This window comes from Silene latifolia, chromosome 6 (genome assembly GCF_048544455.1).
Source record: "Silene latifolia isolate original U9 population chromosome 6, ASM4854445v1, whole genome shotgun sequence".
NCBI lineage: Eukaryota > Viridiplantae > Streptophyta > Magnoliopsida > Caryophyllales > Caryophyllaceae > Silene > Silene latifolia.
Genome location: NC_133531.1, coordinates 126,370,430 through 126,442,518, shown reverse-complemented (window position 1 = coordinate 126,442,518; position 72,089 = coordinate 126,370,430). Strand labels below are relative to the sequence as shown.

Sequence of the window (72,089 nt, the reverse complement as noted above, 5' to 3'; positions counted from 1 at the left end):
CAATGTATGTTTTTCAAATTTAAGAAAGATGAGCTGCAACTTTTGGTGAACTAAAAGCTACTCTCTCTCAATTCATTTGGATTCACCACATTTCTTTATCATTCATGTTTTGAGAAAGGAGCAAGTGGGAAGGGTATATATGTCAATTGGATATAAAATTTGAGTAAAAACAAGTGTATGAACAGCATATAACCCACAGTTTTTTTTGAGAGGTCATATTTGTCCTACTGTGAAGAGTAATCCAAAAGTGGTCTTAATGAAATGGTTTAAATGTCCTGGAAAGGAAAATGTAGTAGCTCTGAATGAACTTAGAGTATATGCTTTGCATAATTCACTTATATCTATAGTATGTGCATTGATCATCAAGGAACATTGCTACTTGTGTTACTATCAAAATATTAGAATGAAGATTTTTCTCTGATAACTGGTAGTTGTTGATGGAGGTGGTTGTCTCCATGTCCTTATTTATATATTGGCTCTGACATTCAGACAGATGTGCAGGTGGTCAACTTCATCTTACAAACAATTGATCCAGCTAATTCAGTGATGCGCAGGACCTGCCTTCAGAGTTCAATGGCTACTTTGAGAGAAGTTGTGCGTGTTTATCCAATGATTGCGTTAAATGATACTTCAACACAACTGGCTGTTGGGGATGCAATTTCGGAGGTTAACAGTGCAAGCATCCATGTGTATGATATGCAAAGGTATTCACCACCTTGGTCGTTGTTTTTATGTGGACTTCAGAGATGTTTATCTTCTCATTAATCATGAAATGTCAACATATCTCCCAAAAATTGGCAAATGTTTATGGACTTAAGTGCGAAATTTGTAAAGACAAATTTCTATCGGCAGATGCAATGATTTTTACGTACTGCAGCTTATATCCTTTTAGTTTGACTGTATTTTTTGTATATTTTCAAACTACTGTTTCATGCGAACAATCAACTGTAAATATATCCACCTACTCCATCTTCTTTAGGATTGACTACGTCAATCTAGAAGGGTCAAACTAACATGTTGACTGTAGTTACAACTTATCTCATTGTGTCATAAGTTACTTGGCCAATGCTTTGTCACTCTGGCCAACTAGGATCTTACTTGCTGGTCATAAGTTACCTGACATCAGTGACGTGTGCTTCAAGATGTCGACGTGTGCTTCAAGATGTATGTTAATTTGCAGTGATCTTTCGTTAACTCATGAACTCACTATTCGTTGGTTCTGGTTTATGATGAAATCATGTAAAATGTTGAACTAAACTAGCTTCCTTTCTTTTTAAGACAACTAGTTAAAATTCCAAATGCTCTTAGCCTCTCTTCCAATTGATCCACAGACATTTCTTTGTCACTAAACTAGCAAGTTAAAATTCACGTCTCTTCCTTTCTTTTGGGTCATCCACAGACAACCTCTCTATGTCGCTAACATAGAGGTAAGGTTGAGAATATCCAGCCCCCTACCCCGTCATTTGTGAGAGCCTTCAGACATTGGAATAATGTTGTTGTTGCTGATGCGGTGTTAACTAATTGACTCTCAGGAGTCTCAGCTAGTCAATGTTTAGACTTGAATTGAAAATTGAAATGATGGACTTAGTAGTCAGCTTTATGTCCTTCTCACGTCAACAGCCATCCAGTTAACCATTTTACTTTATCATCATCTTATTACTATGTTTTTCCTTTTCTCATGAACGAGTACATCTGGACTTTAATGAAAGATTGTGCTCATTGATCTATACATTTGATACCTGTAGTGCTCAAAGTAGCTACTGGACATGACCAATATTTTCCATTTGGTTGCGCAGTGTCACAAAAATCAAGGTCCTTGATGCAAGTGGGCCTCCTGGACTGCCAACTTTGCTTTCTGGACCTTCAGAAACAGTCGTTACTGCGATTTCTGCGTTGAGCTTCTCACCAGATGAAGAGGTGTGGTTCCTTTACTCTTCCTAGTATCGCAATTGTTCTTTCTTCCAATTGATCCGTGCTTTCTATGCTCCTAGGCTTGTTTTTTTTTTGAATTTATTAATGTGGGCCGTGGAGGTGAATGAGACGTGAATGCCTGATGATAGTTGGAAAAGTTGAAGCTAACATACAGACAATTTAATCCTTGTCATCCATATTGTCTCATGTGATTGACAGTAAATTCATAGGACTCGGCTTCTTGACTGAATCACTACCTATTTCATTTTTCGCAGCATTAGTTGCCTTGCCTTAATTGCAGGTAGGTTTCATACCATTTGCAACAGTGTACCCGTGCAGATCATATATTAAAACATTTGAAAAATTTAACTTACATTTATCAATCACTTCCACCCTCTCTGTACATATGGCCCTCGTCATAATCACTTAACATGAGCTAGACAAGATTGTAGTGCATGCTTTACCATCATAATGAATGCTGGTTGCTTTACCCGTGCAGATCATATATTAAAACATTTGAAAAATTTAACTTACATTTATCAATCACTTCCAACATGAGTTCTGTTTGTCTGAACTCACAGGGGCTGGTTGCTTTTTCTGAGCATGGTTTAATAATAAGATGGTGGTCTTTGGGAACCGCATGGTGGGAAAAGCTGAGTCGTAATTTAGCTCCTGTCCGATGCACCAAGCTTATTTTTGTTCCCCCGTGGGAAGGCTTCTCACCTAATTCTTCCAGGGCAAGTATAATGGCTAACATTGCTGGAAGTAGTAGACAGGCAACCTCACAGGTATTTGTTTTTAGTATTCTATTCTCAACATGTCTTCATTAAACCTGCCTCGTGACAAATGCCCTCGTAGCTTCATCTAAACTGCCCTTGTAACAAATGCCCTCGTAACTTTACACTAAGATCGCAAGTACTTTGTTCTCCTCATTGGCTTTACAGTTAACACTAGTCTCTGTACGAGTTAGGAGGCTATTATTGGTTCTTTGATATGCCACACTCCTTTTATACCTATGTATGTTAGGTCGTGATTACAAGTAGTCATAGTGTTGGACTTGATTGTTTATAAAACCAATCTGCATGTTTTTGGTTATGCTTCCTTATTTTCTTTGATTTATTACAATTCTAAAGTGGCACATTACTTGAGAAAATTAATAAACAATATAAAAGTAGAGAGGGGATAAAGTAAGGGGACCATTTACATGTGAGGAAAGTATAATTCCAAAAAGAGAGTGTCAAAGAAATTGCCGAAAAAAGAAAATTGGAAGGTGTCATTAAAAAATGAGGGAGTAAATGAATGTCCAAGTCTCATACCTACATCAGGAGACCTTGTGTCGGACACAGTTTTGATGTGCATTTTAATATGATTCGAATTACCATAGCGTAAAACTAGCTCTAGCTTCTAATTCTCAAATTTCATTCCTCTCTTTATTTTCTTCGCAGTGTCACTTACACTCCAGCAACTTGGACAGCTTGAATCTTTTGTTGTATAGTCTCGACCTCTCCTACCGGTTAGACTGGGTTGGAAATCGCAAGGTACGACTCCTGAGGCATGGTCACGAGATAGAGACCTTTCTCATGTAACAAGATACGGTGTTATACCAGAATGACTACCTGTCCTCTGTCGCCCATTTTCCCAAGAGTGTGAACACAGGAGATGATTCAACAAACGCTACTTTGTTAGCGGCTTTGCTTAATGTTTGGGTTGGAATCAAGTTGGGTAAAATTTACCTACTTTGAATGTACCCAGTCCGTAATCCGTATCAATCAGACAACCCGAAATTAACTTGAAACCCAAATTGACCTGATGAAACCCAGAATTTGTGGTCTTGAAATAACAATACACCCATTTTCAAAATGGCCCAACCAACCCACCTGCAAATGTAACTGAAGTATTCTTGCCCGGGCTAAATTGGCTCATATCCGACCCAATTGACTTGTTTGTCGGGTTTTGTTGTGATACATCACTGACTCACTGTCCTCTCAAGGTTGCTGACTGTCAGTAGGTTGTAAATTTATATTTTTTTTAATGGAAGGTTGTATATTATAGCGTCTAGGTCAGGAACTTATGCATTCAATTGCCAAGATTGGCCAGTACAGAACAGTGGTGTGGTGGATTGTTCCAGCCAATTTGTATTGTTTAGTATAGCAATCTCAGTTTTGAATTTTGTCATCATTGATTTTTTTTCCAAATGTACTCCTATATGCATTTCAATAAGTCTCTCTTAAGACATATAACGGGTCAATCTTGTGACGTTTTATTAATTGGAATACCTTTTTATATTCATTTATGGAATACCAGTTGGAAAGCCGCATGTTACGAACGCGGGATCCAACTCTTAACAACGATAACAAATGGAGGTGATTTTTGTAGTATTGAAAGAACATATTATTTTTAAGTTATTTGTACAGTATTTAGACGGTATTTGTACAAGCAAACATGTGCATCTATTACAAACGAAACTTATTCGTTGATTTATTGCGGATAGTTCTTTCCCTTATCTACTAAACACAAAGTGGTTGTAGGTAATGTTCGCTTACCATAGACCAAGTACGTTTTTTATACAAGCTAGTAGTCGTATATTTTAAGTTAATCATTTGTCACCACGTGGACACCAAACTCAATGGACGTATCATGAACTTCATTGTTTGGAAGCACATCATGTTCAATCTCAGACCATTGGGAATTATATGTCATTGCTGGGAAAAGGAAGCTCTTCACATATCGATGAGCCAAACAAACACCTTGCATTAAGGTTGTGATATCTCATATCTCGATCGGTTCCGATAAAGCTTGGAGGAACTACGATAGAGCGACGTCCAACATCTGAATTACGTGTTTTGTCCGCCATTGATTTCAATTGCATTATTTCCTACCTGCATATACAACAAGTATATCAACAATGTAAAGATAGAAAAGGTAAAAGACAATATGCAATGACACGAAATAATATTTGAATATAATATTGATAAGAAATAATATGTGAATACAAATAGAATATATGGGTAGAAATGTAGGGAAAGTTGGCGCTTAGTCGAATAATAAAAAAAAAAAAAAGTTATTTCGGATAACTTCATATAGATGCCAACAGAAAAAGGAAATTTGTAACCATGTACTCTCTCCATACCAGACCAATGGTAACATGGTAAAAAATGGGGTTTTTAAGAAAAGAAGGTAAAAGCAAAGTTAAAGAGGAAAAAAAATAGGTGGGGTATGTAATTGTGGGTTTGTTTGTGGGTTGATAGGTGGGGTATGTAATGACATTTTGTGCAAATATCAAAAAGATATAAGGATAACTTGGTAATGTTGTGTGCCAAATAAGGAATGTTACCATTGGTGTGGTACGGCTGTATTAGGTAAGTGTTACCATTGGTCTGGTATGGATGGAGTATCTAATAATCTTAACCAAAAATAAAAATTCCGATAGTTATTAATTTTAACTTAGAATAACTGTTTTCCTCTATTTTGTGTTGCGTAGTTTTCGAAAGTTATCTAATATTAATAGGTAGATTATTTGTCAATTGCTAACTTCGTTAGGTATTCATACTTTATAAGTTGAAAAAAAGGGATACAAGACATCACTAAGGAAAAAAATATTAAATCATTCACTCATGTAAATTGTCTTATTTATATATATGTTTTTTTTCACAAGTACACGTAATTTGGATCTTGTAAACTCATGTAAAAATAATATATATATATATATATATATATATATATATATATATATATATATATATATGATGATGGGCATATATTCTCGTGCCCGGCGACCAAGTCAACATATCAACGAGGTCAAAGATATCCACAAAGAAGTTAATGACTTAGACATCCCAGCCGATGCAGCCTTTCGGCCTTCCGGCTGGGTCTCGGATGGCAACCTACCACCGGGGCACATACCCGCGACTCATATCCAAGAACCCTCGATGGAGTCAACCAGCTCGCCGGCTCGCCATAGGTCCCTCGGCCGAGGGTAGATCGCCTCTTTCCACCTCGCTATGCCACTTGGCCCACTTGGCCACTACGTGACAAAAGGTGAAAGTCTATAAATACTCCTCAATCCTCATTGAGGAAGGGATCCAGAATCTAACCTAAGAACCACTTAAATTGATATTATCTCTCTCATCTCTCTACAATACACGACATCGAGCCTCACCGCTCAATCAACGATCCTGTCTCGCCAAGGCCTTTTCTTGCTCCCTAATACGAGAGCCGGCCAGATCGGACCAAATCCCAATCCTCTTGCTCACCTTGTACCCTCCGTGTGAGCTGGTCGTTGGATATCGACGCGAGTACGAGTCGGCATTTTTCCCCGCCGTGCGCACGGCCTCTTCTCAACTCGCCGCTCGAATTGGATGATCGCGCCGGTTGATCTACAAAAAATTCAACCAAAGAGTCCACGTCAACGTTCATGGACATACCAGGAGAGCCGGCCATCGTGTATATCTAATGAGCCGGCTAAATACGAGCCGCAAGTCGACTGTACTGCAGGGCTTGCTCTTCTTGGCCGTTGGCCCGTTTCCTCGGCCGCGGCATTAACATGAGCGACGGGAGCGAAGCATCGGTGGCATGGGTAGATCTTTTCCTCTTACGCCTAAGCGGAGATCCTCAAAGATCGGAATCCTCTCCATCGACAATGTCAACGACCTCCACCTCTCGGTGGAGGCGGAATCGAGATTGACACCGTCGCCGCCGTAGACTTGGCTTTTCGGACCCGGCGAGGCAAGGCAAAGCCTACCTTGGCCCGGGCCGCCGCCTCGTCCAAGCCCTTCAAGAGGTCGAGGGCGACGGACGGCGGTCATGCACATCGACCTTCGGATTCTTCTCCTTAACGTTTCCGTCTTTGTCCAGCCCCATCTTCTCGAGGAGTTGCTCGGATGAACGGGACCAAAGTGCTCGTAAAAAAGAAACAAAGTAAAACTTAGACAAAGGGACATGTCAAGAAACAAACAACGAAAAACATTAAAGCGAAAATGGGCCTCACACCGACCCCACTCACCCCGTGCTAGGGCCGGTATGAGGCCGACATAGCAAAGCGGCTCGTCCATCAAGATGACTTGCGTCTTGGGCAACCAAACCTTCGGCGCCCCATCATCATCGACCTCGAAAAGCTTCATGCACGCTTCGTCCTCATTAAGATAGACATTCGCGGCGTCCATCTTATTCTTGCCCTTAGGGATCATCTTCTCACGCTCCCCTTTGCTCTCGCACCGCAAGTTAACGTGGTCTTTCAAGAGACCGAGGCAACGGATAATCATCCGGGACCTCGACATACACCCACCGTTCCTTCCAGCCCTTGCAAGAGGTGAGCTTAGGCACGGTGAGATAGCCTGCTCGGTCCGGGCGCTATACCACCCCCCGCCACCTTGAACATTCATTCAAGAAAATGAATTCGGCGGAATAAGTTTACCGTTGGGATCACCCCCCAAGCGACACAACCACACGGGCGACTATAGTCCTAACGGCCAAAGGGTGAAGCTGCGCCGCTGCAACGTTCATTGCCTGAATTATGGTAGAGACGTACATATTGAGAGGAAACCGGAGACCATACTCCAAGTGCCTCATATATACGCCGATGTGACCCGGGGGAGGGCAACAGACGGTCTGACCCTCTCCAGGGATGACAATGTTGTACCCCTTGCCAAAAAAGAAGTGCTCTTCGAAAAATTCGAGCCGGAGCAATGGCGAGCCCATCGGTCCAAGCACGATTGGGGCCGATGGTGCGCAGCATCGTAATGATGCAAGACTGGCGCCCTCTCCGCACCGGAAGGATTCCTTCCCTCATCATCGACATCATCTTCCCACTGCTCCGAACTCGCGGTCAACTTCGGGGAAGGAGACCTAGGGCCCTCGACCTTAATGGAATTGCGCTACCGCCTCCTCCTCATCAAAACGCGACGGGAACCCCGGCGCACGGCATCGGGACCGGATCATCGAAAGACATGGTTCACAACAATTACTTAAGCAAAACAAAAAGTTGAAAAGGCTTTTCGGTTTACCTTGAAGAAAAGTGCTACGCCGACGTAAAAATTCTGAAGATCGGAAGAGAGGGAAAGACTTGGAATTTTGGAAAGAAGAAAATTTTTTTTGAATGAATGAAATTATTAACCAATTTCACTTCGAGATCCGGTATTTATAGGCAAAGGCCCATAAAGGAGGACCAATCAAAACGCAGCCCATGAAGCGTCGGCCAATCAACGAAGAGACACATGTCGTGCATGCGTACACGGAATGTCAATCGACGCAACAAATTTGAATGTCAATCAAAGCAACAAGAACTGCGTCTTCAACACGCCCCTTCATATCCCTTTGCCTATTCATCTTCCTCAAAAAACTCCTAAAGTATCTATTCTCCGCCGAACACGAATAACCAAGCTAGGCAAAGACCGGCCGGGGCAATCAAAAATACACCAAGACTCTCAACCTTGGGTCCGCTCGCCAAGAAGACCTTCTCTTCCACATTTTGATGTCCATTACACATCCATGTGGAGGGGGATACGATGACGGCCCGTACATGAAGTAAGCCGAGGCGTAAAAATTGCACTTGCACGTAATATACACTCAAAGATACATCGGAGCCCATACCACGGCATAGACTACGCTGGGGGCAAATTGATGGGGCATATTCTGTGCCCGCTGACCAAGTCAACATATTGAACGAGGTCAAAGATATCCACAGCAAGCCAATGACTTAGACATCCCAGCCGATGCAGCCTTTCGGCCTGCCAGCCTGGGTCTCGGCATGGCAACCTACCAGCCGGGGCACATACCCGCGTACTCATATCCAAGAACCCTCGGCATGGAGTCAACCAGGCTCGCCGGCCTGCCATAGGTCCCTCGGCCGAGGGTAGATCAGTCTTTCCACCTGCTATGCCACTTGGCCCACTTGGCCACTACGTGACAAAAGGTGAAAGTCTATAAATACTCCTCAATCCTCATTGAGGAAGGGATCCAGAATCTAACCTAAGAACCACTTAAATTGGTATTATCTCTCTCATCTCTCTACAATACACGTCATCAAGCTACATACTACTTAATCACAATAAGTTCACTGACTTGAGCGTCGGAGTGAGTACGCTTGGCACAAAGCCAAGCCCTCAGTTTGCTCATTGTTGCAGGAGAGGCCGAGGAGAGCAGTCAAGGCTAGAAGAGGCATTATTCGACAAAGCTAGCGTGGTAAACAAACCTGCTTCGGAATTCATACCCGGAACAATATATATACATACATATTACAAGAACACGTACTTGCGCATCATCCAGAACCGTTAGGACTTCCGTGGTTCTACTTAACTAAAAGTTCATGAGGTTATCATATTCCTGCTGAAGTAAATTGAACTTATGTTGTAGCTCCTGCAGGGCATAGTAGTTATAATCAAGAACCTCAAATTTATAGATATCACGTGAAAAGTAATTGCTTGACGTGCGCAATTCTGTTGTGATGGGCCAACAAGTCTTGAAGGGATTCCAATAAACATGACTGTATTTGGAGGGTTGCCAACATCTTTAATCTTGACATTTGCTCTGAGTTCATCGTCTGTAACAACGTGGATGCCAAATTCTGCAGGTGGTAGCTTTACTTGTTTAAGCATGTCATTAAGTATAATTTTCAAATTGATCTCCAAAGTTTTGTTAGGTGTTTCCATCGACCCTGATAAGAAAAATATGTTAGCTATTTGATTGTATATGTATTTATGGAAAAATGGACGAAAAATAAACAAACTTATGTACAATGAACACACTCGTACTTATATTAACACAACATAAGCTATAGTACATTCTAGTGTAAGTATCATACAACATATGGTGTTTAAGTTGACAAACACGTGGAAGCACCCCTATGATACATGTACCATTAAAAGTCGATTATCTACATAAACAAACGCCCAACACCTACCTACTTGCACATTTGAAAAATTTACACATGTGCTTTATTACATATTTTACACAGATAGTGTCGATTGGGCGTTTTATGTACATCGCTTTTACACATTTCTATCCTTGTCACATCATTCTCTCGTACAACAACTACTTTCTTTTCTTATTAAGCTTTTGCGTACGCCAACGAATCTGTTTAGTGGCATCACCAAGCATGTATGCTACCATATTGAGAGCAAATACTTCGCCACGTATCATTAACATTAACTCGTCAATAAGGGCTCTCGTTGCTGCAGTCTGCAGTCATGAAAAGAAATATCTATTTTGATATCGATTTCGCGTCTTCGAATTTGAACCAGCAGGTTAATATTCGCAAATGTTAAAAAACAAACCTCTGGAACAACTTTAGTGTGTTTGTCGGTAGTTGTCTGTAGAAGTTCTTCGGCAAGAAGTTCAAATAGAGTAATGTTTGTAGTTCCACATTCATCTTCAAAAATTACATGTAGTATGCATCTGGAAAACAACACGTCGGTTTAGCCTTAAACTGATTAAGATCAACAACCTGAAGCGCATCTGTACACAAAATGTTTGGAGCTCACCTTGGAACCGACGTTGCCATATGTGGTGTTGTTGATGCACTACATGAAAATCGTGTCCCCAATGGAACTGTAGTTTTCTTATTGGAGACATTACATGAGGTGTAAAGCAAACTATCGGGATTAGTGATTTTTTGTACTTTCCCTTCGATCTAGGCAGTACTGCCTTCCTGAGGGAAAAAAATCAAATTTTTACGTAATATTACCAGACAAGCGGAACAGGAGATATCCTATAGTTTTAGTAATATATAAAGGCTTGCTTCCATATCCACAAGGGAACTAATAGCAATACGCACTTCTTGCCCTTTGTCAGACACAATTTTTTTTCCGGAGCTTTTTCCTGTATCTTGTCGTAGACCTGCTCTAACCAACTCGAGCGTAGATATATTTTCATGAACCCTATATGAGAGAGAAATGGAAATTATTCGCTAATAAACGGTTCTCGGAGTATGTTGTTAAGACTGATAATGGAGTATGGTGAGGTATTTCAATTTCCTTCTGCAGGCAAGCACAAGGACAATTTTTTTTTCAGTTTTAGAAATACGTACAGAAAGATATGTGTCCAGAAAAACTTAAAATGCAAAACCTACCACCAAATTTGTCTGCCCTAAACCCTAGTGATATGAACAACTGGCATTGAATTGACAATTGGTGCAAACACCGCAACTTCGTTTAAGAGAGGTTCATGCCAAAGTGTTAACGTGAATGGTTTCATACTGTGTCATGTTAAAAAATTGTGTGAAATTGGATCAATACACAAAGACGTATATTTAGGGATAACAATAGAAGTTCATACTATTGATCAGTAATGATTAGATCACGAACGTCGAATTCTGCCTCTTGTTTAATCGACCTCATTTTTCTTTCTACGTACATTGCTAAGACAACAACAATGATGTTTGCAGGTGCAAATATTAATCAACTATCGCAACTGTAGATACCTCATTTCTGCACTTCCCGCAAGCCCCCCGGTGATGATTGGGTCGCATGTTTGGTACGTGGAACGATTTATGACAGTTCGTAAGTTTATCGTCAAGTGATAGCTCAAATACTTGTGTCTACCCCTTGGTCGTCATCTACGCGCCGATACGGTCGTTTTGACAGTAATTAGAGTTCATTTGGAGTCCGGGTCAAAAACCGCTTCATTTTCAATAAACCGTTTAAAATGCCGAGTCGGAATGTCCTGGAATATTCCGGATATTTTTACTCCATAAATTAATTTTATATCTTTTGGCAAAATATATCCCGAAAATCTTATTTTAAGGAATAAGGAAGTAGAGATCCACCGCAATTCCATAAAGGAAACGCGGAAATCTTTCTTCCGCAGGAGGAAACCACTGGGGAAAGGACGCAGCACCTGTTGCGCCTCTTCGAAGGATCGCAGCAGCAACTGCGCCTCTTCCCCAGCCTTTTTCTGCGTATTTTCAGATTTTTCCGTGATTTCTTTCCAAATTCTACCCTTACCATAATTCCTCCGTGTTGTGTTTAGTATAAATAGGGACCTTCGTTCCACATATTTTTCACGCGAGTGTCCGCCCTTCTCTTCTCCCTTTGCATTCTAAGACCGTGCTCTAAACTTTTGACGTCTACGTGCTTGATCAATCGACCACGTAAGCTCAGATAATTCTGAGTACCAGTCACGTTGCATGACCGACCAATTTGACCACTACACATCAATCAATCTAATCTAAATCCTCTTACAAGGGAACTTTCATCATACATTCGAGTCGAGCAATCACTAAAACGTTAACTTAGTTAATCTCGTTTCGTCAAACATGTAAGTCTGAGAGTGTAAATCCCATCTTTATCATTGTATTTTATTATTGTACTAATTAATGTAAGATTTACGTCGAAAGCATGCTTAAAACCGATTTCTAAAACCCTTTCATTTAATCATTTTACTGGATTAACAGCAGGTGGGGGACGTCGAGAAGAAACGCAAGAATCGCCGCGCCTCTTCCGTAGGGCCGCCGCAGCCTCCTTTTCTTCTTCTTCCTCCGTCCTCTGTTAATTCGTCCCCTTTGTCTTAATTTCTTGTTTTCTTTCTTTCATTCACATATAATACATATTCTTAATAATCATCACGTTTAATCTCGTTTTAAATCCCTTATAATCAATGTTTGTGGGTTTTCGCCATTAAATCAAACCCGGATTTTTTAGAGACTCGATTTGTTCATATCAAGTTTCTGAGATTCGCCTGTGTACATATTTTTTACCGTTTATTTCCCGTTTTTCTAGTTCTTTCAACTCGTTTCCGTCTTCATAAATTTAACCTAGTTTGATATAACTCGTCCTAATTAGTTATAATTCGTTTTAATTAGTTTTAATCCATTTTAATTTGTGTTTATCGCTTTTATGACGGTTTCATACATAATTAATATGCTAAATCACTTTCATCCGAGTTAAATATTAATAATCAACCGTTAAATACACCAACGAACACTAAACAACACGTAGTTCTGACTTCACGGCCAGAACTCACCTCAGGAACAGACGCAGTGACCACTGCGCCTCTTCCAAGGGACGCAGCAATGGTGCGCCTGTTCCGGGGTGACTTATGTCCCTGAATTTCCGTTCTTGCTTTGACCTAATTCTTTAATTACGTAATTAATTGACTGTTAATCGTAATATCACCCCTTAATCTGTCCATATTTTCTAACCCTTATTTTATTTTTCTTTCTTTTCTCAAATTGTCCATCTTAAGTATATTTTTGACGTAAATCAACCTAATTCGTTGTAATTTATTGTAACTTTTAATTATCGCAATTTATTTATTTATCGTATTATTTATTATGGATGATTTATTTACTTGTTTTCACATGTAATCAATTCTAAACCCTAATTCGACATTAATGATTGCTAAATTACATGTTCACCGACATAGTTTAATTCACATACTAGGACTAAAACATTGTTTATTGCATCGCATGCATATAATCGACAACATATCAAATATGAATAATTTCCCTAATCATTAGTAGAGGCTACTATCGAGGCGGGCGGGATTAGGTGTTCAGTAAAAGGACTTCCTAATACGTACCCACAACCCTTACTCCAGATCTCTGTGAACATCCGTGTTTATTGGCATCCACGAGAGTCATTCTAGACATAGAATGCTAAGGGTAACGAATTCTTAGTGTTCATGTCACTACTTTGTCTCTTGACATGACATGAGGTATTCGAATGGTTCCAATTTCCCATAAAAATTGGCGGCGACTCCACAAATGCAAACGCTTGTTCCCAAGCGCCCCCGTGGCCCGTGTCCACATCAACTTTTGTTGAGGGAATTCATAAAACTGCATTTAAATTACCTATTCTTCCCACGTGGCCTATGTAGTCTCTATAGGAGTTAACTTGAACCAAAACGGTATTATGACTTTCATCTGGCGCAGAAGTTTGAACAACATGGGTGCGAGATTTTATGATCATTTGGAAATGTTGACTTCCTCTTCGAAGATTTGCAGGAATAGGATTAATGGTGGCTCGGTATTTCGTAGTCCTTTCCTTCGTGAAATATTCCAGAAAAAAGTTCAATATCTTGGTCAAATAAAGTGGCAGACATTTCAACACCCTGTAAAATTAAAATAACGTCAAAATGGAATCGTTATTGTATAGTATAATTTTTTTTATCACAAAGGGAAAATGTAAAAGTTTCTTCTGTACAACGCTGTCTGTGAAAAGAAGCTTCTGTTACCGAGTTGCTCCTTTGCGTGCAAGTTTAGGGGGCATATGTAATACCCGTCCTTTTAGGGACCCGTTGACCGACGTTGACTGACCTTAGACACCGATCTAGACCTTGGGACACCCCCAAGGGGGTGTCTTGTGACGTGATAAGCTTTGTGCGTGTGGTACTCGATCTAGTCGAGGCTACTCGATCGAGTAGCTTGGGAGCTCGATCGAGTAGGGGTCACTCGATCAAGTAAGTTAGTTACTCGATCGCGTAACGTGTTTACAGCGAGGTTTTATAAGTCGTGTTTTGAGAACCCGCAAATCATTTCCGCCTCTCTTCCCTAAACCTAAATGCCGTCTCTCCTTCTTCCCTTCACCATAGTTCCTCCCATGGGAGCCTTTGAGGATGCTTGTGTCTTGGGGATGGGTTGCTTGAGTCGGGTAGCGGTCTTGACGCCGGATTGCTATGCGTAGGTATGTCATCATATCATCATTGTCGTTGTTGCTTTCAGTTAAGGTTGTAGTAATAGTAATAGAGGATTGTACTGTTTGTATAGGTGCATTGCTTGGTTGATTGGTATCATGTGATCGGATGTGGAATCGCTGCGGTTGGTTAAAGGTAGGTTCGCCTACTCAGTACCGTTGGATGTCTAGTATGTCTGTTGATATGGTTCGGTTGATGTAGTGCCGGTGTGATTGATAGATTGTGGTAATTGGTTGGTGTTGTGTTGTTTCATATAACATGGTTGTGGTGCAGCTGATTGTGATTATCGTATAACTGTCTGTGATCTTCGGGGTGCATCCCTGGCTGAGTGGAGTCACTTACGGGAGTGGCTTCACGCCCTTGATTCGCCTTCTGTGGAACCCTCCACAGAAGGGATGTGCACATTAATGGACATGGGTTTATCGCTCAATATGAGGAGCGGGGCTTAGGTGGGAACGGCTGCGGTCCCCCACTGGCGAGGCTGGTCCAGTGGATAGTCGGTGATGGTGATTGATTGGAAGTGATGTGGCTTGCGTGTCTTTTGTTGTATCTGTATTGTGTCGGCAGTTGTTGGTGTGTTTTTCCTCATTTACTGACCTTGTGTGGTTTTGTCTTCTTGTTTGTTTCTGTTGTGTCTGTCGTGATCCCTTATGGTGAGCAGTCAGTCTTAGTAGGTTGTGATCTGGATGATAGCTGGGTGCTTGGCGGGATGAGTCTTTCACGAGTCATGACAGGAGTGTAGTTCACATAGTTGATAGTGGTTTGAGTTATACCTTTTGTATGCCTTTAGTTTTGGTTAATCACTTGTAATAAACTTTAATTGTTCTTTTATCGACATTTGATAATTACTATCCTCGGGCAACCGAGATGGTAATGCCCTTATATGCTAGGGAAGGACTTGTTAAGGCTCCTTGGTATATGGGGGTGTTACAAAGTGGTATTTGTAAAGTAATGTCGCAAAAGAAAATGATGTAATTATAACAATTTTACAGTATTTTTGGTGGTATTTTAAAGTATGTGTATGTTCGTTTGAATAGTTTTATACGATGGTTTGAATAGTTTCATAGTGGTTATTGTGCAATTGAATAAGAGTTTGTACTTGTTGAATAAAATAACATGTTGTGTACTTTATTTTTGGTAATTATTCGCTATGTTGGCTTGAGAATTAGATGTTATTAGCAAACAGTGGAGTTATCCTTAGTAGAATTGTGTTGTGTGGTTAAAATAATAGAGTGGAATGAAATATGTGTTGTAGGAATCAGTAGCATGTGGTCATGAAACGGTGGTAGGACCGTTGCTTTGTGTGTTTCGTAATTAGTAATCAGTGACAAGTAATGGATGAAAGTATAGTCTGATAGTCGTGTTGACGTATGTTTGAATAATAATATGAAGTAAGTACAAGTGGTAGTCGAGTTAGTCGTTCATGAGATTGGTGTGTGTTCAGTGGTTCAAAGGAAAGTTTGCGATTAACAGAGAGTCGTGTTGTGTATTGTGTGCTAAGGTGGATGATGATGATGTTTGATGGACATACGTAGTGGGATGGTATTTCTAAACAGCTATGTTGACCTGTGTCGGGTAAACGGTGGTGATGACCTTGGTTTCCTTGTTATGTGGTTCGGGAGAGGATGAGTCGAACTTCGGGGACGAAGTTCTTTTTAAGGGGGAAAGATTGTAATACCCGTCCTTTTAGGGACCCATTGACCAACGTTGACTGACCTTAGACACCGATCTAGACCTTGGGACACCCCAAGGGGATGTCTTGTGACGTGATAAGCTTTGTGCGTGTGGTACTCGATCTAGTCGAGACTACTCAATCGAGTAGCTTGGGTGCTCGATCGAGTAGAGGTCACTCGATCGAGTAAGTTAGTTACTCGATCGAGTAACGTGTTTACAACGAGGTTTTATAAGTCGTGTTTTGAGAAACCGCAAATCATTTCCGCCTCTCTTCCCTAAACCTAAATGTCTTCTCTCCTTCTTCCCTTCACCATAGTTCCTCCCATGGGAGCCTTTGAGGATGCTTGTGTCATGGGGATGGGTTGCTTGAGTCGGGTAGCGGTCTTGACGCCGGATTGCTATGCGTAGGTATGTCATCATCATCATCATTGTCGTTGTTGCTTTCAGTTAAGGTTGTAGTAATAGTAATAGAGGATTGTACTGTTTGCATAGGTGCATTGCTTGGTTGATTGGTATCATGTGGTCGGACGTGAAATCGCTGCGGTTGGCTAAAGGTAGGTTCACCTACTCAGTACTGTTGGATGTCTAGTATGTCTGTTGATATGGTTCGGTTGATGTAGTGTCGGTGTGATTGATAAATTATGGTAATTGGTTGGTGTTGTGTTGTTTCGTTTAACATGGTTGTGGTGCAGCTGATTGTGATTATCGTATAACTGTCTGTGATCTTCGGGGTGCGTCCCTGGCTGAGTGGAGTCACTTGCGGGAGTGGCTTCACGCCCTTGATTCGCCTTCTGTGGAACCCGCCACAGAAGGGATGTGCACATTAATGGACATGGGTTTATCGCTCAATATGAGGAGCGGGGCTTAGGTGGGAACGGCTGTGGTCCCTCACTGGCGGGGCTGGTCTAGTGGACAGTCGGTGATAGTGATTGATTGGAAGTGATGTGGCTTGCGTTTGTTTTGTTGTATTTGTATTGTGTCGGCAATTGTTGGTGTGTTTTTCCTCAGTTACTGACCTTGTGTGGTTTTGTCTTCTTGTTTGTTTTTGTTGTGTCTGCCATGATCCCTTATGGTGAGCAGTCAGTCTTAGCAGGTTGTGATATGGATGATAGTTAGGTGCTTGGCGGGATGAGTCTTTCACGAGTCATGACAGGAGTGTAGTTCACATAGTTGATAGTGGTTTGAGTTGTACCTTTTGTATACCTTTAGTTTTGGTTAATCACTTATAATAAACTTTAATTGTTCTTTTATCGACATTTGATAATTACTATCCTCGGGCAACCGAGATGGTAATGCCCTTATATGCTAGAGAAGGCCTTGTTAAGGCTCCTTGGTATATGGAGGTATTACAGCATAATTGAATCTAGCATCGCTGAAAGCCTGAAACGGCAAAGTTGCCGTCTGCGTCAGTGACATCAGCCAGCGGTATCTTTGTTGAAGCCATAACTAACTACAGAAAGGAAGATATAATTTGCAAATGTACATAGTCGAATGCCGTGTGAAGCCTTAAAATCTAAATACAAATAGCGAATGGAAAATGAACTATTTATTTTGCATAAGACTGTCATACTATCAAAATAGTATTTACAATACATAAAACACAAGAAAAAACTTTACATTATATTAGCTTTATGTAAAACTTCATAACAAACCACGTTTTTTGTTGTTCTCCTGCTACTTTCGGAGTTGTCAAGTGGTATTACGTCAGCACTTTTCCTAGCACGTGAAAGCGCTACGTATAGTTGTCCATGTGAAAAGACAGATCTCGGTAAGTAAATGCCGACTTTGTCAAGAGTTTAGCCTTGCGCCTTATTGTCATCGCAAAAGTCAGCCTAATAGGAAACTTTTTCCTTCTAAAGTTAAAAGGAAACTTATCACTGGGTGATGGCTGTAGCGGAATTCTAGGTATAAATACTCGTTCACCTTTATGATGGCCGATAGCTATTTCTCCGTCGATGACATTTCTTGAGAAAGCTTTGCAGATTATTCTTGTACCGTTGCAAAGTCCGGAAGTTTGATCTAGATTTCTAAGAAGAATAATCGGACTATTTTTTTCAATACTAATTGATGTGGTGGAAGACCGCTTATGCAAAGAGTGTTTAAAAATTCTATCGGATATTGTTCATCAGTTATATCAGCAGCTTCATCGAAGCTGTTATACTCAAATGGTCGACCATGTTGCTTCGTTACTAAAATGGAATTAATAATATTGGTGTCTTCATTTTTCGGTGTTAAGATCGCTCGCTTCGTAGTGAGCCTAGATAGATTGAATAAGTGTATCAAGAAGTGAGCAACTCTGAGATTCAGATACGACAATGGCTCGTGGTAAATGTATATCCTTTCCGTTCTCATAAGGTGGTCTACCTTCACCAACTTGCAGAACGAAGTCAATGAAAACAGGGTCATGAATTATAATGCGTGCATTTTATATAGACTTTTTGTATCGTATTTGCACGTATTTCTATGCAATTTGTGTAGTGTTTAGCTACAAATGTCCCCCGAATAGTCTACTTTGGTTTGTCTTGTATTATTTGCAGGCATTAACCGGAGAGGAGCATAATCAATCTTAAAACCTGTCCCTATGCATACATTTTGGAGATGAGTTGAGTCGGAGCTTGGAAACTACTAATTTGTGATGCGCGTAGAAGTAAGGTAGCTAGGCGAGCAAAGGAAGAGCTTCATATAACCAGTACCTACTTTGAAGGGCCATATCTCGAGTTATACAAATGATAATCAGGTGATTCTAATTGGAGATGAAAGCTTATCCTCTTAGATTTCCAACACCATGAAAATCGCTTGATTCGAACAAGTAACGAAGAAATGACGGTCGTGTGAAGTTCAGTGCGTGAAGCAGGAATTACGCACTGAGACCACTCGATCGAGTACTATAGTGATTCGATCGAGTACTTTATATGCCCGATCGAGTAATTCACTTACTCGATCGACTACTTTGATTCTTACTCTATTCGATCGAGTGCTTTAGTGTTCGATCGAGAGCTTTTGGGGAAGATATCTCTCGATCGACTAACTTTATGTTGCTCGATCGAGTAAAACCAAGTCTGACGCAGCGCTTATTTAGTCGAGATCTATTTTATCCTATCTTAGTTTTATCTTATAATAAATATCTCTCATATATAAGAGATTATTAGGTTAGAGGACGGGATACACCATACACCGGACACCATACAATATCACAACATATCAGTAGAATAGTTGAGTTTTTGGTTCGGCGTTGTTTTTGCTCTTATTTTCCGGATCTAAACTCTGTAATTTCTTCTTCTCTTCTCTGTTATTTTAATTATAGTATTAATTCCTTTCCCTTGCATCTCTTAGTTCAATTATTTAATTCATGTTTAATTCCCTCGATCATCACCCTATTATGTTTAATCTAGTTATCGTAATTGTTGTTGTTATTAGTTTTATTCCAATTATGAGTGGTTAATTCCCTTACTAGGATTTAGGGGAACCATGAATGAATGATGGTAGTTAAATAGGTTTGTAGATCTGATGCTTGTTTCATGTCTATGTTGTTATTAGTATCATTTATTGGTAATTAGACGGTTAATACGCATAGCTGTTTTAATTAATTTGGCAAACTCTGACCTAGATCTGAAGATTGGAAGGAGTGAGAGCTGCTACAGTTTTTTAGGATACTCTAATGAGGGCGGAAGCTAAGTTAGTAGTATTTTAGGGTAAATAGCGGACCGGAAGGAACTTTTCATTACCCCTTAGACCGACGCATGTGACTAATCTGCGACCTAGACTACGACCATAGGACATTCATTGGTGACCCGACAATCCTAGTTACCTTTCTCTCTATTGTTAGATTTATTTATGTCTCGTTGTTTAGTTAGATTAGTTAGTTATAAATTGAACTAAAAACCCCCAATTGTGACATCTGACAGACTTAGTTGAGCAAGTAGATAAAATAGCCTCCCTATGGATTCGACCCCGACTTCCCTAGCTGCATTAGTTAGGGACCTTTCGGGTTTATATTTGATAGGGTTGCGACAATCCTCATCAAATTTTGGCGCCGTTGCCGGGGAGGCAACGCTTTTTACTTGTTTCACTTAATTTTGTCTTTAGCCTCAAGGAATTTATTCCTTGAGGCAGTTCTCATCTTTTTTTCTCTAGTTGTGTTTTGATAGGTCTTACAGGTCCTACCTAGACAGGATTCTTGGAGAAAGACCATCAAAGGGAAGGCTTGAGTACCTTTGAATCTTCTACTAAGATCTCTGACATCTCCGAGCAATTGGAAGCTATCAAGGCAAGATTTGACAAGTTGGAGAGTAGACGATCTTTGGGGAGTCCATCTAAGCTCCATACTAGGGCGCAAAGGGTGGTTTACTGCGAAAGGTGTGATGCTGCGGGGCACAATGCTATTGTTTGTATGGCGGAGATAGACCAACTCTATGCTTTTCAGCAACATAGACAAGGTAACTTTTTATATGGCAATCCAAGTGGGGTATACCCAAACTTGACCCTACCTCCGCCGTAGCAAGCCTATGTGCCACCATATCAAGCTCAACAACGAGCTCTTCTCCCGAACAATACTGAACTAGTTGAGATGAAATCTCTGGTACGGTCGCTTGAACTTCATTTCCATGAAAGGGAGCAGGTTTTTGATGCTTTTGTCATGAGACTTGGGAACCAGTTAGCTCAAGTGGCGACCGAGCAAACTTTTAGGCAGTTTGAGGTGGTACATACTGTTCGTACCAGAAGCGGTCCCTCCTATGAAGGACCTGAAATGCCTATTGATATTGCTGACGATTATGATTCGGATGTTGACTTCGCTGTGCAAACTAACGCGTCTTTCGAAGACTTAAGTGCTGCCACACGAGAGAAACTCGATCGAGTACATAAGGATGGTCGATCGAATATTACTGCCGCAGAAACACTCGATCGAGTGGAAATTGGTGCTCGATCGAGCACTTTGCACGAAAAGCAACTCGATCAAGCAGCTATGTTTGATCGATCGACCAGTATTCACAAGGAAAGAATTCGATCGAGTGCCATTTTTGCTCGATCGAATACAATGGCCATAGAGAGCAATGCTACGTTATCTAGGTCCGTTTCAGATGACGATATGAAGGAAGACAATGGTTATGGTGAATCTCCCATTTGGAAAGCCGAGTTGGATGCTTTAGAGGCTGCAATATATACGACAGAACCCATAAAGGAGGGGAACGAGAAGGTAGATGAGTCAGTGAATGCTCCTAGCACGGTAGAGGTAATATACTCTTTTGCCACTGATTCCGACATTAGGAATGGTAGATCTCCTGACCGATCTAAGGTAATTGATGACGATAACTTCATGATTATTGGTATGGCGGATAGTAAACTACCTCATGTGACTTCTACTTTATGTTTTGATGCTCCACCTTCTCCCGGTTGGACGAATAATTTAATAATATTTCACCATACTTGTCATCGGCAATTTGTTAAGTTGAGACGGTATTTCATATTGCTTTTATATGCTCCTTTTGTATTTTGGTGCTACTTATGCTTTTGTGTAGCACATGCGCAGATTTATGATCGATTGCTAAGAGCTTTGAGTTGCTTTGATTATGATGTTGTTATGCGGCTAATTGCGACCTCCCTTGTTGCTGGCTGGTTTGGGGAGGTCCGTCTATATCACGCTATCTTGTGAGTTTTTTTAGCTCCTCCTCTTAATTCATTTCATTTAGTTTGCATTTTCTTTTCCCCTTTATTCTGCTGCTATTAGCTGTTGAGTACAATGCGGGCATTGTACAATTTGGTTTGGGGAGGGTATATGCATCCATATCTGTGTCTGCATATTGTTTTTTATTGCATTTCAGTTTGCACGTTTTATTTTTGCATGCATTGTTTATTTTAATTTCAAAATTCAAAAATCTCATAAAAATTTAAAAAATTGGAAATCTCATAAAACTTCCACGTTTATTTTTGCATATAGGTTGAGTCGGAATGGTATTTTTCAATGATGAATTTGCACTACATTTAGTGTTTATGCTTAAGCCTTTCAAAATTAACATCTTTTAGTAGTCTTATGCATATCTACAAGTTTCTGTTTTAAATTAGCTGGACGAATAGAGTAGACTTAAAATTTCGGCAACCTACTTATAAATTCTAAGGATTAGAGCTTATTAAACTGGTGTCATTTATGACCAGTTTCATGTAGGATTGTGAGTAGTGTACTCCTTGCATAGCATGTAACATCATATTGCATAAGTATGAAATTCAATTTCTTATTTCCTGCATACATTCGGGTTAGTGGTGGTGTCATATATAGGAGAGGTGCTTTCATTTCCCTTTCTTTTATTACTACTCATTAACTTCACATTAGCCAAATTTGCCTTTTGACCCCTTAACTACATCTAAAATTTAGCCTGCCCTATCAAGCTAGTTTACTGGTTTTTGTGGGTATACTATTATTTGTGTCAAATTTGGTCCGCTTTGAAAGATTTGAAGTTGGTAGCATGAAGGAGGAGGAATGAAAAAAACTGAATGGAAAAAAAGAGAGAAAATTGAAAAACTGGACCTAATAAGAAGTTGGAAAAAATAAGTATTTTACTCCTAAGCATTATTTGTATTTTATGAGGAGCTGTTGTTTTTGGCTAAGTGAGTTGTTTGCCAAATGAAGGCAATTGAGTTAATTTAGATGGTTTTGAAGTGGATGTTGTACTATTGGTATTGTTTAGGTTGCTAGCTTGCCTTTTACCTTCACATTCCCAAAATGTTTTGCTCCTACTTACCCATTACTTCACTTCCCATATTTTGTAAGCCCTCAGCATGTGACAAGACCTTGTTTGGTTGGAGTGTATGTGCACGGTAGCTAGAATTGTCTATCATATTAGATTGCATGCATGTCTATGTAGGTCGTAGTTTAGGTGAGCGACTATTTCTCTTTCTCTCTTACATTTATATGCTTACCCTTTGCTTCATTGAGAGAAAGTGACCCGTGAGAGTCCAATTTTGAAGGTCTAGCAAGGTCGACGGTTCAGCTATTTTTATAAACATTATATAACTCGTTTGCATTTGACATTGTCGCTAAAAGTGTTAGTTTATTTGCATTAAATTGGTTTAGGTGGACGATTTGTAGCTAGTTTTGAGCTTAACTCCATTCCATTAGGTCCTTGTTGCATGACAGGCTAATCGTATACCTACCAAAAATAAACCAACTGGCCTAAACTAATGTAGCAAGGAAGTCGGGATCGTATCCACAGGGAGGCTGTATGCAAATCTAAATGTCAATTCAAGTCTGTCTGAGTCACAAAATTTGGGGGTTTGAAATGGGTTTGTCTATTAACTAAGGTAGCAAACAAAAGAAAGTAAATTATAAACGAATTCAAATAAGAGAGAAGTAGCTAGGACGGTCGGTTCACCGCGGTCTACAACGATCTAAGTAAAGTCAACGGTCAGCAATAAACGATCTGAAGGGTACTGAACAGGTCCTCTCGGTCCACTTTTTGCCCTAGAATTCTAATGTAGCTCTCGCCCTAATTAGAGTATCCTATTGTTCATAGCAAGTCTTCGCCTTTTCCAATCTCTCGATCCTGGTCAAGGTTTAACAAGATGGTCAATTAATTATGTGCACTTATTTAATCAACCCCTATCAGATGCCACGATTAACAATTCAGACGGTGTAAACAGCTAGACCTAAAACCCTAACATATTATGTCATAGAACCGCGGATCCCCTAAATCCTAGCATAAGACGTTTAGCTGCGCATAATTAAACTAACTAATTCAACAGTAATAATAATAATCGAATTAAACATGATGACCAAACGTAAATAATAGTTGAACATAAAACTTGCAATTAATAAAGAAGAAGAAACAAACAATAAGAATAAATTAAAGAACGAAGAATAATAGAAATTACCGAAATTGAAAGAGAGGAAATACAAGTTTAGACCAGAAATTGAAAGAACAAAAGTAACGTGTAACTAGTTTTTGCCAAAGTGAAAGATACCCTAATAAAGTTCTCAGCATGTGTTTATATAGAATTAGCTGATAATTATTAATTAAACGACTAATGAGCCGAAATAATAAACTAATCAAACACGGCCTGATACGAAAATAGTCGATCGACCAATATTCTAGTCGATCGACTAATCCTCAAAGTGAAACCAGTCGATCGACTAAAGTAGGCTGTCTATCGACTTTTCTGGGAAAACAACAGCGTCCATCATCACTTTATCATGCTTCCTTTCATCTTCACGCATTCCAAGATGATCATTCCCGAGTTTAACTTCGCTAGTATCCATAATGCAACTCCGGGGATGGGTTTTGGCTTGTTTAATCTTCCTTTCGGGTCCATATCTGCATAAAATACAAAATAACCCAAAGTAGCCGATTCATTGGAGAATAGTAGCTAGTCGCTACTAAATAAGCATAGAAAAGCGTGCAAATGAATAGAATAAAAGTATAAAATGGGCACGTATCAAACCTCTCCAAACCAAACCCTTGCTTGTCCCCAAGCAAGCAAAGACTAAGGATATAAACAACTAATGGAACGGTAGACAAGCTCAGAGCTAACTATACTTCATACGCCCAAATCAATTTAATGCATGTAGCCAAAACCAAAGTATATAATCGATTGCAAACGAGTTATACCTATGAAACAACTCACTGAACCTTCAACCTTGCAAGACTCGTACATATCGGACTCTCACGGGTCGCTCATCATTTGTTAAAGAACATGGTGAGTATATAAAGTAAGATAGAAAGAAATAAAGACACTCACCTAACTGCAACCTATAAGAACATGCATGCAATCTAACATGATAGTTATCTCTACCGACCGTACATATGCATTACAACCAAACAGGACCAAGTCACATGCCGAGAACTTACAAATATGGTAAAGTGAGGTAGTTGGGTAAAAAGGGGCAAAACATTTTTGGAAGTGTGGAGATAAGAGCCAAGCTAATAATATCAAACGGAACCAAATAGTAAACTCATCCGCCTCAATAACTCATCTTAAAAGAATAAAGCAATGCCAATGCGGCATAAACTCACTCATACCAATAAAACACGACTCCCCATAATATATAAAGACAACCATGGGAGTGAAAATCAACACAATTTCTTCTCTTTTTCTCCTTTTTTCAGCCGTTTTTTTTTTCTATTTTCAATTTTGATTTCTTTTTTTTTTCTTTTTTTTTCGGCTTATTTAAACCCTCTTCTCATTAACCAATGCAAGTACCAAGCTGACGGATAACACATACCCATAATTAACAAAATAAAATAGCTTGACTAGGGTAGGCTAATTTAGGATTGTAGTTAACATTTGGGTCAAAACAAGTTAATTTGGCTAACGTGAGGCTCAAGGGTAGAATAAGAAGAAAAGGATGCCTCTCCACATGTGACACTGCCACTAACCCGAATGCATACACGTACTAAGAGACAAAAATCATATTTATGCAAATTAATGTTACATGTCTTATAAGGAGTACTACTCTCATCCTAGAATGAAACTGATCATGAATGTCATCAGTTTATTAAGCTCTATACCTCAAAAATTTTGAGTAGTTTGCCGATATTAAGTCAAGTTTATTCGTTCAGAAAACTTGATCACAAACTCGTAGACTATGCAACGACCATACAAGATTAACAAAGCAAGGCTTGGGCTAAAAATAAAGCACATAAGCAATTTCATCATTGTTATCTAACCGTTCCGACTCGACCTATAATGCAAAATAAAACATGTTTTTGTAATTTTTTCAAATTTTTCAATTTTTTTGAGTTTTTTGAGTTTCTTATAGTGGAAAAAGAAAAACAATACATACGGAAATGCAATAAACATGCAAACAGAAATGCAGTAAAAATGCAGATGGATGTAAACAGACAGATGCGTACCCTCCCCAAACCAAATCACACAATGCCCTCACTGTGTTCAGCAAACAATCAGCAGCAGTGCAAAATATAAAGGGAAGAAAGGGGGTACGCAAAACGAAATGAAAACAAGCAAAGGAAAGTAGGAGCAACGGGAACTTACAATTGAATGACCTCCCCAAATCAGCCAACAACAAGGGAGGTCGTGGCTAGCTGCCACTATTCATCACCCACAACAGAGTCGGGATCATCATCTCCTGAAATAACGCGCTGATCTTCAGGGTTAGTCGATCGACCAACATAACCAGTCGATCGACTAACAGCTCCAGTCGATCGACCAAAAACAACCTGTTGATCGACTTTTTCTGCTCTGTACGCAGCACAAACTCGTCTTTCATGCAAGTTTGCCAAGACGAATCTCCTCTTTGTCGATGCACCTGAAAATAATGCACATATCTCCCAACACAAACCAAAGCACACGTCCCAATTGTCTCAGTAGCAAACGATAATAAATCCTAATTACAACTTAGATAAAGCAAACGATAAACTAAAACAAAATGTACTTTGCTAAATAATAGCATATTCCATCCGGGTTGCCTCCCGATCAGCGTTGGTTTTTGAGGTCCCGCTCGACCTTACTTCATAAGTCATCAAAAATCAGGCGGCGTACAGCTTGGCCGATGACTAAATGAAGTCCCCTCAACATTCTTCGCCTTAGGCCACCACTCAAACTTGGCTTTGAAAATAAAAGATCGTCCCGCAGCATAGGCTTCCTCACAACACTTTGCACGCGGCAAGGGATCTTCTATCTGACCACCATAATCAGCATCGCCGGCCTCAGAAAACGCACCCAACGCACCAAGTCTACCTCCCGAATCATTGTAGCTCAACTTGTCATGTCCTGCAGAAAGAGAGACAAAAGCACAGTCCTCCATCTTGCTCCCAGCATGGGGCGGAGGTGTCACAGTAATAGCAAAACAAGACTCAACTGTAGGACTATCAACTACCACATGGCAAGGTACAACTTGCATAGGTGCTCTACGGACACTAGATTGGGTGTAGGTCAGCTTCTTACCCCCCCACTTTAAATGTCAGAGTCCTTGCTCCTACGTAAATAAGTGCACCAGCAGTGTGCAAGAATGGTCTCCCTAAGATAATAAGGGTATGGGTATCCTCAGGAATGTCCAAAACAACAAAATCGACGGGTATAAAGAACTTCCCTACCCGCACAGGAACATCTTCTAGGATCCCTAAAGGACGTGACAAGGAACGGTCTGCCATTTGGACAGTCATATTTGTGCATCTAAACTCAGTCAAACCTATCTTTTGAGCTAAAGACAAGAGTAAGACACTGATGCTGGCACCCAAATCACATAAAGCATTATCAATAGTATGGGTGCCTATAAAATAGGGGATAGAAAAACTACTTGGGTCGGCCAATTTGGGTGGAGACTTATTTTGTAGGAGTGCACTACACTTCGCAGTAAAAGCAATAGTCTCTACCTCATCAAAATTTCTCTTACGAGACAAAATTTCTTTCATAAACTTAGCATATGAGGGAATTTGAGTAATAAGTTCAGTGAAAGGTACCATTACCTGCAGATCCTTCACAACTTTCAAAAACTTCCCGAATTGCTGCTCAATCTTCGTATTCAGCTGTCGGGCCGGGAATGGAAGCTTAATCGCAATAGGTGGCTCAGCAGCTTTACTCTTCCCTCCATCAATAATGGGCGCCTTATCAGCAATAGAGGACGTTTTAATAGCAATAGACGACGGATCAGCAACTCCGTCTGGCAAATTAGTCGATCTACCAGTTGGATCAGTCAATCGACTAAAAGGACCAGTCGATCGACCACTATGGTCAGTCGATCGACTTGTTTCGATTTGCACATTGCTCATATTAGAAGTTTTAGTCGATCGACCAAAAGTCCATGTCGATCGACTTTTTTCAGCAATCCCAGCAGTTTCGTCAGCACATTCATCTTCTGCATCAATATCCAGATCCTCAATAATAACCTCTTTGTTCACCCGAGGCATTTCTGGTCCATCATATGTAAGACCACTCCGAAGATGTATCACATTAACGGTCTCATAAGGCTTATGAGGCTTATCAGGCTTAGACGGCAACGCACCTGGCTGCCTACTTGTATTTTGGCTCGATAACTGGGCAATTTGATTGTCCAAGACTTTATTGTGAGCTAACAACTGAGCAATTAGAGCCTCCTGCTTTTGTGAAGCAGCCATTTGCTGTTGTAACATAGCTTTAATGTCTGACATATCACTGTTCGAAGCCTGAGGAGGAGGCTGCATCTGTTGAAACTGTTGTTGAGGCGGCCTATTAAAGTTATCTTGTGGTTGATTACCACGATTTTGAGGGATGGTGTAAGGATTGGCTGGCAGAGGAGTAGGTTGGAACACATTCTGATTTCTCTCAGCAAAGAAATTGAAATACGGAGTACCTTGCTTGAATGATTGATAGGCATGAACATGTTCCAAAGTACTCATACATCCAGCTGCAACATGACCATGTGTACCACATCGCTCACAAGGGACCTCTTGTTGAACCAAAGCATTAATTGTCTGCCGATTTCCCAAGGACTGAGTTGTCTTTAGTTCAGCAATCTCGGCAGTTAGAGCCTCTAACTGCATTGCAATTGCACTATCCGAACCACCTCCTCTTTTGCTACCTCTTGGATTACCGTACTCAGCTGTGTGAGTAGCTATATGATCAATTATTTTCCAGGCATTGGCATCATTAGTGTTGTCCTGGAATCTCCCATTGGCAGCTGAATCAAGTAAGGCCCTATGGTCGTCATACAGCCCGTTGTAGAATTGATTGCAAAGGAACCAGATCTGGAAACAATGATATGGAACAGAGCGAACTAGTCGTTCAAAACGAACTCACGCCTCATTAAAGTCCTCATCAGGACCTTGTTTGAAACTTGTAATTTGGCTTCGGAGAGCGTTAGTCTTCTGGGGGTAGGAAGTATCTCTTGTAGAAAGCAAGAGCTAATGAATTCCAGTCCGTAACACCATGAGCTTCCATATCCAAGTCACACAGCCACTCCGCTGCATCATCTCGCAGGGAAAAAGGGAAAAGTGTCTGTTTGACTTGCTCCTGAGTCACCCCCGCAGTCAAAGGAACGGAACAGCAGTAATTAACAAACTTCTCCATGTGTTTAGCTGGGTCCTCACCAGCTCCCCCTCCAAATAAATTCCGCTCCACCAGATTAATGTAAGATGAGCGAATTTCAAAAGTACTCGTATCCGTAGTGGGGAGCTTGAATCCATTGGGAAGAGAAACAAGGGTAGGCTAAGAATGACTTGCTAAAGTCGGCATGATTGTAGTAGGAGCAGAAGTAGATGTGTCTTCCTCTAAAGACTGGTTTTCTGCAACAAATGCGGCGTAAGCTGAATCAAGCGTACTCAAGTCTTCTGCTTGATATATCTCCTTCCAAAAGTTTCGTCTAGAACGGAGAGTCCTTTCTGGTTCTGGATCAAGCGGTATGAGTTCAGACCTGAAAGACCTTGGTATAAACAAAACTAGCACTGAAAGGTAAGAAACGATCTCAAGGAACACAGGTTCCTTGAGACAAGAGACAAACTGAAATAAAACAAATAGAAAAATGCGTCGCCTCTCCGGCAACAGCGCCAAAATTTGACAGGCTAATCGTATACCTACCAAAAATAAACCAACTGGCCTAAACTAATGTAGCAAGGAAGTTGGGATCGTATCCACAGGGAGGCTATATGCAAATCTAAATGTCAATTCAAGTCTGTCTAAGTCACAAAATTTGGGGGTTTGAAATGGGTTTGTCTATTAACTAAGGTAGCAAACAAAAGAAAGCAAATTAAAAACGAATTCAAATGAGAGAGAAGTAGCTAGGACGGTCGGTTCACCGCGGTCTACAACGATCTAAGGTAAAGTCAACGGTCATCAATAAACGGTTTGAAGGATACTGAACAGGTCCTCTCGGTCCACTGTTTGCCCTAGAATTCTAATGTAGCTCTCACCCTAATTAGAGTATCCTGTTGTTCATAGCAAGTATTCGCCTTTTCCAATCTCTCGATCCATGTCAAGGTTTAACAAGATGGTCAATTAATTATGTGCACTTAATTAATCAAACCGCTATCAGATGCCACGATTAACAATTCAGACGGTGTAAACAGCTAGACCTAAAACCCTAACATATTATGTCATAGAACCGCGGATCCCCTAAATCCTAGCATTAGATGTTTAGCTACGCATAATTAAACTAACTAATTCAACAGTAATAATAATGATCGAATTAAACATGATGACCAAACGTAAATAATAGTTGAACATAAAACTTGCAATTAATAAAGAAGAAGAAACAAACAATAAGAATAAATTGAAGAACGAAGAACGAAGAACAATAGAAATTACCGAAATTGAAAGAGAGGAAATACAAGTTTAGACCGGAAATTGAAAGAACAAAAGTAACGTGTAACTAGTTTTTGCCAAAGTGAAAGATACCCTAATAAAGTTCTCAGCATGTGTTTATATAGAATTAGCTGATAATTATTAATTAAACGACTAATGGTTCAAAATAATAAGCTAATCAAACACGGCCTGGTACGAAAATAGTCGATCGACCAATATTCCAGTCTATCGACTAATCCTCAAAGTGAAACTAGTCGATCGACTAAAGTAGGCTGTCGATCGACTTTTCTGGGAAAACAGCAGCGTCCATCATCACTTTATCGTGCTTCCTTTCGTCTTCACGCATTCCAAGATGATCATTCCCGAGCTTAACTTCACTAGTATCCATAATGCAACTCGCAGGACGGGTTTTGGCTTGTTTAATCTTCCTTTCGGGTCCATATCTGCATAAAATACAAAATAACCCAAAGTAGCCGATTCATTGGAGAATAGTAGCTAGTCGTTACTAAATAAGCATAGAAATGCGTGCAAATGAATAGAATAAAAGTATGAAATGGGCACGCATCATTTCATATAGTTTGCTTGGAGACAAGTAAAGGTTTGGTTTGGGTAAGTTTGATGCATGCATTTTATATAGACTTTTTGTACCGCGTTTGCACGTATTTGTGTAGTGTTTAGCTATAAATGTCCCCCGAATAGTCTACTTTGGTTTGTCTTGTATTATTTGCAGGTATGAACCGGAGAGGAGCATAATCAAGCTTAAAACCTATCCCTATGCATACATTTTGGAGATGAGTTGAGTTGGAGCTTGGAAACTACTAATTTGTGATGCGCGTAGAAGTAAGGTAGTTAGGCGAGCAAAGGAAGAGCTTCATATAACCACTACCTATTTTGAAGGGCCATATCTCGAGTTATACAAATGATAACCAGGTGATTCCAATTGAAGATGAAAGCTTATTCTCTTAGCTTCCCAACGCCATGAAAATCGCTTGATTTGGACAAGTAACGAAGAAATGGTGGCCGTTTGAAGTTTAGCGCGAAGCAGGAATTACGCGCTGAGACCACTCGATCGAGTACTTTAGTGCTTCGATCGAGTACTTTATATGCTCGATCGAGTAATTCACTTGCTCGATCGACTACTTTGATTCTTACTCTATTCGATCGAGTGCTTTAGTATTCGATCGAGAGCTTTTGGGGAAGATATCTCTCGATCGACTAACTTTATGTTGGTCGATCGAGTAAAACCAAGTCTGACGCAGCGCTTATTTAGTCGAGATCTATTTTATCCTATCTTAGTTTTATCTTATAATAAATATCTCTCATATATAAGAGATTATTAAGTTAGAGGACGGGATACACCATACACCATACACCGGACACCATACAATATCATGACATATCAGTAGAATAGTTGAGTTTTTTGGTTCGGTGTTGTTTTTGCTCTTATTTTCCGGATCTAAACTCTGTAATTTCTTCTTCTCTTCTCTTTTAATTTAATTCTAGTATTAATTCAGTTCCCTTGCATCTCTTAGTTCAATTATCTCTTTAGTTTCTCTTATTCCTTTTACATCTTTTATTTAATTCATGTTTAATTCCCTCTATCATCATCCTATTATGTTTAATCTAGTTATCATAATTGTTGTTGTTATTAGTTTTATTCCAATTATGAGTGGTTAATTCCCTTACTAGGATTTAGGGGAACCATGAATGAATGATGGTAGTAAAATAGGTTTGCAGATCTGATGCTTGTTTCATGTCTATGTTGTTATTATTATCATTTAATGGTAATTGGACAGTTAATGCGCATAGCTATTTTAATTAATTTGGCAAACTCTGACCAATATCGGAAGATTGGAAGGAGTGAGACCTGCTACAATTTTTTAGGATACTCTAATGAGGGCGGAAGTTAAGTTAGTAGTATTTTAGAGTAAATAGCGGACCGGAAGGACTTTTTCATTACCCCTTAGACCGACGCATGTGACTAATCTGCGACCTAGACTACGACCATAGGACATTCATTCGTGACCCGACAATCCTAGCTCCCTTTCTCTCTATTGTTAGATTTATTTACTTCTCGTTGTTTAGTTAGATTAGTTAGTTATAAATTCAACCAAAAACCCCAAATTGTGACATCTAACAGACTTAGTTGAGCAAGTAGATACAATAGCCTCCCTGTGGATTCGACCCCGACATCCCTAGCTGCATTAGTTAGGGACCTTTCGGGTTTATCTTTGATAGGGTTGCGACAATCTTCATCAAAGTGCTCTCATATTAACAGTAAAATGCAGTTTTGTGATAGTTGGCCATATAGAAGACGTAACTGCCTCCTGGAGAGTTCTCTTAGGTATAACCGGAAGTACCTGCCTAAAATCGCCACCAAATACAACAACCTTCCCGCCAAATGCTTTAACAGTTGAACAAATGTCACGTAACGTTCTTTCGAAATGCTCAACTGCAAGCTTCTTTGCCATTGATGCTTCATCCCATATGATCAATTTACACACTCTGATTAGCTCTCCTAGCGCACTCTGCTTTGAGATTTGGCAGCTTTGATTTTCGTCAAGATCTAAAGAAACTTTAAACCTCGAGTTCGCAGTTTTTCCACCGGAGATGTTCGAGGCAGCAATTCCTGAGCTAGCAACGGCGAGAGCAATGATGCCATGATTACGAAGATTTGCAAGCAGAGCCGAATATAAAAAAGTTTTACCGGTACCACCTGGACCATCTAGAAAGAAAGCACCGCATTTATTATGCACAACCATGTCGTAAATTATTGAGTACGCGTACTTTTGCTCAGAATTTAACAGATTAACATATTCAATTTCTTCAGACGTTTTAGGAATGTTCATCTCTTCTTCAATTGCTTTCATTCTGCATTGATTGGATGACACTTCGTCCAACTTAAGACCACCGAAGTCGAATTGCGAAAAACTTTTACCCATGGACTCAATAACTGTGCAAACATTCCCGAGTGTCAAGTTAAAAACCTTACGTTTTCTTGTCGGGAATGCATGAGCAAAGTCTTCAGATAAGTACGGAAAAAATTTATCCCACAACAAACGTGGACTTTTTGGTTGGCAGTAGATCAGTAGTATTGCAAAAAGCCTTCGTAAGACGAACGGAAGTTGATAGTGACAAGCTTCTTCTAAGCACTGCTCAATAAAATTATCGGCCTCAAGAAGTCTGATACCCGTCGTTGTGAGTACCAAAAATAATATTTATAAAACCTATTAAAACTAACAAAAGCTAGTGGTAACAGGGTCGAACCACAGAGAGGCAGATGTAATTATTAGATGTCTAATTTCAGTCTAAGGTAACAGTATGTGGGGATTGAGTTGATTTGGTCTATAGCTAAAGGCAAATAAAAGACAGTAAACTAAATAAACGGATAAAATCAAGGATTAAAAGGGTGCAAGGATGGTCGGTTCACTATAGTTTCGGCGGCAGCAAACTAGGTAGGTCTAAAACAATCACGTGAGACGGGAAAATAAGAGGTCCTTTCGGTCCACTCTCACAGGTAGCATCTTTCGATCTTGCTACGGGTCCCTAATACCACTAATACTGACTTCCATCCTGAAAAGTGACTAAAGGTCTAAATTAATCTATCTTTCGATCTAATTAATCTAGTCGTCTTAATTAAGTAGACTATCTCCCTTCCCTATCTTTCGATCTTTATTGGGTCGGTCAATTCCTAGGTATTCAACTGGTCGCGTGCACTCGATTCGTCAAACACAACAATTAAAACAATTAAAACGAAACAATCTCAGCGTGGCCAGTCGATCGACCAGGGAACCCAGTCGATCGACCGGCATGCTATTTCAGGCCATGCTAAATCTAATGCCGCCTAACCTACAGTTCCCCTACATCCTAGCACAATTAATTTAGCTACTCATACTAGGAATGATAATAACAATGAAATTGACGAAATTAACTACTGAATTCATGCTTAAATTAACGGAATAAAAGGGTAGCATAAAACGATAATTATGGCTTCGGGAAACTAACTAACAATTCTATACTATGAACGATAAAGTAATGAAACTGAAAATAAGCAGAGGAATACCGAATGAAATTGCAGAAGAAAGATTCGAAAACCGAATGGTATTGATTACCCAACAATATTAAGAACCCTAATGAATTAACAAAACTAATGAAAAACTGAATGAAACTCAATGTATAAAATTCTGGATGTTTGTATCTGTAAACTAGGCTACGTTATATAGCAAACTCACGTAACTTTATTCCTAAACCTAATATAGCTTTGGGCTTTGGATTTCTCGTTCTATATGTTTAATCTGCGTATCGGCTTCAGACTTGGTCGATCGACCACTTTGTGGACCGGTCGATCGATGAGTGGCTCGAACAGTGTCTTCTCGTAACTCGTGCTCAGTCGATCGACTAAGGGAGCCAGTCGATCGACTGCTTTAGCTGATACTTGACTTCTAATTCTCGTGGATTTGTCTTTCGGGCCTCGAAATGCACACCAAGCTCGTTCCTTGAGTGAATACTTTATGTCAAATGCAGTGCAAGGTACTCGGGGACGGATTTAGCTCAATATCTACTCATTTCCACATAAATCTGCAATATTACATAAAAATACGAAAGTAGACGAAATGGGGCAAATAGTAGCATAAAACTACACAATTGAGCTCTGAAATGCGTGTAAAATGGGGTGTAAAACATCATATTTAGGACTAGAGGAACGAGTTCAATCTCAGAGCGAAATGCAATTGAATAGCTTAAACCAAGTTAATGCTAAATTAACAATCAATCAGTAACGTGAATCATGCAAACGAGTTATGGAGTCGTTAAAAACTGCTGAACCGTCAACTATGGAGACTCATCAAATTGGACTCTCACGGGTCGCTCAAATCACTCAATAAATACAGGTGAATATATGTGAAAGATAGAAATAATTCATTTTGTTGGTGACACTCACCTAACTACGATCTAAAAGAACATGCCTGCAATATAATATGAAAATGATCTCTACAACCGTACATATGCATTCCAACCGAACAAATGACCATGACACATGCCGAGGTATATATGGGATATGTGAGGTAATGGGCAAGAAAGGCAAAACATTTATGGGAATGTGGGGGTACAGGTGATCAAGCTAGTACCGTAACAAAACCATATGACAATATCCACTTCTTGCTCAAACTTCAATTGACACGGTGCTATAGCAAGCACAAAACTCACAATCTCCGAAATAATCAACTCCCCATAAGATATAAATGCACATGGGAGCAAAAATCGCCATAAAATAAAACTTTAAATCATGCGAATTGATTTTTTTCTTTTTCTCTTCCTATCTTCTCGGGCCCCAGTCGATCGACCGATGATGCTAGTCGATTGACTGCCTCTACAAAAAAGACTTTTTTTTTTTTTTTCGAATCATTTTTTTCTTTTCTTTTTTTTTCTTTTTTTGTTTCCTTCTTTTAATTTCCCAACATCATCTCAAAATGAGCATAGCTACCAAAAACGAAGTAACAATCCAAGAACATAAACTACTAGCTTGACAAGGGCGGGCTAAATGTAGGATGTAGTAACGGACAAAAAGGCTTTTTTAGCGATGTGGAGCTTATGGGTAAAATGAATAAAGGAAAACCTCTACCACATGTGTCAACAAACCACGGACCGAACGCATACAGTATTAAGCGATTAAGTTCATATTTATGCATATTTACGTAACATGTCTCATAAGGAGTAACTACTCACATTCCTAAATAAACAGGTCATAGATGCCACGAGTTATAGGCTCTAAATCTCAGAAATATGATGTAGCTTGCCAAAAAATCAAAGTCAAGTCTAAGGTCCAAAAAATAATTTAACGAAAACTCGTAGACTATGCAAATGATTCTACTAATAACATGTCAATTAGCAAGGCTTAGGCAAAAACAGATGCAAATGCAATGTCATCATCGAAATACTACCGTTCCGACTCGACCTATATGCTAAAATAAACGTGCATTTTTTGAAATTTTTGAAATTTTCAATTTTTTTGAAATTTTGTGTATATAAAGGAAAATAAACAACAATGCAAGACAAAAATGTAAACGTGAATGCAAAGCAGCATGAATGCAATACAAAACCCTTCCCCAAACCAAATCACACAATGCCCCCATTGTGCAAAATCATGAAATGAAGAAAAGGGAAAACGGGAATTGCGAGAAAAACTATAAAGGACATGAAGTAAGGCTTAGAAACTCACAACACTTTAAGCGCAGCAAAAGGAAACCTCCCCAAACCAGCGTGAGCTAGGAGGTTTGATGGCAGTGATGCTACCAATAAGTACCTGAAAAGACAACATATACCACGCATAAAACCGAGAAAGCAATGTTGAAACGGTAATTATGTGCAAAATTAAGAACATGGAAGAAATCAATTATATGACGGAAAATAAAGTGGAGTAGAAAACTCCCTTAATTCCGCAAATCGACCAAACACAGCAGGGGAGTAATCGTAAACAGGTATAGCAGCGTCCTCGGTCGATCGACCACATTACCCATCGATCGACCAATGTGTCGAAATGTAAGCTCCTGGAATTGTGCGGCGACGATCGACCATAAGGGTCGGTCGATCGATTGAATAATCTTTGTAACTCTCGATTTCTTCGAATTAGCTCAATAACTTGGGCTAATGAGGTCTAAAAACCGGCAAATGCACAATGATACGCGCCCAAAATTGCGCAAAACCCAAAGTAACCATCTAAAGTGTTTAAAATCCTAAGCAACCGAAATAAAATGCGAAGTCTCGCGCACACAAAAGCAATAAATAAAAAGGTTCAACGAAAGCAAATAAAATGTATAGTTTGTGAAAAGTCTCAATCAACTAATAGTTGATCAAGAACGGCCATGGAATGGCCCACTTGACTGGCTTCTGGCTACAAGAGGTAGCCTCAACAATGCTCATCTTCTCAGCTGCACTTGTCTCAGCATAACTCAACGGATCAACATGTCGGACATCTTCCCACTCAATGACCTACTCGACTCGTCGGAATCCGGATCGACTCCGTTGCTTTGATCGTAGCTCATCTTCGGGCTCCTCATCGGTGCCATAGCTAAGGCATCCTAGACCACCTCTTTGAACAATTGGCTCCTTCACACCGGAGCAACATGTGGCTCTTCCTTCCCCAAACCAGCTCCTGCAATATTTAAAACAAAAGAGAATCTTCCTCCACTTTGCTCCCAATCTGGGGCGGAGGTGTCACAACAGAGTAGGAATAGAGACAGGGCATATCGGGAAGTATAAAATAAGATTTCTTTTCGGAAACCGTATTACAAATTCTGAGCCACATGGGGTCTTTCTTCCTAGCTGTATGGGCAAAGACAATGGAATGCTTCCCTACCTTAAAGGTCAAAGTACCCGAACCAACATCAATAATCGCACCAGCGAGTGTGCGAGAATGGTCTACCCAAAATAATAGGAATGTGGGCATCTTCGGGCATATCGAGTACCACGAAGTCAACATGGAAGAAAAACTTTCCTATTTGCACGGGGATGTCCTCTAAGACTCTATTAGGTGGACCGCGAGATCGATCGACCATCTATCCTGTCATGTTGGTCACTGCAAACCTAGTCAATTTGAGCTTCCTAGCAAGACTCAAGGGCATTACACTAATCTTGGCTCATAGGTCACATAAGGCTTTCTCTATAGGAAAGGTGCCAATATTACATGGGGCAGAAATACTACCCGGTCTTCTAGCTTAAGGGTGCAGTATGGGTCAAATAAGAGCATGTCTCCTCGATTAGTGCGACGGTATGCACGATTTCAAGTGACTTCTTTTTAGACAATAATTGCTTCATAAATTTCATATAAGCAGGCACTTGATTGACTAATTCAAGGAAAGGTACTTGTACGTTTAAACTACGAACAACATTTTCAAACTTATTAAACAATACCTGTTCCTTCGTCGGCACCAATCTCTCCGGATAGGGGGCTGAAAGTAGCAACTTAGCCCTCTCCTCTAGATCTCTCATGCCGGTATCGATGGACTTAGGCTGGAAGTCCACAACCTTCTCCTTGTTGTAGCTCGACCCTTCTTCAGACCTTCTCAAATGTGAACCATTAATCGACAAAGGGTCGTACTTCGGAATCGGAACGGACCCATCAGCATTCGGGTCTGTCCTCAATATTTTCGGGGCAGTAGTACCCCGAAACAAGTGATCCCTCAGGTTATCGGGCATTGGAGGACGAAAAGAATCACCTTCAGCAGCAATCTCAGTCGATCGACCAGGATGGTCAGTCGATCGACTGACTTCAACAAGACCAGAAGCTACTGTTTGTCGCACTTCAGTCGATCGACCGGGTATGTCAGTCGATCGACTGACATACCTGCTGATCGTCTTTTTCTTGTTTTTATTCGCCACTGCCTTCTTCTTGCTTGGTTCCGCCTCATCCTTTTCGGTGACGTCCTCAACCATAATGGGCCCATCAAGGGTAGACCCACTCCTCAAGGTAATGGCATTAAGGGTCTCCTTTTGATCAGTTTGAGTCGGTAGATGTCCCGGAGCTCGAGTTGTATTCTTGCTAGACAATTGGGCAATTTGGCTCTCCAACATCTTCATCCCTACCTCTCTAGCACAGGGATTCCTTCAAAGAACAAATTCTTTAACTCATTGAAATCACAACCTTGGGTTTGTTCTTTCTTTATGGGACATACGAAGGCTTTTGGGCTGTTGTTGCTTATGAGGGGGCACATAGTTACTGCATTGTTTCTTCTTTTTGTGGAGGTTGAGTCGGATTCAAGACATTTTGGCTACTCCGCCTCAAGTTGGGGTGGACATTCGGCTCATAGTAAGTATTTGTCCGCCTATAATGTTGAAAGGCGACAAGACTCAAAGGGACTAGGACAATTGTCCGAAACATGTCCCTCGGCTCCGCATCTTTTACGCTGAGACGAAAGGACCGTCTCGAAACAAAGATTTACATGGTAAATCCCTCCTTTGGAAGTTCCTCCCAACTCGTACTTGTCAAATCTCGCCGTGAGAGCTTCCAATGCAGCTACAGAAGGAGATTCAGTAGCTCTCCTTTGATTTCCCCGGGAATTCCCATACTCAGCTTTGTGGGTGGCCAAGTCATCTATGATCTTCCACCCCTTAGTCTCCCCGTATTCTCCTGGAATCGCCATTAGGTCGCATCCAGGATAGCCCTCTGATCGTCATAGAGCCCATTGTAGAACTGATTGCATAGGTTCCATTTCTCAAACCCATGATGCGGAATGGTTCGCACCAGCTTCTTGAAACGGACCCATGCCTCATGAAAGTTCTCATCCGGCCCCTGTTTAAAGCTCGTGATTTGAGCTCTAATAGCATTCGTCTTCGAGGCAGAAAAGTACTTCTTATAGAATGCCAAGGCCAAAGAATTCCAGTCGGTGATCCCATTAGCGGCTCGGTCCCGGATCTCTCGTACCACTCCTTTGCGGATCGCGGAATGAGAATATAAACATAGTCTCCTTTATCGGTCCTGGGTCACACCGGTCGGGCGGGGTATAGAGCAACAATAATCAATAAATATCTCCATATGCTTGGCTGTATCTTCATTTGCAGCTCCCCGAATTGGTTTCTCTCAACCAAGTTGATATAAGAAGGCTTCGGTTCGAATTTCCTATCGCTCCGTAATTCGAACCCCTTGTATAGATTTGCGGTGTCGGCTCGAGTGACTTGCTATAGTTGCTTCTTCACCATGACTGGAAATTCGGAGATGTGACTGTCTCAGCCAAGAAGTGGAAATGGGTGATGAAGGTGGATCCTCCTCGTATAGCTCGTTCTCGTAGTAACTAGACAGAGTACTCAGCTCTTCCTCTATCGGCAATATCCTAGATGATCGTCTCAACTCACACAAGGTCTTCTCAATCTCAGGATTGAAAGGTACTAATTCACCACCCTGTGACCTACGCATAAGAGAAAACTACAAAAAGAATATGAGAGTAGCTTAAGGAACGAATGTCCCTTAAACTAAGAAACAGACAAAAATAAAACAACTAAAAATTAGAACAATTGCCTCCCCGGCAACGGCGCCAAAATTTGATACCCGTCGTTGTGAGTACCAAAAATAATATTTATAAAACCTATTAAAACTAACAAAAGCTAGTGGTAACAGGGTCGAACCACAGAGAGGCAGATGTAATTATTAGATGTCTAATTTCAGTCTAAGGTAACAGTATGTGGGGATTGAGTTGATTTGGTCTATAGCTAAAGGCAAATAAAAGACAGTAAACTAAATAAACGGATAAAATCAAGGATTAAAAGGGTGCAAGGATGGTCGGTTCACTATAGTTTCGGCGGCAGCAAACTAGGTAGGTCTAAAACAATCACGTGAGACGGGAAAATAAGAGGTCCTTTCGGTCCACTCTCACAGGTAGCATCTTTCGATCTTGCTACGGGTTCCTAATACCACTAATACTGACTTTCATCCTGAAAAGTGACTAAAGGTCTAAATTAATCTATCTTTCGATCTAATTAATCTAGTCGTCTTAATTAAGTAGACTATCTCCCTTCCCTATCTTTCGATCTTTATTGGGTCGGTCAATTCCTAGGTATTCAACTGGTCGCGTGCACTCGATTCGTCAAACACAACAATTAAAACAATTAAAACGAAACAATCTCAGCGTGGCCAGTCGATCGACCAGGGAACCCAGTCGATCGACCGGCATGCGATTTCAGGCCATGCTAAATCTAATGCCGCCTAACCTACAGTTCCGCTACATACTAGCACAATTAATTTAGCTACTCATACTAGGAATGATAATAACAATGAAATTAACGAAATTAACTACTGAATTCATGCTTAAATTAACGGAATAAAAGGGTAGCATAAAACGATAATTATGGCTTCGGAAAACTAACTAACAATTCTATACTATGAACGATAAAGTAATGAAACTGAAAATAAGCAGAGGAATACCGAATGAAATTGCAGAAGAAAGATCCGAAAACCGAATGGTATTGATTACCCAACAATATTAAGAACCCTAATGAATTAACAAAACTAATGAAAAACTGAATGAAACTCAATGTATAAAATTCTGGATGTTTGTATCTGTAAACTAGGCTACGTTATATAGCAAACTCACGTAACTTTATTCCTAAACCTAATATAGCTTTGGGCTTTGGCTTTCTCGTTCTATATGTTTAATCTGACGTATCGGCTCGTAACAATTGGTCGATCGACCACTGTGACCGGTCGATCGACTGAGTGGCTCTGAACAGTGTCTTCTGTAACTCGTGCTCTGGTCGATCGACTAAGGGAGCCAGTCGATCGACTGCTTTAGCTGATACTTGACTTCTAATTCTCGTGGATTTGTCTTTCGGGCCTCGAAATGCACACCAAGCTCGTTCCTTGAGTGAATACTTTATGTCAAATGCAGTGCAAGGTACTCGGGGACGGATTTAGCTCAATATCTACTCATTTCCACATAAATCTGCAATATTACATAAAAATACGAAAGTAGACGAAATGGGGCAAATAGTAGCATAAAACTACACAATTGAGCTCTGAAATGCGTGTAAAATGGGGTGTAAAACATCATATTTAGGACTAGAGGAACGAGTTCAATCTCAGAGCGAAATGCAATTGAATAGCTTAAACCAAGTTAATGCTAAATTAACAATCAATCAGTAACGTGAATCATGCAAACGAGTTATGGAGTCGTTAAAAACTGCTGAACCGTCAACTATGGAGACTCATCAAATTGGACTCTCACGGGTCGCTCAAATCACTCAATAAATACAGGTGAATATATGTGAAAGATAGAAATAATTCATTTTGTTGGTGACACTCACCTAACTACGATCTAAAAGAACATGCCTGCAATATAATATGAAAATGATCTCTACAACCGTACATATGCATTCCAACCGAACAAATGACCATGACACATGCCGAGGTATATATAGGATATGTGAGGTAATGGGCAGGAAAGGCAAAACATTTATGGGAATGTGGGGGTACAGGTGATCAAGCTAGTACCGTAACAAAACCATATGACAATATCCACTTCTTGCTCAAACTTCAATTGACACGGTGCTATAGCAAGCACAAAACTCACAATCTCCGAAATAATCAACTCCCCATAAGATATAAATGCACATGGGAGCAAAAATCGCCATAAAATAAAACTTTAAATCATGCGAATTGATTTTTTTCTTTTTCTCTTCCTATCTTCTCGGGCCCCAGTCGATCGACCGATGATGCTAGTCGATTGACTGCCTCTACAGTGCAGCACTTTTTTTCTTTTTTCGAATCATTTTTTTCTTTTCTTTTTTTTTTTCTTTTTTTTGTTTCCTTCTTTTAATTTCCCAACATCATCTCAAAATGAGCATAGCTACCAAAAACGAAGTAACAATCCAAGAACATAAACTACTAGCTTGACAAGGGCAGGCTAAATGTAGGATGTAGTAACGGGACAAAAAGGCTGTTTTTAGCAGTGTGGAGCTTATGGGTAAAATGAATAAAGGAAAACCTCTACCACATGTGTCAACAAACCACAGACCGAACGCATACAGGTATTAAGCAGATTAAGTTCATATTTATGCATATTTACGTAACATGTCTCATAAGGAGTAACTACTCACATCCTAGATAAACCGGTCATAGATGCCACCAGTTATAGGCTCTAAATCTCAGAAATATGATGTAGCTTGCCAAAAAATCAAAGTCAAGTCTAAGGTCCAGCAAAATAATTTAACGAAAACTCGTAGACTATGCAAATGATTCTACTAATAACATGTCAATTAGCAAGGCTTAGGCAAAAACAGATGCAAATGCAATGTCATCATCGAAATACTACCGTTCCGACTCGACCTATATGCTAAAATAAACGTGCATTTTTTGAAATTTTTGAAATTTTCAATTTTTTTGAAATTTTGTGTATATAAAGGAAAATAAACAACAATGCAAGACAAAAATGTAAACGTGAATGCAAAGCAGCATGAATGCAATACAAAACCCTTCCCCAAACCAAATCACACAATGCCCCCATTGTGCAAAATCATGAAATGAAGAAAAGGGAAAACGGGAATTGCGAGAAAAACTATAAAGGACATGAAGTAAGGCTTAGAAACTCACAACACTTTAAGCGCAGCAAAAGGAAACCTCCCCAAACCAGCGTGAGCTAGGAGGTTTCAGTAGCCAGCAGTGCTACCAATAAGTACCTGAAAAGACAACATATACCACGCATAAAACCGAGAAAGCAATGTTGAAACGGTAATTATGTGCAAAATTAAGAACATGGAAGAAATCAATTATATGACGGAAAATAAAGTGGAGTAGAAAACTCCCTTAATTCCGCAAATCGACCAAACACAGCAGGGGAGTAATCGTAAACAGGTATAGCAGCGTCCTCGGTCGATCGACCACATTACCCAGTCGATCGACCAATGTGTCAGGAACAGAAGCTCCTGGAATTGTGCAGCTCAGTCGATCGACCATAAGGGTCAGTCGATCGACTGGAATAACTGCTGTAACTCTCTGATTTCTTCGAATTAGCTCAATAACTTGGGCTAATGAGGTCTAAAAACCGGCAAATGCACAATGATACGCGCCCAAAATTGCGCAAAACCCAAAGTAACCATCTAAAGTGTTTAAAATCCTAAGCAACCGAAATAAAATGCGAAGTCTCGCGCACACAAAAGCAATAAATAAAAAGGTTCAACGAAAGCAAATAAAATGTATTGTTTGTGAAAAAGTCTCAATCAACTAATAGTTGATCAAGAACGGCCATGGAATGGCCCACTTGACTGGCTTCTGGCTACAAGTGGTAGCCTCAACAATGCTCATCTTCTCAGCTGCACTTGTCTCAGCATAACTCAACGGATCAACATGTCGGACATCTTCCCACTCAATGACCTACTCTGACTCGTCGGAATCCAGATCAGACTCCGTTGCTTTGACTGGCTCATCTTCGGGCTCCTCATCAGTGCCATAGCTAAGGCATCCTAGACCACCTCTTTGAACAATTGGCTCCTTCACAGCTGGAGCAACATGTGGCTCTTCCTTCTCCAAACCAGCTCCTGCAATATTTAAAACAGTAGAATCTTCCTCCACTTTGCTCCCAATCTGGGGCGGAGGTGTCACAACAGGAGTAGGAATAGAGACAGGCATATCAGGAAGTATAAAATAAGATTTCTTTTCGAAAACCGTATTACAAGTTACAGGCCACATGGGGTCTTTCTTCCTAGCTGTATGGGCAAAGACAATGGAATGCTTCCCTACCTTAAAGGTCAAAGTACCCGAACCAACATCAATAACTGCACCAGCAGTGTGCAGGAATGGTCTACCCAAAATAATAGGAATGTGGGCATCTTCGGGCATATCGAGTACCACGAAGTCAACAGGGAAGAAAAACTTTCCTATTTGCACGGGGATGTCCTCTAAGACTCCTATTGGCTGGACCGCAGATCGATCAGCCATCTATACTGTCATGTTGGTCACTGCAAACCTAGTCAATTTGAGCTTCCTAGCAAGACTCAAGGGCATTACACTAATACTGGCTCATAGGTCACATAAGGCTTTCTCTATAGGAAAGGTGCCAATATTACATGGGACAGAAATACTACCCGGGTCTTCTAGCTTAAGGGGTGCAGTATGGGTCAAATAAGAGCATGTCTCCTCAGTTAGTGCGACAGTATGCACAGTTTCAAGTGACTTCTTTTTAGACAGTAATTGCTTCATAAATTTCATATAAGCAGGCACTTGATTGACTAATTCAAGGAAAGGTACTTGTACGTTTAAACTACGAACAACATTTTCAAACTTATTAAACAATACCTGTTCCTTCGTCGGCACCAATCTCTCCGGATAGGGGGCTGAAAGTAGCAACTTAGCCCTCTCCTCTAGATCTCTCATGCCGGTATCGATGGACTTAGGCTGGAAGTCCACAACCTTCTCCTTGTTGTAGCTCGACCCTTCTTCAGACCTTCTCAAATGTGAACCATTAATCGACAAAGGGTCGTACTTCGGAATCGGAACGGACCCATCAGCATTCGGGTCTGTCCTCAATATTTTCGGGGCAGTAGTACCCCGAAACAAGTGATCCCTCAGGTTATCGGGCATTGGAGGACGAAAAGAATCACCTTCAGCAGCAATCTCAGTCGATCGACCAGGATGGTCAGTCGATCGACTGACTTCAACAAGACCAGAAGCTACTGTTTGTCGCACTTCAGTCGATCGACCGGGTATGTCAGTCGATCGACTGACATACCTGCTGATCGTCTTTTTCTTGTTTTTATTCGCCACTGCCTTCTTCTTGCTTGGTTCCGCCTCATCCTTTTCGGTGACGTCCTCAACCATAATGGGCCCATCAAGGGTAGACCCACTCCTCAAGGTAATGGCATTAAGGGTCTCCTTTTGATCAGTTTGAGTCGGTAGATGTCCCGGAGCTCGAGTTGTATTCTTGCTAGACAATTGGGCAATTTGGCTCTCCAACATCTTCATCCCGGCCTCTCTAGCCTGGGATTCCTTCAGCAACAAATTCTTTAACTCATTGAAATCACAACCTTGGGTTTGTTGCTGCTGCTGTGGGACATACGAAGGCTTTTGGAACTGTTGTTGCTTATGAGGGGGCACATAGTTCTGCTGTTGCTGCTGCTGTGGAGGTTGAGTCGGATTCAAGACATTTTGGCTACTCCGCCTCAAGTTGGGTTGGACATTCGGCTCATAGTAAGTATTTGTCTGCCTATAATGTTGAAAGGCAGCACAAGACTCAAAGGGACTAGGACAATTGTCTGAAACATGTCCCTCAGCTCCGCATCTTTTACAGACGAAAGGACCGTCTGAAACAGCATTTACATGGTAAATCCCTCCTTTGGAAGTTCCTCCCAACTCGTACTTGTCAAATCTCGCCGTGAGAGCTTCCAATGCAGCTACAGAAGGAGATTCAGTAGCTCTCCTTTGATTTCCCCGGGAATTCCCATACTCAGCTTTGTGGGTGGCCAAGTCATCTATGATCTTCCACCCCTTAGTCTCCCCCGTATTCTCCTGGAATCTGCCATTAGCTGTCGCATCCAGGATAGCCCTCTGATCGTCATAGAGCCCATTGTAGAACTGATTGCATAGGTTCCATTTCTCAAACCCATGATGCGGAATGGTTCGCACCAGCTTCTTGAAACGGACCCATGCCTCATGAAAGTTCTCATCCGGCCCCTGTTTAAAGCTCGTGATTTGAGCTCTAATAGCATTCGTCTTCGAGGCAGAAAAGTACTTCTTATAGAATGCCAAGGCCAAAGAATTCCAGTCGGTGATCCCATTAGCAGCTCGGTCCAGATCTCTGTACCACTCCTTTGCAGCATCGCGGAATGAGAATATAAACATAGTCTCCTTTATCTGGTCCTGGGTCACACCGGTCGGCGGGGGTATAGAGCAACAATAATCAATAAATATCTCCATATGCTTGGCTGCATCTTCATTTGCAGCTCCCCCGAATTGGTTTCTCTCAACCAAGTTGATATAAGAAGGCTTCGGTTCGAATTTCCTATCAGCTCCCGGTAATTCGAACCCCTTGTATAGATTTGCAGCTGTCGGCTCAGAGTGACTTGCTATAGTTGCTTCTTCAGCCATGACTGGAAATTCTGGAGATGTGACTGTCTCAGCTGAAGAAGTGGAAATGGGTGATGAAGGTGGATCCTCCTCGTATAGCTCGTTCTCGTAGTAACTAGACAGAGTACTCAGCTCTTCCTCTATCGGCAATATCCTAGATGATCGTCTCAACTCACACAAGGTCTTCTCAATCTCAGGATTGAAAGGTACTAATTCACCACCCTGTGACCTACGCATAAGAGAAAACTACAAAAAGAATATGAGAGTAGCTTAAGGAACGAATGTCCCTTAAACTAAGAAACAGACAAAAATAAAACAACTAAAAATTAGAACAATTGCCTCCCCTAAGAATTGGCGCCAAAATTTGATACCCGTCGTTGTGAGTACCAAAAATAATATTTATAAAACCTATTAAAACTAACAAAAGCTAGTGGTAACAGGTCGAACCACGAGAGAGCGGATGTAATTATTAGATGTCTAATTTCGATCTAAGGTAACAATATGTGGGGATTGAGTTGATTTGGTCTATAGCTAAAGGCAAATAAAAGACAGTAAACTAAATAAACGGATAAAATCAAGGATTAAAAGGGTGCAAGGATGGTCGGTTCACTATAGTTTCGGCGGCAGCAAACTAGGTAGGTCTAAAACAATCACGTGAGACGGGAAAATAAGAGGTCCTTTCGGTCCACTCTCACAGGTAGCATCTTTCGATCTTGCTACGGGTCCCTAATACCACTAATACTGACTTTCATCCTGAAAAGTGACTAAAGGTCTAAATTAATCTATCTTTCGATCTAATTAATCTAGTCGTCTTAATTAAGTAGACTATCTCCCTTCCCTATCTTTCGATCTTTATTGGGTCGGTCAATTCCTAGGTATTCAACTGGTCGCGTGCACTCGATTCGTCAAACACAACAATTAAAACAATTAAAACGAAACAATCTCAGCGTGGCCAGTCGATCGACCAGGGAACCCAGTCGATCGACCGGCATGCGATTTCAGGCCATGCTAAATCTAATGCCGCCTAACCTACAGTTCCGCTACATACTAGCACAATTAATTTAGCTACTCATACTAGGAATGATAATAACAATGAAATTAACGAAATTAACTACTGAATTCATGCTTAAATTAACGGAATAAAAGGGTAGCATAAAACGATAATTATGGCTTCGGAAAACTAACTAACAATTCTATACTATGAACGATAAAGTAATGAAACTGAAAATAAGCAGAGGAATACCGAATGAAATTGCAGAAGAAAGATCCGAAAACCGAATGGTATTGATTACCCAACAATATTAAGAACCCTAATGAATTAACAAAACTAATGAAAAACTGAATGAAACTCAATGTATAAAATTCTGGATGTTTGTATCTGTAAACTAGGCTACGTTATATAGCAAACTCACGTAACTTTATTCCTAAACCTAATATAGCTTTGGGCTTTGGCTTTCTCGTTCTATATGTTTAATCTGCGTATCAGCTCGTAACTTGGTCGATCGACCACTGTGACCGGTCGATCGACTGAGTGGCTCTGAACAGTGTCTTCTGTAACTCGTGCTCTGGTCGATCGACTAAGGGAGCCAGTCGATCGACTGCTTTAGCTGATACTTGACTTCTAATTCTCGTGGATTTGTCTTTCGGGCCTCGAAATGCGCACCAAGCTCGTTCCTTGAGTGAATGCTTTACGTCAAATGCAGTGCAAGGTACTCGGGGACGGATTTAGCTCAATATCTACTCATTTCCGCATAAATCTGCAATATTACATAAAAATACGAAAGTAGACGAAACGGGGCAAATAGTAGCATAAAACTACACAATTGAGCTCTGAAATGCGTGTAAAATGGGGTGTAAAACATCATATTTAGGACACGCATCAAAGTCCAAGTCTATATGCAGCGTCGGGAAACGAAGAATAGAGAGCACCATTTATGCTCAGCAAATCATTAAATGTCCGCGGACCTTTCACATTCGTTAGTAGAAGGCGTAAATAGTACGCTCACCTTCGGAAGGATTCGTGTACACCAATCTCCCGATTGCAAAGCCTTTCTGATGCCGAGTCCAGTACTTGGCACCCTTTTCTCCATGCCACACATAATGCTCAGAAAATTGTTGGTATGTCAATGTACAAGCATATATATCATATGTGTTACGATAGAAAAATGATGTTAGCATTGTCGTTGTTCTGTATTCATCATCTATAACATTTTCGACTTGCTCAAAAGGTCAAAAAACAACAGTTTACATATTGGGAAGATGTACTTAGAGAGTAACAACATTAGGATGAACTTCATTTAAATTGAATCTGAAGATTCTCCAAGCGGCTTCTGGTGGCAAAATCCATCTAGCGGCTTGATAAGAACTAATCTCGTCAAATGCTTCTACGTCATTAGTGTCGGTCACAGCAATAGAAATTCTATCATGACCTTTGTAGACGTATTTATACAAATACTTAACTGCCTTAATCATTGAGCAAACCTCAACATTTAAGTGACAGTCAAATCTCGCTAAAAGAAAAGGATTGTAGGGGATAACCCATCTGTTGTCAAGCCATGATTCACGAATGTAACAAAATTGTCCATCATCTCGCCTTCAGTATATTGGATATGAATTTCGACCATTCATGGTAAAGTCACAGAAGTCACGAGGATAGTGATTCTTACATTGCTTATTTCTCTGTTATACGGAAAATCTATGTCGCAAGGACCATGCATCATATGTTTAACCACGGCTGTGTAGAGGTGTGGATTGGTAGATTCGTCAGGTAGCTCGGCACAAAACTGCAAATCATACTGCTCCGATGACCTAATCTTGTTTGCTGAATCCAAAATTATAAGGAAATATGCATGGGGCAGTCCTCTTTTTTGAAACTCCACAACGTAAACGTAACCAGCAACATTTCCAAATAGTTTTCGTTCGACTATTGTCTTTTTTTAATTCAATAAGCTTGGCTCTAAAAACTCGTGTCACAAGATGAGGTCTATTCTGCGTTTCTTCATGGGGAAGCAGCTCACTCTCAATCTTAGGCCACCGTGGATTACATGTGATAGTTAGGAAAATGTCTGGCTTTCCGCACCGTTGAACAAAACATATAGCGTTTAAATAGCGGCAGCGCATATCCCGATCACAACCAATAAACCTAGCAGGAAGGATAAAACGATGGCCAATGTTTGTAGCGTGAGTCTCGCCAGAATTGTAGCTATCGATTATACCCTGATAAAGTTCAGCTCGAATAACCTTTTGATTGAATCTAATGAAATCAATGCGTGTCGTTTCAAGCTTAATGTACATGTCAACAACATATTGTTGGAGTAGACGACCGCATCGGAGTAGTATCGATATATCACTAATTCGAATCTGTAGATAGTAGCAGTAATACTCTCTACAGGAAACTTTTTTTATCAGAATCAGGTAAATGTGCAAGTGAAAAAGAGAGGATTTTTAAAAAAAAAATATGAGAACCACAAATATAAAGATAGTTGAATGAAGTATAAGAACAAGAAACAGTAGCTGATCTTGTTCCTCGGCCTCAAGCAAGTTATCAATAGACTGCACAAGTACTTCATTAATAGGAAAGGTCAGACACTGTTGTCGCATTCTATGACCTATTTGGTATCTGTAAATACTCCGATGCCATCGAGTCTCAACATAAGGGAAAAGGACAGGATATTTTAGGGGATCGTAGCACCCGTAGTAATGTAGTATCCGACGACTTCCGCCTGCACATGCATAAACAACTATATCATGTGCAAGTGATGCAGATGCGATGTCGTCCTCTACCTAAACAACAACAATTTGTGACGAAGTGGGAGCATTATGGGTACGTTGATCATGTGATGGATCTGATCGGATAACTATACGATTTTCTTCGTGGATGTTAAGTTCTCTCAAATATCGAAAAAAATGCGCGTATGGATTTCCTTCCATAATATGCATCAACGTAGACATGACATAATGATGTAGATCTGGATAGTCTTGCAGGCGATATGCTAATTCAAGGTCAGTGTAATAGAAGTATAGTTGTATGTATCTTGGGCGAACCTCTGTCGGCAATATATCGTTAATGTAATGGTAAACTTGACCTTGAACTCTAAACGTGTAAATACATCGGCTTCTACGTACAAGTTCACTGTCTTTCTTAACTTCAAATAACATAATAGTGATAAGACGGTTTTACTATGTATTAAGAGGGTCGAATTGGTGAAGTTCAAGTGTCAAAAGCGTTACTTTGTGAGTTATATCATGTAACTACCGATTACACTTGTTCTTTAGCTATTTGAAAGAGTTTGTAATTAGATTTGAGAAATCGGTGCCGAGTTGAAGTAACAATGGCGGAACTTGGATCCCAAAGTTGAAGGTGAAGCTTGAAAACGATAAAGAAGATCTTGTGGGTCGGTTTTGTATGTCAAAGACGGAATCTAAGCATGAGGATAGGTGGGCTCAAAGACCTATGAACATACCTTGGGAGGCGTGCATGAGCATATGTCGAACTATTTATGCGCGCATGCGAAAGAGAAGACAAATTTGGCAACAACGTTTTTCGCAACTGACGTTCGACTGAGGCGCGACCTACATTTGAGACCTGTTTGTGCTTTGGTCGCATAATTCAGCATCGTTAGACTCGTGCTTGTTTATTTATTTTACTCGGTTTGTTCCGATTATTATTATTAGTAGTACTACTTTATTTCCTCATCTAGTTGTTTTACCTTATTATTACTATATAACTTAGTATTTTAGTTTTAGAAAAGACTTAAGCAGCTTTTAGAAAAAAAAACCTTATTGTTATTTTCATCAAGACTATGTGTAACTAAGATTTCATCTTGGATTCAAGCGATTGAAGCACTCTAAATCCAGTTGTGAGTTTGAATGTTTTAATTTATCTTCTTGATTATTGTGAATTGCTTAGCTCTTAATTATATGAATGTTGATTGATAATTGCTCGGTGCACAACTAGTAAACGATTTCTTCATTCTATTGTTAGTATTGTTAATTGAATAGGATTTATTGATTAACTTTACACTAGTAACATCTAAATATCTAAGAATTAGTATTGAAAGGGATACGTTGATATTAGTACTTAGAAGCGATTCACATAAATATCTAAAGTGCAACTGGATTGTATGCGCTATTTATTCTCTATCGAATTCTCTAAATTATATTGCTGCTATTGAATAAAACCTTGAACTGGATTGTTAGGGTTGTTTAATAGTTAGGGTTAATTAAGAACGGAATTCGTTTTAATTGACTATTTGTAAGGAGAATTGGAATTTTACATTCACGATAGAGTAATCAAGATTAGTAATTGAAACCGTCTTTCAATGATCAATTGTTATTGAGTGTGGATATATGCTTGGATCTAAGACCTTTTAAATCATCTGAATTCACCTACTTTACTATTTTCTTTGTCTTAGTTCTTTAGTTAATCAATTAAATCAAATCCTCCTCTAAATTGGTTGCTTTACTCTCTACTCTTAGACATGTTAATTAATTTAGTCCTTCCTTGTAAGTTCGACCCTTACTTTCGCTATATTACCGTTTTAGTAGTTTAGTAAGTAAGTGATTATAAATTTATATTTGATAGGCGTACGACTTTCAGTCTGTCACATTTGGCGTCGTTGCCGGGGAAGGCAATAGTTTAATTTTTGTGTGTTAGTGTAAAGTCTTTATTCTTGCTTAGTTTTTTTTATGCATAATACTCGTTCTTCTAACTTGAATCACGAGCCAATCGATTTAGAGATTGAGCATACTCTTTTCAGGTTGAGAAAGAACAAGAAATGTGCAATCATAGCTGTTTCTGAAGGTTACAATTCTGAGGATTTGCAATCTAAGTCGGATAATTCTGAAATATATAAAGCCACTGATAATTCTTTCACCATGGCAAATAATACGATTAAAGCACTTACTGCTCCTGATTTTACACAACAACCATTGTGTATCACTTTTCCTGCGTTAGCTGAGAATGCAACTTTTGAGCTAAAGTCTGGGCTAATTCATCAGTTGCCATCTTTCCATGGTCTAAGCAATGAATATCCAAATAAACACTTGTCAGATTTCCATATTGTCTGCTCTAGTATGAAGCCGGCTACAGTGACTGATAAGTAGTTGAAACTGAGAGCTTTCCCGTTTCCCTAAAAGATGCTGCGAGGGATTGGCTATATTATTTACCACTAGGAAGCATTGATACATGGGTAAAAATGAAGAAAGCCTTTCTAGAAAAGTATTTTCCTGGATCCCGAGCATCTCAGTTGAAGAAAGAGATCAGTAATGCTGAACAAAAGGATGTGGAGACAATGTATGAATACTGGGAGAGGTTTAAGAAATTATGTGCTACTTGCCCTTATCATGGGTACACTGCTGAAGACCTTGTTATGTATTTCTGTGGTGGTTTGAGTGTGGAAGATGCTCGTACCGTGCACGCGGCATGTGGAGGAGGTATTTTAAATAAAAGCCCGGATGAGGCTTGGGTGATCATTGGTGAATTAGCTGAGAGCTCACGGGATTTTGGTAGAAAATATACAAAGCGGGGAGTAAATTCAGTGGGTTCTTCATCTTCTTCCCATCTTGAAGAAAAAGTTGACACCTTGACAACTCTTTTCAAGGAGATGATGACGGGATAGAAAATGGCGATGGTATGTGGAATTTGTTCCACCGGAGGACATCCTAGTGAGCATTGTCCACTTATGCAAGAAGGTTCTCAAGAAGAGGTGAATGGAGTATGGGAGAGTACACCTCAAAAAAAGTGGGATCCTTACTCTAACACTTATAATAAAGGGTGGAAGGCTCATCCAAATTTTCGGTGGGGACATTCTCAAAACACTCAGCAATTTGGACAAGGTGGCCAATCTGGTCAACCTAAGGTCCAATTTATACCTCGACCACCAGTTCAACATGTGGCTCCTACACAAGGACCTCCTTCTAGCGGTCAAATATCCACTGAGGATATGATCCGGGCCTTGGTTACTACTCAAGCTACTCTTCAAGCAACAGTGGTTCAAAACCAACAAGAAACCAAAGCTAACATTCAAAACTTGGAGAACCAGATGGGACAAATGGCTACTATTATTAATAGATTAGAAGCTAGAGACGCGGTGCCGCCGAGGGAGAATGTGAGTGTTGTGTCTTTGAGGAATGGAAGACAACTGGAGGAGGTGGAGAAAAAGAAGAAGCACATCAAAACTCCTATAATTCATGAAGAAGAGGAAGAGCTAGTGATCGAGGAAGGTGAAAAAGCTTCTATTTTTAAGGAGAAGGAGCCGATTCTTTCTTCTATACCGGTGGTGGAACCGGATGTACCTTTTCCCGATGCACTGAGAAGAACCCAACACTTTGAGCATGACAAAGACATTTATGAGGTGTTCCAAAAGTGCGAGGTAAACATCCAACTTCTTAATCTTTTAAAGAGTGTTCCTAAATATGCTAAATTTTTAAAAGAATTAGGCACCATTAAAAGGAATAACAAATTGAAAGGGATGAAGATAGTCAAGAGAAAAGGTCCTAAGGGGAAGATTAATGAATATATGTCTGCTCTATTTCAAAACAAGTTACCCCCTAAATGTAGTGACCCGGGTATGTTTGCTATCCCTTGCACCATAGAAGGCCTTAGATTTGAAAAGGCCATGTTAGATTTAGGGGCATCTATTAATGTCATCCTTTATGATATTTATGAAAAACTCAAACTTGGACCTTTAAAAGGCACTAGTTTAGTAATTCAACTGGCTGATAGGTCTAGTGTCTATCCTAAGGGGGTTGTGGACAATGTCATGGTTGGTGTTGGTAAGTTAGTCTTTTCGGCTGACTTTTATGTTTTTGACATGAAAAGTGAGAGTGATGCTATCCCCGTCTTATTAGGGAGAGTATTCTTGAAAACTGCAAGGACTAAGATTGATGTCTCAAAAGGGTCTCTTACCATGGAATTTGATGGGACCGTTGTTAAATTTGAAATCAATAAGCCCAACTCCCACTCTCTTTAGGTTCATTATTTGTGTGCTATAGACACTTTTGCTAACCATGATTTATCTAAGTGCCGGAAGTCTCCTATTCCGAGCAAGGTGTCTACTGTTTTGCAGGAATACCCTCCTAAGGATCAAAGGTGTGTTATCTTATGGGATCGTCGTGAGGATGCGGAGGCATCTAGAGGTAAGAAGAAGGGTTGGTTTGATAAATTAATTCGCCGGAAGGGCTCCGAAAAAGGTGCGCAAACTATCCATATAAAATCTTGCTTTTGTTCTTCTTCTCGTATTCATGTTGGTAAGTCAAGGTAACTTTTCTCTCCTATCTTAAGTCGGGTGATTTACCATTCCATGAGATGTCGAGCCAACGACGTTAAACAAAAGCGCTTCCGGGAGGCAACTCTTAGATTATTGTTTCTGAAAAAAAAAATCTGCAAAAAAAAAATGGTATGCGAAAAAAAAAAGTCCGGGAAAAGGAAAAAAAACAAAAAATAAAGATAAAAAATAAAAAAGACCGGACAACACCTCAAGATTCATTGCTTATTTGATGGAGTTGGTGTCATAAGAAGGGCGACATAGAAGGGCGGTTGGGTAAGTTAGTGGTTAAGACGAGGAGAAATCGCGGTGTGATGTTGTGGGCACCTTCTTATTGCGATTTCTTGGTCTTTGGTGAGATGTTGGAGTAGAGGAGACTAAGACAAACCATTTGAACTTGTATTGTATTAACTTCACTTGGTCACTTTTTAGGATTAGAGTAATATGGGGCGTTAGTGTTCTTTGATTACTCTTGTTTTGTTGGTCATGTTGATCTTGTGCTTTATAGTGGATGCTAATGGCCAAGTGTGGGGAGGAGGTGTGATGAGTGGTTGACCTGTTTATGTGGTTTGAGGTTTGCAAGATGGTTCTACTTGTGAAGTCGTCTGATGCTATTTTCCATGAGGTATTTCTCCTTCTCATTTTATTGTGTCCTATGCAACATTGAGGACAATGTTTAATTCAAGTGTGGGGAGGAGAATCGTTCCGATTGTAACTTATTTGTACTTGTGTGGAGTGATTTATTTCTGTTATCAAAAAAAAAATTGAAAAAAAAAAGTGAAAAGGAAAAAGAAAGAAAAAGTATCCCGGTTAGGTGAAAACCCGAAAGGGTGCCTAGGCAAGATTAGGATGTGGCCGAGGATGGGGTGAAAACCCGAAAGGGTGCTCCGGATAAAATGAAAAATCGAGTTGCGTGCCACTGAGAGTAGAGGTGAGATTGAAAAACAAAAATGAAAAGCTAGAGTGAAAACCCGCAAGGGCGGGCACTCTAGGCAAAATAAGGGATCTAGGCAAAATGAAAAAAAAAAATTGATGTCCCTTTACAATATTAGAGACCCGTCATTATAAGTTTCATTGTGAGTCTTGTTAATTTTCCCATACTTCTGTGGATCGGTGTTGGTTTGGTTTCATTTGGTCCTTTGAGTTTACTCGAGGACGAGTAAAGATCTAAGTGTGGGGAAGTTGATGAGACGGTTTTACTATGTATTAAGAGGGTCGAATTGGTGAAGTTCAAGTGTCAAAAGCGGTACTTTGTGAGTTATATCATGTAACTACCGATTACACTTGTTCTTTAGTTATTTGAAAAAGTTTGTAATTGGATTTGAGAAATCGGTGCCGAGTTGAAGTAATAATGGCGAAACTTGGATCCCAAAGTTGAAGATGAAGCTTGAAAACGATAAAGAAGATCTCGTGGGTCGGTTTTGTATGTCAAAGACGGAATCTAAGCATGAGGATAGGTGGGCTCAAAGACCTATGAACATACCTTGGGAGGCGTGCACGAGCATATGCCGCACTATTCATGCGCGCATACGAAAGAGAACACAAATTTGGCAACAACGTTTTTCGCGACTGACGTTCGACTGAGGTGCGACCGAAGGCGACCTACATTTGACACATGTTTGGGCTTTGGTCGCGTAATTCAGCATCGTTAGACTCATGCTTGTTTATTTATTTTACTCGGTTTGTTCCGATTATTGTTATTATTAGTAATACTTTATTTCCTAATCTAGTTGTTTTACCTTATTACTATATAACTTAGTATTTTAGTTTTAGAAAAGACTTAAGCGGCTTTTAGAAAAAAAAAACGCTATTGTTATTTTCATCAAGACTATGTGTAACTAATCTTTCATCTTGGATTCAAGCGATTGAAGCACTCTAAATACGGTTGTGAGTTTGAATGTTTTAATTTATCTTCTTGATTATTGTGAATTGCTTAGCTCTTAATTATATGAATGTTGATTGATAATTGCTAGTGCGCAACTAATAACCGATTTCTTCATTCTATTGTTAGTATTGTTAATTGAATAGGATTTATTGATTAACTTTACACTAGTAACATCTAAGAATTAGGATTGAACGGGATACGTTGATATTAGTATTTAGAAGCGATTCACGTCAATATCTAAAGTGCAACTGGATTGTATGCTATTTATTCTCTATCTAATTCTCTAAAATCAACAATATTAACTTAGATCTTAATATGTGACATAATGGTAAGTAATCATGCAATATAAGCAGTTAAATTTATAGGTGTTAATTAAGAAAAATACTTCCCCGATAATATAAAGTTTAAGTAAAACAGTAGAGGAAAAAAAAAGTAATGTAACTGGTAATGAATTTAATTTGTTTTAGTAAGTGTTAGCACTAAAATGCAAGCAACCACTATCAGGTGGTTTTTTTTTCCGCCATATCATAGGGGCAAACGTTGTTCGAAATTTAAGTAGTATATATAAAAATACATATGTTTAAATATTGTATGGTTTGAATTGTAGGTAAAAAATGCTGCAATTTTCTTGGACGACTATTGGACAATCGACATGGAAAAATTTACAAAAGAAAAAACAATGAAAACGGCAAAAAAATATATAAAAGTCTTACCAATAAAGTAAACAAAATATATATGAAAATGTAAATATGGTGAACAGTTTTGAAATAAATTAAAAAATACTAATATTAGGAAAGGAAAGATCAGAATATCTTTCTAAATAAGTAAGAGGTTTTTGAAAAACTAAAACGAAAACATATAACCGTATATAAGAAAGAGTAAATTCATACACCATGTATTAAATAAATAATCTATTGTTTTATAATGCAGTCAGCAAGAAAAAGATACTTTACAAAAACCAAATAGAAAGAGAAAGGAGAATTTGCATATTTTAGGAGTAGGTCTCATGAGAGACCGTCTCCCATTAATTTAGTGGGAGACATAATAGAGAAAAAAAAGAAATTTAGTGGGTCCCTCACCCTATTATGTGAGAGGTCTCTCAATAACGCTATTGAGAGACCGTCTCTCCGGAGTTTTTATGAAAAGGATGAAGGCGAAATAGAACAAAATTGATCTGAGAGTCAAATTTTGTATGCGCTACAATTGTACGACCGGTTCTTAGATGAAGTAAAAAGAAGTTTTTTTGTTCGGAATATGTTTTTTTTTTAAATGATGTAATTTTTTATTGTTAGAATGGAGGAATGAAAAATTGCAATTATCTTCTCTAATATTTTTAAATGTTAGACATCGCTTTAGCTAGCAATCTCCTTTTTTCAAAACAAAAGCTTTAAATAAATTCATAATATTGAAAGATTGTGCTGAATTCTTAATATAAATTTGACGGGTTTAAAAAACAAAGAGAAGTAGCGGAAGTCATTTAAGGTAGTTACCTAGCAACGGGTAAATATATTACAAATTTTCAATGGAAACGTGCATGTATAAACGTTTCGACATTCACATGGCACTTCATTAGCTTAGTTGTAGTATATGTTAATGGTTAATACATTTGTTTAAGTTGTTAATTGTCATTGGTATGAATAAGAAAGCCTAACTATTTATAACATGTAAGGGTGGGCATTCATGTGGTCTGCTAGTTATATTAAAGCGATACTATATTTTATAAGGTTAAAAATTTAACAATATATATGGACGTGCAATTCGAGAATTATTGTAGAAAGCAAAAATTAGTTGTTGTGCTTCCAATAAATATTACGGAAAGAATAAAAAGGCAATAATAAGGCTAATTCAAAGATTAAGCCAATCAGTAGTGTTTTGTTGTAGCGTTTTAAAAAAAATACGCAATTGCTAAATCCTACCCACCCTTTTACTAAATCCTACACACTTTGCCCTATTATTCCATAACTACCCTTCATCATAAAAAGACCTGAGTTATCTCCCTCCTCTCTCATAAACCTAACCAATTCATTAATATATCGACAATTATGAATCGTAATTTGCATATACTACATCCAATTTCTCCGTTTAATCGACGATTTTATTAATACCTTCTTTTAATTAATTTAATTAACGTTTTTTTATAGGTTTTTTTAAAATTAGGGTATACAATTTGACATTACCATCACTGCTAGTTTGCTACTATGGCTGCGACGGAAAATCAAACCAGTTTTCAAGTTAATTCTAAGTCCCATCATACAGGGATCAAACTTTAACAAGAAAGACGTGGATACATAATTCTTTATTTATGGTATAAAACCAGTTTACGCCTTATTCAAAGTCTTTTTCTAATGATGGCGGCTTTCTGGGGACGATTTTGTTGATTGGAACAATCATACTTGTTAATTGAAAGCATTAGTTCTCGGCTTAGCGGTCAAAGATCCTATTGATTGCTTGATCTTTGCTTTAGACGATGCAGTGCGAGGAGGGGTCGGGTGATTGGGAGGGGACTGAGGGGAAAATGGGATATGTGGGTTCTCTCTTATTTTATGGGTTTTCATTTCTTTCCTACTTGGTGAATGTGAAAAATGGGAGGGGTACATTCGGAATAAGAGGAAAAAATGTGCGGGATTTAGTAAAATGATGTGCGGGATTTAGCATGTCTCAAAAAATACATAAAATGACGTAATATAAAAGAAACATGCATAACTGATAGTATGCTACAACTTTTATTGTTAACGAAATATACATTATGTACGTACAATACACAGATTTTTTGAATTAATCAATTTAAATATAAGGAACAAACGTCAAAATAGACTGGGAAGAAATAGTAAGAACAATATATATTTAAAACGCAAACCTTTTTCGTTCTGCTGTCCAAGTAAACCTGCGAATACAGATAAAAGAACAAAGTGTTAGACAAAGAACACGTTTGAGAGAAAAAAAATATTAAACGTAATTATAGAAAAATGGTTAAGAAAAAAAAGCAGAATAATAATATTTCAGGAAAAAATAATATATAATCAACTACAGTTATAATAAATAACAAAGCTATTGTGCGAAAAGGAGAGAGTAAATTGATTTGGGCTAAATATCGCAAGTTTTATATTGCTGTTGTCTATGACTTTAGTCAGTAACGACAGACACACAAACGTAATTTAAGTTTTAGAGAAAATCGGCAAAGGAAAAAGAAAGCAATTGGAAATAAAGCTAGCATATCGTCTCTCTATAAATTCACAAGCAAATTAAAGGGAATAAGTAAAAACATGCGAGAAGTACAAGTGATATAGAAAAGAGTAATTTGTATCGCAAAACGATCATGTGAAGCATATAGTAGAAGTTGATTCGTGGTCGTAGCGAAAAGGATGCATACGAAGTGCAAAAGAAACTAAAATAAAAGTAAGAAATCAAGTAAATCACTTTCATATGATATACTAAGTCAGAAGAAAGTAAATGTTAAGTGAGAAAGAAGAACTATAAAACGAACTCGGTATAACTAACCTAGATGAAAAGCCAAGCAAGTAACTATGTACAACTTAGGTTGAGCCGAAAACAAAGATCATATTTTATTAGTAGTTTTTTTTTTAAGATAGAAAAGAAAGTGAAAAAGGAGTATGTGTTTTGGAAAATAAATTACAGGATATATATAGGCAGAATATGTGGGGAAGTAATACCGGATAAGAATAAATATGGAGCTCAAACAGTGGATAAAAAGACAAACCAATTAGCTTGAATGCAATCAAACATGAGTGACACACACTGACCAATTTTTTAAAAAAGCAGGGAAAATGTAACAGATGTTGGTAAAGTAAGCGGGGCAGTTAAGTAAATAATGAGATTGCAGCTGCTAACAACACAAGTGTAAAATTTAATGGAAAATGGCCGATAAAAAAAATACACACACTTGTCATGTGCTTTGCACATTTTTCTCATATGTTGGCCCCCTATAAAGAAGATGGCAGGCACATAACATACGAAGGTGATCCATGCAATGCGCACGCGCTTTTGCCTGTTTTAGGACTTATTTTACCCAGACACACGACAAACAATAACACACGCCTACAAATATCTATGAAAGCTTTGCAGGTAGCGTTTTGGCAAGTTCCTGCGTAGAAGACTGACCTTGACTGCCTACAATCAGTGGGCCTTTATAAGAAAGATGTCAGGTTCATAACAAACGAACACAACCCGTGCAATGCGCACGCGCCTTTGCCTGTTTTCAGTCCTATTTTATCCAGACACCTGACTAACAATAACACACGCTTAGAAAAATCTAAGAAAACTTTGCAGGCGTTTTGACAAGGTCTTGCGTAGAAGACTGACTTTGACTGCCTACAAGCAAAAAGTCAGGCTAATAAGTACCAAATATGACACATGAGAGATGCAATTTGTTGTTTTGCCGTCTTACTCGATCCACCTAGCACGCCATCAAAGAAGATACATTTGGAAAAAGCAAGAAATCATGAGGCATTTGATAAACTTTCTATCTGTTTTTGTGATGAAAGGTTGCGTTGCGTATAAGAAACGCCATGTCTAAACAAACGGGCAAGATAAGGCAGTACGCTGACAATAAACTCGCTAGTATCATCCAAAACAAGGCAAAAGCTCAAACAACGATAAATATCAAACGGACGCTAATGGAGCGTTAAATACGCAATAAAAAGGAGTAAATTAGTACGTTTTACATTTGTAAATTCATCTTTACAAAATATCGCAGTATTCTTGACAAAATATAATTCATAGCTCTAAAAATTGATACTAGTGCACATAATATTCTGAAATAGTAGAAAACTAATTGGAGTAACAATGCAACCGTAAACGAATGAACCAGTCCGAGTACAGTAGAGTAACAACATAAAGTAAAGCAAAATAGAAACGGAGATGGGGTAGGAAAAATTTTAGTGCGTAGATGTGGACATGTATATTTTGTACCCCACATAATGCCATCAAAAGCCGACAAAATCAGCATGGCACACCGACGCATAGCAGTCCAAAACTACACAGATAAGATTATGAAGGGTTTAATGATAGTCGTCACAGTACAACAAAGCTAAAATTAAAGTATAAAGCTAAAATTAAAGTATAAATATCTGAGCATATAAAGCGCCGGATTTATTTTATGCATTTGGACAAACATGTACACTGCAGTAAAAAAAGAGAACAAATAATATATGTGGTAAGGAAGATAAGAAGCAAGTTGAGCTTCCGGAACTGCAAAGAGGAATCGGATGTAAGATGGGAATCACGCAGACAGAAAGGAAATACAACAGCATCTGCGGCATAAACTATGGTAAGTATGCAATGCTATAAAATTGTTCTGCTGTTTTACAGCAAAAAAAATAGTTAATTGGCTTATTTACTTGCTGTGATTTCATATATCATATAACAATTAACGCAGACTATTCGATCATCAATACACAAAAAAAAAAATAGATAATCTACTTATTTACGCCAAAATCCACAAATGTAAGTGTTCATAAGACGATATGCGTACGAATAAGGCCAGAAGTCCCAAAAAAACGTGAATATTAGATTAGCGATATAGCGAAAAATTAGCACATTTAATAGAATAAATGTATCATATGCGCACGATTAAGGACAAAATTGTCGATGCTAATTTCGTCCATGTGACAGATCTGATGGTAAAAAATAGCGATTAAAGAAAGAGTATCGTCGCAAGTTAGGCTGAGCGCATCAGAATGAAGAAGGCAGCGATGGAAATTGAGTTACAGAAGGAGGCGCGGATGAAAGGAAGCATGAGAATGACGAAGGTGGAGCAGTGGATGAAATTAAACCAAACTTTATTGGTGGGTAATTTGGGGTGGACATCAGTGGGAGGAGTAGATTAGTAAAAAAAGTGAGTGGTAAAGAAACAGGCGTGAAGAACAACATGAGTTAGGTTTGTAGGGGCAAACTTGTAATACATGACGTCATACAAGGGTAGATGCAGGCACAATGTGACAAACCCCCCTTATTCTTTTTTTATATATGATATGATTACACTTAGTATGTCATGTGAGGATATTAATCAGAAGGGAGGGGATGTTTGGTTGACTGTTTGGAATTGAGTGGAATTGTATTTGATCAATTTGAGTGTTTAGTTGAGTTTTTGTTTGTTTGAGAAAAACCCAACAGCCGGTCTAATTTATAACTTCCAAATCAATCGTAGCAAAATATTCAATGTACAAAGGACATATTCGACTACCTTCTAACCAAGGCGCATAGTTTGAGTGTTTACTTGAGTTTAATACACCTGGAATCTTCTACTTTATGGTCCACCCAAAAATTTCCAATATCATTTATCCCCAAGTGTGAGATGATTAAACCAAATAATTGTGAACCGGTATAATTGTTCTAGTCGATACCTCGGAGGGATTATAATTCATTTCATTTTAAACCACTTTGTTAAATTAAATAATCCCTAAATACTCTGATTAACATTTAACTTGGGATAACATAGTTAATATTAGGGGTAATTATAGTACCCCAAAAGTTACAAAACAAGCTAGCTGACTAAGTTGCTCTAGAAGCCCAACTAGCAAATCTAGTGCTACGAAGTCAAACTTAAAGATTACATAAACATTTATTAAAAGTAAAATTACAACAAAGCAAATTGGAGTAACGAGGGCAAGATGATGAAGAATAGGTTGACCACGAGCAACTTCGTCCACATCAACAACAATACTAACAATTCCCATAGGCCAACGGGACGGACCGGATGCACTTACGCCACAAGAGTGTAGAAAGAGAAGGGGAAGAACGAGCCGAACAAGCTTGTCTTCAGCGGAGAAGAATCTCCTACACCGTGGTAAACGACCCCTACAGTCCAAAGAACAACAACCCAAAGAATCGAGTAATCTGATAAGAAGGACTAGAAAGCTCCACCCTACCAATCTCCCATCCAAGAACCTCGATGGAGGGTTAAAGGTGAACCCACCACTAGCAAAGACCAGGCTCAAAGTCACATCCAACGACACCTTTGAGAGACCATTATTCAATAGATTATAACTAATATTATCACAGAGTCTCCCATAAAGGGAGATTATTGGTAAAAACATAACGAAAATTAAGCTAAAAGACCACATTGAAATTGAAGGAGGACCACTTCATCCAACCCTCCTAACACCACAAACCAGCCCGTAACAACACAATCCTAACTGACACAACCACAGTGATTAACACAAATCAACCAATTAGAGTCCAAGACAAACAGGGAAGAGAATAACCCTCCGAACCCACAAACTATAAACCAGACGGACATCTAGCTCCACGGACAACACCAAAAGGACGAAATACCTAAACACACACATAGCAAGGACATACCATCCAAACCACAACCGACCTCTGAAAATCCGTAGCCCAAAGATGCCACATAAGACAACTAGAACAACATGCAAAGAAAGTTCAGCCCCAATAAAGACATGCAGAGACCAATCGGTGGGGAAAGGGGCGAGGGGAAGGGGAACACTGACTTAGATACATGCAAAGCCACCATTGGGAAGACAGGCCCCAAAAACCATAGTAAACCTAACAAGATCGACCGACAAGGAGGAAGACCATACGGGTCAACCCAATGAACTTACCATCGGAGGTGGGGGAAGGGGAGAGGGGGCGAGAAACACCTCCTAGGATAAGTCCTCAACAACGACACTCAGAAAATGGCAGCGACGGAAGAGCGGTGGTGACAGCCGAGAAAAAACCAACAATCTAAAGAGTGACCCACAATAAGAACTAGATGATGGAGGAAAGTCGGAGTGAACATTGATCTAAGAACGACAAGACAAACGGAACAACGATCTCATCCCGAAAACACAAAAGGACAAAATTGGAGAAGAAAGTATTAATCGAGTGTGACAGAAAGGTTCGTCGGAGATGGGCTTAAGCACAGCCGCATCTCGGGCGATAGGATGTGAAGTAATGTGGGTTTAGATGGGTGGGAGGAGATGCAATGGTACATGGAAATTGGTTTTAGGTTTGGGTTTTTTTAAATTTTAAAGAGTTTTCTCTCTCTCTCCAAAAATAAGACTTTTAGCTTTAGGAGAGACTATAATTGGGTTGATAGAAAAAAAAACATAGTCAAGATTGGAGTATTGTGTCATGCAGTATAATTTGTGTTAAATTTTAGAAATGAGTTGCGCAACTGACACCCGAGCTGTAGTTTCTTTAGAGTAGATATTTAGAGACACAATAGTCAATACTCAATTGCCATGTTTAATAAACCAAATTTGTATTATACAATGCTAAGTTGCAGTTGTTGCTTCTGTGCGGCTGATAAGGAAAGCATGTGATTTAGGCAAGGATGACTGTGATGATAATGACCATTTCGACTGGAGGGCGCAGTAGCCAACAACAATAATAATAAGTTGAGAGAGGGAGAGAAGAGGGAGGGGGGGAAAGGGAAGAAGGGGCACTTTAAAATGATAAGATAAGAAGAGAGGATGAATAGATGATCAATCAATAAAATAAAGTTTAAAATTTAAGTTGCCTAATTTGGCCTATCTTATCGTATCAATTATGTTATTAAAATAATATTTTGATGGATTGGCGGGAGCCTTCTCAGAGAAAAAAATGAAGAGTTAAAAAGAAATTATTCAGAGGGGAGTAGTATTGTTATATTATAATTCATTTTATTTCGTACTACTTTGTTAAATTAAACAATCCTAAATACTCAGATGAATAGTTAATTTGGGATGAAATAAATAAGATTGGAGTATTATTTTATGCAGTATAGTTTGTGTTAAATTTTGGGAGTGAGCAAGTGACACTTAAGCTGTTAGTTTCTTTAAATATTTAGAGAGATAATTGTCAATACTCAATTACCATGTTTGATGAACCAAATTGAGTATTTATACAATTTTAATTTATAATTCTCGCTTAAATGCAAATGATAGGGAAAACATGTGATCTGGGCAAGGATGACCATGTTAGTGATTCCTCTAGGGGCTCCATTGTTAGTACCTCGACCTTCGTGGAATAATCACCTTGATTGGAGACTCTACCACGTGGTAAAAATGGGGTCGTAGCCGGCAATAATAATAATAATAATAATAATAATAATAATAATAATAATAATAATAATAATAATAATAGTGGACATGTTGTAACTTGTTAGAGTTAACAACAGAAGAGCGGACGAGTAAATGATAAATTCAATAAAATCAAATTTAGAATTTAGATTACGTAATTTGGCTATCTTATCCTATTAGTGATTTTATTAAAAAAATACATTTTTGAGGATTGGATGGAGTGTCGTAAGTTTAAAAATGAAGACTCAAAATAGATAATTTATCGAGAGGGAGTTTTGTTTTTAGGAAAATGATATTCTTAAAGAAGAAATGTCCTTCACCGTCTTTTTGTGAGAGTATTATTCTAATACCATAGTTTTCTTAAAATATTTTTGTAATAATAAAGTTTATTTTTGAGTGCGACCCTATTTATGTCGAGGATTTTGTCTCATTTATTTAATTTACTATTACTCCGTCTCTGAAAATGTTTGTATATGTTTTATACACAAAGAATAAGGTAGAAAGAGCAAACTATAAAGTAGGGACTAAAATAAACTAGGGGTGAGCAAATTTAGGTCCGGACCGGAAAAATGGACCGGACCGGACCATTTGGTCTGGGCCAAATCCGGACCGAATTATTTTGGTCCGGTCCTCGGTCCTCATTTTTTCAAGGTTTGGTCGTCGGTCCGGTTCGGTCCAACACCGGTTAATTTAGGTCTGAACCTAATAGACCAGATTTTATATTTTTAATGACGCAACATTAAAATATTATGAATCAAATTAATATTTTATCTTCAAAAGACATTATAAATTAGTATTGTCAATGATTTTCATAAAAAGAGTCGTCTAATTATTTAAATGCATTTTATTTAGCGGAATTAAAATATAATTATCGTATTCGAAATAGTGAAAAAATTAATTTTAGGTCCATTTCAGTCCAAGACCGGACCGGACCAAATATTTCGGGTTTGGTCCAGTCCAAGACCGAAAGTTTTAAGTCCGGTCTTCGGTCCACTCAATTTTTATTTTCGGTCTTCGGTTTGGTCTGGTTCGGTCTGATCTTGGACCGATTCTCAGGCCTAAAATAAACACACACAAAAAAAAATGTAAACTATTAGCTGACATACCCAAAACATGAAAAATGTAAATTATTGATCGGAATTGAGAGAATACAGATTAAATTGAAAAAAATAAATTTTATTCCCATCTTATACCCACTCTCACCCCAACTTAAACAAAAAGGACAATAACGTAAACTCAGACACTAATCTATCCACTAATTTGACTAACACTACTCAAACACAAATGACATCCTCATTTGAGTATTTGACTAACACTACTCACTTTTTTAACCCACAAATTCCCTAATTTACCCCTGTAAAACCATCCATTTCCAAATACACCCTCATCCACTATCCACTTTATCAAGGACAAAACGGTCATTTCACCTTAACTTCACCGGAATATTCCACAAACACTAACCTCATTACCCTTTTCCCGAAAACTATAAATACTCCTCTTTCTATTCCCCCCTTTTTACTTACCCTAGACGCCTCCTTTTTCCACCTCATTTCAATTTTTCCCCGATTTTATTCTTTAATTCTCTCTTCTAGGGTTCTTAATTTCTTCGATTATGTGTTAATTTGTCCGATCTATTGTTTCCGATGATTTTCTAGGGTTTTTTGTGATGTTTTTTGGATGATTTCTTGATGGGGTCTCAGGTGGTGGTTGTCGGAGCTAGGGTTTGTGATGATGATGGTGATGTTCGTCAATCCGACGCCGTTTTAGGGTTTTCTGGAGCTAAAGTTGATGACTTTAGCTCATTTGTTAGTAATAGAGGTAATTACATTTCTATATTTTTTTTATTTAATTGAGCTATGAACGTGTGATTTGTTAGTTATTGTGTATTTTTATTGTTTGAATTTGTCTTTTTCTTTGTTTTATAAAAAAAAAAGAGTAATTTTGGAAGTGTATTGTGGATTATGTGAGACTAAGGTTAGTTCATTTAAGCATTTTGTTGAGTAATGTTGATTAAAAAAAGAAAGAAATTAAAAAGAAAAAACTGAGAATGATGAGTTTAATTGTACTATATTATTTCTCGAAGATAAGCTAGTTTTGTTAATGGCGGCGAAAGATGGAATTTTTACATTTAGATTAAGAAGGAAAAGAATATAATTGGTTAGGCTGCGTCGACCCGACTCCCTTATCATGCAATTTGCGAGAGCCCTTGAGGTTCTAGGTAATATATTGTGGTGACTGGTTGTGAGCTAATTGGAAGGGGAAATAATCTTAGTTAAATATGTCAACGCAAGTGCATGGTTTGGTCTAATTGGAAGTGGATGGTTTGGTCTGATGAGTTTGATGTTCTCGAATTGTGGATGATTTGGTAATCTGAGTATTATTTCGGTATAATGTTCACTGTCCAATTAGTACCCTTTTGCTATACAGTAATTAGTATTACTGTATAATGTTCTTTTTTGGGTGTTTTTGAAATTGATATAAGAAGCAAATTTGACCTGTATTTGTAAAATGTGCAGGTACTTGCATCGCATCAGGGTCACTGTCATGGACGAAGAAACAAGATACCGAATTACACAGGAGTAATTATTTAGTATCTAGGTCCATTACAGAAGATGCATCCCGGGGTTTGGATCATGGGTTGGCAAATGGTTCTGTTGCATTGATTAATGGGCTGGAAGGAAATCAGGCTCAAAGAAGGGTTGGAAAGGTTCCAAGAAATGGTAGTGGATCATTTAAAAAGCCGAGAATGTTTCAAACAGATAACATATTGCCTCTAGCTGACAATGATGATGCAAAGATGGAAGTGGATGTTCTTGGGACAAATTTTGTGAATAACTCAAATACAGGTAGAATTATCTATGGCGTTTATGATTTTATTTTTTTTGGGCTAATAGTGGTGAAAGCCCCACAAATAGCTCCTAATTTTCTTCCGGTCAGAAGATCATGATGCACAAAGTTCTTTGGGTGGATACTGTTTTATATATACTGTTAATTTCCATGGCCTATGCATACTTGCTCTTCGTCTCATGGCCATATTTTCCTGCGTCCAAATATTTCTAAGAGAATAATTTATTATTTTGCATCTTTAAGTTCGTGAATATGGTCTTGGATAGAACAAAACAACAAATCCTCTTTTCCTTTCAACCTTTTCACTTTTGCATATCCCTTAGGGGATGCAAAAATAGCTATTTCCTTTGCTCTTTGTTGAAGGTCCATTTTTTAAACCACTTCACAATCAAAATTGTCTCTCTACCGAATTCTTGAGGGGTCAGTAACGATAGAGTTGGTGGTTGGCGGGGCGCTCTTGGGAGCGTTGGTGACGTTGTCCAAATCTTTTTGGGATTTTAGAGTCAGAAGCCCAAAGTATATTGATGACGATTGAGGATGTTTGATCTCAAAAAATTTCAAATCATGGGATATCAAGTGTTCACTGCTATATTGGCGGATGTGCATGAAAACATTCTGTATGTGCTTCTGCTGGCCTTTGTTTTATTCAGTTCTCATGAAATAGTGGTTTGTGAGTTGTTGACTTGTTGCTATAGATTCCCAAGCAAGCTTGTATTATTTTTAGTGCCTTTATTGACAGAGGACTGATTTCCGATTATTAATACTCAAACAAGCACCTGATTGATCCCTTAGCCCATTTAATAAACCCCTTTGGAAATTGGAACAGTGAAAGACATGAAACCATCTATGTGTATTCATGAAGTTTGTCTCCAGTTCTCCCTTATCGACCATGGTTGTGTCTACAAAATGATGCAAGACAATCTGTTTGCTTGGTTATTTAACATTGTAAAATACTAAAATCCCTTGTGAGTTTTAACTTTTAAGCGTGTTATAGATATATTTGTGGTGTCTTCCCAGTTCCCCTCTATTGGTTGCAATTTCCTGTATTAAGAGGAACATCGGTTGTGTTTTTGGAGTCATTTCAATGAAATGTGATTATAATTACTTCATGCTCGTAGCATATGAGCTTTAGAAGTGCAAGTTTGGCAATGCCATCCAGCTTTCTAAATGATCTGGTTTTCCTGATGATGACTATCATGCTCTATTCATTATTGCCTTTCTTATCCAGTGATTTCCCTTGTGGTTTTAATGATTGTTTTTAAAAAACTTTCCAAGTATCATGGCTGATTCATACTTGCTTTATGCTTGTTGTAGACAAAACTCAGGCAGTGAAACAAAGGAATAATATAAATGGAAAACGAGCTGATAGAAGGAATTCAAAACTTCCAATGAAGGCAAAATTTGACTCCTTTTCGCCAAAAGCTGGAATGTCCAGTTTCAGCCCAGCAGCAGGAGGGAACTATGCTTTTGGTACGGAGCTGGTATCTTTTTGTTTTCATAAGATTGATAGATACATTTTCTGTGATTGAGGCTTTGGATCTTCCTACAACTCACACTTCATAGAGTCATTAATGACCTTTTATCATGGTCACTGTTACTGGGTAAACATCAACTTTGTAGTCTCAGTTTCTGATGTCTTGAACTTGAATGTTGTGTGTTAATTCTATTGCAAGTTTTATAAGAGAAATATGAGATCTCATTTACCACGAGTCAAGTTTCAGGGTTTTACATCTGGAAGATTCTACTACATTTATTTCTTCAGTTATCCAGTGGTTTCATACATGAAGGGATATTTAAGCTTGACACTCTGAATATTTGTTCGCAGGAATGTACGGTTTGAAGCCTGATGTACATGATGTTACAAAACTTATGGTGGACATCTCCTTAGATGAACTCCTGGATGGAACCTATCAGTGTCCTACTATAGGCAAAGATGAGCGAACCAGAACACCTAGTTTGAATAACAATGTTCTTGATTCAGTAAGGAAAGTTTTTTCCCTCATTCGCCCGCAAGGACTGCAACAGGACAAACAAACTGAGGAATTGGATATTCAAGCTATTAAGAAAATCCCTTCGTCTTCATCGCCTTCTAGCAATAGTGTGGAAAATGTGTCTGATGGTGATGGAAATACTACGGATGGATTATCTAAATGTAACAAGGTTTGTCTTTTTAAGCCTTTTTTTAGTAAGGATAACGATTAGACCTGTCAAAACTCGACCCGACCAGAAAACCCGACCCGCCCGTCCCATTTTTAGGGCTACAAACCCTTTTTTCGACCCGCGACCCGTTTGACCCAAACCCAAAATGACCCGTTATTTTAGGGTCAAGACCCGACCCCGAACGGGTTGGCCCGTTAGGTCAAAGATAAATCATGAATTTTATTAAAATATTAATATTTATATATTATATTTGAAAAAATGGTTACATTTTTTTTATTACTTAAAATTACAAACACAACTAAAAAGTCAATTTTATATAACTTTTATAATATTTAATAATAAAATAATTATTAAAAAAACTTTATTTTAATAATTATGTCAATATAATTAATGTAAATGTTGAATATGATTAAAATATTAATTTTAAATATGTTTTACATTTTTAAAAAAAAAAATTTAATTAAAAAAATTGTTTAAAAAAGACGTTGGACATTATTTATTAACCTGTATTCTGACCCTAACCCAACCCGCATGCTAACCCGACCCGGTACCCGACCCGTCCGACCCGTTTGACAGGTCTAATGACAAAGATAACATCAGCCTCTTGGAAAAAAATATTTTAAGATGATAATAGTAGCACCTTAAGTACATTTTACCTCAAAACACATTTTTTCTTGAACGAAAAGGGTACGTTAAAAAATTCAGTATCGTCGGTGTATCTAGAGGAGCTTCTCTTAGTTGTTACCACAAATAAGTAATTGATATATGAGAGTGAGTTTCTGTAATAGAAATTTGTGTTCTTTCTGGCCGTGTTTGAGGAGAGTAATGTTTTTTCTTAATCCTGGGCTGGTTCACGTTTGGTGGTTGAAATTCCTATGAAATTTCATGATATAGGAAGTGGCCAAAAGTGTTAACTGACTATAGGAACT

General features: G+C 39.0%; 4 protein-coding genes across 5 annotated transcripts in view; 3 read left to right on the top strand and 1 right to left on the bottom strand.

Annotated features, from left to right (window-relative positions):
• LOC141587235 (uncharacterized) overlaps positions 1-4,259 on the top strand; it is a 14,416-nt gene extending 10,157 nt beyond the window's left edge. The window contains exons 6-9 of one of the 2 annotated variants that reach the window (XR_012519727.1): positions 494-704; positions 1,797-1,917; positions 2,493-2,699; positions 3,357-4,200. Coding sequence is in view for 1 of the 2 variants with exons in the window: in XM_074408687.1 (XP_074264788.1) it covers positions 502-704; positions 1,797-1,917; positions 2,493-2,699; positions 3,357-3,497 (672 nt within the window). In the remaining variant the exon portion in view is untranslated. Of the gene's footprint in view, positions 1-493; positions 705-1,796; positions 1,918-2,492; positions 2,700-3,356 lie in introns of both variants that reach the window. The other variant, XM_074408687.1, reaches the window with a different exon arrangement.
• Positions 4,260-25,931: 21,672 nt separating this feature from the next.
• On the bottom strand, positions 25,932-60,745 carry LOC141658970 (uncharacterized). Its single transcript, XM_074465680.1, has 3 exons — positions 60,629-60,745; positions 59,988-60,014; positions 25,932-29,548 (listed from the first exon to the last, which is right to left on the bottom strand). Exon 3 carries the CDS (start codon positions 28,677-28,679, stop codon positions 27,102-27,104), a length of 1,578 nt encoding a protein of 525 aa, XP_074321781.1. The 5' UTR covers positions 28,680-29,548; positions 59,988-60,014; positions 60,629-60,745; the 3' UTR covers positions 25,932-27,101.
• Positions 53,602-54,951, top strand: LOC141588634 (uncharacterized). Its single transcript, XM_074410065.1, has one exon. The coding sequence runs from the start codon at positions 53,602-53,604 to the stop codon at positions 54,949-54,951; it is 1,350 nt and encodes a 449-aa protein (XP_074266166.1).
• A 6,719-nt stretch (positions 60,746-67,464) lies between the features above and the next one.
• Positions 67,465-72,089, top strand: part of LOC141587234 (uncharacterized) — a 7,624-nt gene continuing 2,999 nt past the window's right edge. The window contains exons 1-4 of the mRNA XM_074408686.1: positions 67,465-67,971; positions 68,670-68,999; positions 70,315-70,470; positions 70,826-71,160. Of these exons, the coding sequence (XP_074264787.1) occupies positions 67,842-67,971; positions 68,670-68,999; positions 70,315-70,470; positions 70,826-71,160 (951 nt within the window). The 5' untranslated portion in view covers positions 67,465-67,841. The remainder of the gene's footprint in view (positions 67,972-68,669; positions 69,000-70,314; positions 70,471-70,825; positions 71,161-72,089) is intronic.

Coding starts and splice junctions, on each gene's coding strand:
- LOC141658970 (XM_074465680.1), bottom strand. CDS start 28,679: ATGCAGTTAGAGGCTCTAACTGCCGAGATTGCTGAACTAAAGACAACT.
- LOC141588634 (XM_074410065.1), top strand. CDS start 53,602: ATGGCGATGGTATGTGGAATTTGTTCCACCGGAGGACATCCTAGTGAG.